At 37.4% G+C, this 60,948-nt stretch overlaps 1 protein-coding gene across 2 annotated transcripts; it reads left to right on the plus strand.

The window, feature by feature from the left end:
- The first annotated feature begins 21,800 nt into the window (after positions 1 to 21,800).
- Positions 21,801 to 60,666, plus strand: TAPT1 (transmembrane anterior posterior transformation 1). Of its 2 annotated transcripts, XM_082759271.1 has the most exons (15): positions 21,801 to 22,161; positions 26,606 to 26,736; positions 29,401 to 29,519; positions 34,183 to 34,206; positions 40,432 to 40,594; positions 44,340 to 44,475; positions 45,116 to 45,213; positions 45,369 to 45,438; positions 46,956 to 47,036; positions 47,607 to 47,716; positions 49,303 to 49,362; positions 50,681 to 50,749; positions 52,070 to 52,146; positions 55,714 to 55,874; positions 58,556 to 60,666. In XM_082759271.1, exons 1-15 carry the CDS (start codon positions 21,849 to 21,851, stop codon positions 58,783 to 58,785), a joined length of 1,842 nt encoding a protein of 613 aa, XP_082615397.1. In that variant the 5' UTR covers positions 21,801 to 21,848; the 3' UTR covers positions 58,786 to 60,666. The 2 variants fall into 2 exon arrangements, with proteins under 2 accessions (XP_082615397.1, XP_082615398.1); XM_082759272.1 differs by lacking the exon at positions 34,183 to 34,206 and having other exon boundaries at positions 21,810 to 22,161.
- Positions 60,667 to 60,948: the final 282 nt, after the last annotated feature.

Raw genomic sequence — 60,948 nt, forward strand, 5'->3', positions numbered from 1 at the left:
GGATTAGGGAGGCACTGAGGTAATACTATATGTAACTCCAAGATGCTACCCTTTTTTCACTTCTCAGCTGAAGGCCAGGCAAAATTTAGTCAATGTTACCTCAAATTAAACTGCTAAAAGGGTGCTGTATGTTTTATTTTTTGAATGCATGCATAACCTTGCAATATATTTTTATTTTATTTTATTTTTTGGGGGGGGGATAAATTCGGTAACTATTAGGCAGTAACTTTATCAGCACTTTCTTACATATATTTCCTTATTCTGTGCTTCTGCATACGTTTCTGTACAGGCTGTATTTTATCATACATGTATATCTAAGTCTCCTTCACTGAGGTGGTTTTTTAGTCTCTGCAGTGTGGCATCAGCCCAGTATCTGTAAGTCACCCAGTGTCCTCAGACTGGAGAAACAAAAATAAATAAATAAATCAAAAGAAATTCCCAAATTTCCTCGGGAAGGAAAAAGAGAGAGCCCAAAGATGCTCGGGAGGAAGAAGGGCAGTGCCCCTCCACTGCTGGGGAAATTAGGAGGGGTTTGGGACACGGCAGGCATTGCACACACGGCTGCCTTGCATTGCTCATCCCCTCCAGACTACAAGGCTGCCTCCTCTCATATTCCTCTCCTATACAAATTCTTGTCAGTAAACTCAGATTAGTTCAGCTCTTAAGACATGGGTGTAGCTGGACTGTTTTCCATGACAGATATGTTCTGACAAACTTCAAGGAGCAGCAGTTTGTAAGCGCCCTCCTCTCCAAAGCGTGGGCCTTTCAGTGCTCCCTATCCAATGCTATTTTCTGCGCCTCTCTGCAAAGACCCAGGGGATTCATTAACAGGATTTACTAATCTCTTTAATTGACTAAGTCTGGGAAAAAAGTCGCAGATGCTTCCAAGCTAATATTTGATTCTGGATTCCCACATTAGAAATAAGACTTATTTTTTGGTGTTCTTTCTTACAGCTAATCTCCAGCACTGGCTACTCTGGTCCTACCCACAACATCCAACACTTGTACTTGTGTGATTCGAGGGACTTTATTTGGATGTGCTATCTGATGGACAGCAGTGTTCGAACAGAAACTGAAAGACATTTGTTGGAATCATTGTCAGAAAAAAATAAATATTACTCTAAATAAATAAATAAATAAATAAAATAAAATAAATACTGCTCTATGGTTTCATTTGCTGTTGAAAGAAATAAGTGAAATGAAATGAGTCAAAATGCAAAATACAATCTTACATTAATAGAAAAAAGCCATTTACTGCTATTTTAGCAAAATGCTCATGAACAGAAATCATGCAACACATTTCCACACTTCTTTGTTATTATAGGGCAATTGTTCCATGTTTATCAAAAGACTTACAGGAACATAATGTTCCTTTCTGACAAAAGCGTAATGATAGTGGATGAACTGTTCACCTGATTTTATTTGGCTTCACAAAATAGGCAGCTGTTGTATTTTGATTAACCAAAGATGCCCATCAGCTTTCCAATCCTTTGTAATATGTATATCTCACTATTTGTCTGCTTAATTCTGCCAGTAGATATTTTATGCAGGGTACAGACTGGTGCAAAGAACATGTAACCAAATACTTTGAAATTTATCCACACCTTTCTTTTCCTCGCTCTTTGTTAAGGATACATGGACACTTGTCTTCCACATATTTTACTAGACTACAGCCATCCAAATTTTTATGAAGCAGACATGGTTCCATGATAAAGGCTCATCAAAGTCATTCATATTCTGTATTTATTTGCATTGATCGGTCATCAGTTAGCTTTTTACATATATGAGATTCTTCTTCATGTTCCACCATTATCTCTTTTTCTCTCATACAGCTGACTAGTATTTTTCTTTAACATTTCAAGGGAAGAGCAAGATTGTTCATAATATTACAGAGGTTCAAAATTAAAAATAACATTAATGATTCTGATTCTTTTTTCCTCTGGTAAAATATTAAAAGCAATATTTTATTCACATTGATCTTCCTTTGCATACATTTTCTGGTTCAGTAGGTTTCACCTATTTTCCTTTTAAATCTAAATAAAGCTTTTCAGTACAAATATTTCTTTCAGATCTTCACCATGATAAACCTGCAATGCAATTTGACTGAATCACTATCTATGTAAACAGTTCTTTATTCTATACAAATTGCAGAAAGTGTTGTGACAAGTATTTTCATTCTTCATATACAGTTCTAGCTCTTTCAGACACTCAGAAAAAGCATTTACACTAAATGCATTGCGGTTAAGTCATAGTACAGGTTCTTTACTAGGCACGATTCTCATTTCAGATGTTTCTCCCACTTGAGAATAACTCTCTATCTTCTGACATAGGATTAGTTTATCAGGTCCTGCTGTTACCCACGGGCTCATCAATGCAAAGCGCAGAGGTCTGGCTTTACGGCACTCAGCTTTAAATGGATGCTCGTCTTTCCAAGGGTACGGCATCGTCAGCCCAAACATAACAGTAACTTACCGAAATATGCATAGCAAGCACCAAGTAGGGGCAGGAAGGATGTTGAGTGTATTTTTGTCATTTTTCTTACCAACTATTTTATTAGTGGTTTATTGCAAGGAGAACAGACAGTGGATAAAGAGAGGTCCCTAAAAAAATGTTGGCAATGAAGCAGCAAGTGGAAAAAAATGAAAGATAACTTTACTCAGCTGGCTTTTTCCAGGGAAAGACGAGCTTCCCCTGAGAAGTTTGCTTTCCTGAGTTAACAACTGTGCTATGCTGGCTGGGCTCCCGCTGGCCTCTGCCTCTACCTTTCTTTCTCTCCCATCCTTTTGGCAAGGATATGTCTTAGACTCTGTGAGTACCAACATGAAGGCTTTATTCAAGAGGAAAAGCTACTGGTGTGATTCATTACTACAAGTGAGAAAATCTGAGGAGCAAATTTTAGCAGCTATTCATTCTGATTATTAGGACTCAGTCTGCAAAATTTCAGGCAATATCCCACATCAAAGAATAAAGAAACAATTACAAAGGCCTACGTCTTCAGTGTAATGATCGGTGAATGATCAATAAATACAGAAAACAGTTTCCTGTGATGTACAACAATGGCCCAGAGGAGACCAACAGCTTAGTGACATTATACTGCAGCTTTCCTCATTAGAGCTCTTCGTAAGGTGTGCCCCATGATTAATGACAGATCATTTATACAGCATTACCAGCAGGAAAATAATTCTAATTACCAATAACATCAAATCATAATCACTATGCAAATAATTTACATAATGTAATGGAATATCTGGTCATTATAGGGCAAACAAATCACAATGTTAACTGAGGTTAGTCAGTTATCGCAGAGTAAATAACATTAGAAATTAAACAAAGCCAAGCTAATATCAGGTTTTATCCAGTTAATAACCAGTGAGCATATCCCTAGCAAAACATATCCAACCACATAAAGATGTTAAGTACTTACTTTGGTGTCTAACACAATAGGGATTGGAGATAACATAAAAAACATCCTATGTTACTGGTTAGTTGGAGGTGTTTGAATAAGTGGTTGGGGGGGATTCAGAGTGAATCTTACTTTTTGTTGATTCATGGGGTTAAGTCTTGAGATGGTGGCCACAGGATCCTGCTTACAGCGTGGAGGATAAAGCATTCTGACAGTCAAAACCAGCCCAGATGAGGCTGGTTTTTGTTCAAATACTTGAACGATAGCTGTAGAAGTAGCATTTTTCTAAATCTGGCATTAATCTAAATCTATTAACAGAGTTATTTACAACCATGGAATCAGATAATGTTCTCATCCAGCACATGGGGCATGCAGTGTGCCAGAAATGTGGTGGGATCCAAAACAAGGAAGAGAGCATAATATACAGGAGGTAATAATATATCTTGGAACAGAGCAAAAGGCAGCCTGGAGAATGCTGGATTACAACAACAACTGTGGAAATATGGATGTGAGGACTGAGTTATAAACTTGACTAAGGAGATGAAAATATTAGCTGTTGGGGAGAGGTAAAGGGAATGGTTGTTTTTCAGCTTTTCACTTTCCTATTGAGAGGAAAGCATAAGCTGCAGACATTGTTGCAGTGAATAATGCCTGAAAGCTAACAGATGTATTTGTGAACTTTAATACAGATGTGTTTTTTTTTTTTTTCTGAAGAGAGATTGCATTTTATTTGCTTGCTCTCATTTTCTTTTGTCTTCTGAAATCACAAAGCAGAGAGGTGCATGGCCTGCAGACTAAAGCACCATTTTTAATTTTAAGGGCATTAAAAACTTTTTCATGAGAGACTGGTCTCCCTGTGATGCTGAAGGACATGCGGACATAAGCTGTGAATTCAAGTTGAATTCACTTCCATCCACGGTAAGCAGTAGAATCAGAGACAAACCCTTGATTTGGACACTGTCTATATTCCGTGTTGCTCTTGTGACTCCTTTCTGTTTTCTCAGTGTCTCATATAACTCCATGTTAGGCCATGGACAGACGTCCTCCCCACGATCCCAAAGTGCCTTTTTCACCATCATTATGGCCAGCTGTTTGCACAGCCAGCAGCTGGAAGCTGTCTCCACCGCTCTGTTCCTGGAAAGGACCTTGGGTGGTTTCGCTAAAATGCTTCGGGCAAACTTAGCCCCGCTAGCACAAACCACTTTCATCATCTGTTTAAATTAACCCAATTGTGGTTGTCTGAAGCAGATTAGCAAATGCTGACAAGATTCCTCCTGGGGACAGTAATCTCTGGCATAAGCAAGTAGCATACAGATGGGGGAGGGAGATGATTTCTAATGGGCATAGCCATGTGCTAAGACAACGTCCACCTTTGGTAGCTGCAGTGAATAGCTGTATAATGAGTGAGTGCACTGACAGAAGGTTAGCCTCACTTAGGTCAATAAAGGGGACAAGAAGTGTGGGGCACAGTCTTGAGTATTGGTATCTTCAAGTACCTACATAAATACCGTAGTTTTCAAGCATGCTTCCTGGTGTCTCCTCTTATGGAAGTCAATGTTAGTGGCTCAGCACTTGCGGGACTGCCAATTTATTCAGGCACCTCAGTCTTTATTAAAGTGCCAGATTTAATCTCAGTTTTGGAAGTTTTTCTCCTGTTCATAAAACTTCTGGGATTTTAATAAATTCTCTTTAAAGGAATCCTAATCTCAGCTCCTTCGGTTCTATTATGAGGAATAATATTTAGAGTGTGATGGCTGCTGGGAGAGAGATCAGCAAGTCCTACAGCAGGTATCCGAGAGGCTTTTGCAGTAGCTCTCTAGTAAAACATCCAACTTATTTAATGCGTTGTGACTGCAGCACACATTTGTGTTTGTCAGTCACAGTTTCATCTGAATATGCACAGAAAGTCTTCAAGTGATACAAGGAACTATTCAAGTGTTTGTAAATCCAGACATAATAAGAAAAACACATAAGGTAGCACTGAATGATCTATTTTGATATTAAGACTGTGGAACATTAAGGGGTGACAGGGCTTGAATTGGGCTGAACACACCTGTGGTAGCCTCAGAATATTTATGGTGCATTTCTTTTTTAATTACGGCACTATAAGTTATAGATCAGTCTTATCGTATTTGAAAGTCTAAAATTAGAGACAACAGTTGACGCTACAGTGCTCTAAAATGTAGCTGTGCACTGATTAATTCTGCCCATGTTTGGCAGATCCTCAGTAAGATGTAATGCGTTTCTGTGGACTGGTTCTGAGAGTCACTAGTGGCCCCAAGGAGAGATCACTTCCAGTGGGTGATGCAAAGCTTCATATCCTGCTTGCCTTTCTTCCTTACACACATTGCAGGATAGCTAACACCTCTTGGAAACGATTTATGGAAACATTGCTGCATTACCTCTGATCCACCTCTACTGTATTCAGGCAACAAAATCTAAACCAGGGAATAACACTTACTCTGAGTGGATGAAAACGAGTCTGTATAGTATTACTGTACCAACATACTTACTATACTAAAATACATCACTGGTCATTTTCTCATCAGAGAAGAGTCCTTGAACTTCACTCTTGTTTATGTTTTTTTCTTCTTAACCTTAATGTTGAGGGCATTACTTCTCCTGTTTTAATTTAAAGTTGAGCTCAAGATGGAAATCTCACAAGAAGTATTTGTTTGCTGACCTCCCTGAATCTGGGCAGAGGAGATAGTGTGTGATGGATTGTATGGAGTAAAAAAAATAACATTATTTGCCTCTTGCAAACTGATATGGCAGAGAACATAACTGAAGCAGCATTAAGGCAGCAAAGGAGAAAGGAAAGTGATAACTGACTTTAAAAGGTGACTTTAGAAAGGGTAAGAAATATACAGACCAGCTGTACTTACAAAAAGTGGATGAAAGTTCTGGGCTAGTTAGGAGCGAGCTTGAGTGGGAAGTAATAGAAAACATTAGGCAAACTTCAGGTTATCAGAAGAAGCAAGTGGAAAAGCAAACACGAGCAGAAATGGAAGTTCTAACCAGGCTTTTAACCCAAGAAAGGTATAAAAAGCAGAGCAGTCTCCTGCTAAATGAGACATTGGTCGGTATTTCAACCATTGCAAACTTTCAGAAAACATGACAGAAAAGATAACTGTAACAAACAACACATTTTGTGAAGTCAAGAGAATGGAAGCCATGGAACAGAAAAAGAGTGTATGAGTTCTTCAAAGAATTTTGATTGAATTCTCAGTTCTTCTACCAGAATATTGTTTTCCTTAACTATGAGCATTTAACTAGCTATTAAGCAGTACCATTAGTGTCTGTGGTCTTTAAAACCCTGAGTAATCTTAACCACTACAGACTAAAAATAGATTAGTCTAATTTCCAAAGTATTAAAAATACATTAGAAAAGTCCCAATTTATTTGCAATTTCATGGCTGATAACAGGTATATTACTTTGCCAGCAGTCTGCTATTTAGGTGTCCAAACTAGCTGCAAAATCCCAAAGCCAGAAATCAGCCCTACCTGATTTTATCTATTTTTGTAAGGCCAGCACTTGCATGTCAGTCTTCTGCATGAGTGGACTCAAGGCACCTCGGAGGTGCAGAATGAAGGAGGCCTGCAGAGCCCCCTGGGGAACAGTACTGAGATAGGGAGAGGCTTTAGGGCCATGAGGCCATATTAAAAGGCACTCAACCCACCTTCCATACCACATGGCTTTGGCCTCTTACCATAAAGTAGGTTTAGGAAAAAGATTTAGGATGTAGATGGTGTATGGCTTACATATTTCATCACCAGGTCTCTGCTGCTTAGAGAAAACAGGCTTTGCAGGCAGCATTTGTCAAAGCAAACCTTGAGAAATCAGGAACGTCATGGCATATTTGGGTTCAAAGATTAATCTCCTGTCACCCCTCCTCAATCTCTACCTTGCTGTTTTCTTTCTAAGCACCTGTAAATGGTACTGTATTTATTTTTGCTTTCCTGCATACAGGGAAGTACTCAAAAGATCTGCTAAATGTCACACATCTCTTATGCTAATCTCATATATTTCTGTGTTACAGCTTGATCATTTCAAAATATCTATTTTTGCAGCATCTGGCTCCTTTTAAGACTTTTCCTCACCAGTCCATTTCCAGTGCAGCCTCCATCTTCAGTGCCACTCATTTAGCTGACTCTGTCTTTGGGGGCACACCTTCTAACATAGCAGGAACTTCCACTCTGCAAACACACACTACATGCACAGAATGTCAGCTTTCAGATCCATCACGAAATGATGCATCGATTGAACCTTATCACATGTATACATGATGAAATATGGGTGATACATGCATTGCCTGTGTACCAAACTGTGCACTTTAGTCTGCAACACAGCACAACATACCAAATGTGCTGCATGTGCTAAACAAACAGCTCCACCTAGTTTCTAAACAATGCTATTTCTTAGTTCATGATAATGTACTATATGAACAAAGCTGAAGGTGAACAACAAATTAATATAGAAAATACTTAAAGCAATTCAATACCATGCAATTGTTCAACTGGACTCCTTCTCCCTTCCCTATGCAAACTTCCAACCTGGAGCTACACACTGCAAATTCTTCCACCTCACTACAAGTGCACTTCCCTGGGAAAGAGTGAATCAGCCAGGCTTCATCAGTGTTAGAGATCAATTTAGGCACACTTAGGTCCAGTGGTCTTGAACTAATGTTTGAATCTGGAGTTTCAGCTCAGCAGGGATAAAGTAGAGGTATTTGTTTCCCATTCAGGCCTTCCATTTCTCTTCCACTTCCTTTCCTGATGGGAACTGGATTCCTCTCTGTGCATGTGTCCCTACTTCCATCCAGCGCTCCCCTCTTCTGATTCTGGCTACATCTGAGTCTTGCAAGGTGTTTTGTTTGTTTGATTTACATTCCTTCATTAAGATACCTCACTTTCCATGTGCTCATGTAACAAAAGCTCTTTCTGAGCTTCCAAAATCTGCTGTGTCGTTAACTGCAGCAAACACTGCACTGGATCAGAAGCAATCTCACAAATTCTGGCCAGCAACCTGTCTTAAAAACACTTGAAACAACTTCACCAAGATTCATCTCATTACTAGGTAGGTTTTTGTTCCTCTCACAGATGGCCACTTCAGACCCTCACTGATTTAGTGGTTAGAAACTCTTCTCTACAGTCTAGACTAAATCCATTCTCGGACAGTTTATGCCTTTACTCTACTGAATGATACTTGCATATAAAGCTAGTACTTCCACCCTCAGACGTTTTTCAATGACTGGTAATCAGTATGTATGCTGGCTTTGAAAGTTGGTTTCATGCACTGGAAGGATTAGAAGTAAACATCTACCCTGCCATCTAGCCATTACTGTACAGCTAGCATGCCTTGAGGTGCTGACTTCATCTTGAGTAGAAGCACCAAAAATTGAGGCTTTCCAGACTGAGTTTACTTTGTGCTGGTAGCACAATGCATGGTATTGCCTATTTTTATGTGTATTTAGCAGCTAACAACCACTTTTACTACTGGCTCTCATTCACTCTTAGCCCCACAAAGCCAACCTGCAGGAACAGCTGTACAGGATATAATGCTTTATAACTTTCGCTTATTCAACCATGTATTTTACTTCAAACTTAAATGCCTATTCCTTTATCTTACAGAGAGGAGAAGGAACTCACAGGCTGGATGTTATCCCCTTATGGATAGAAAGCTCATTTTTACAATCACAGAATGGTTTGGGCTGGAAGGGACCTTAAAGATATCTAATTCCAACCCCCTGCTGTGGGCAAGGACACCTCCCACTAGACCAGGTTGCTCAAACATTTAGTATTTTTTTTATTGAGCTCTGAAGAAGGGCTGGCTGGAAGTTCACCCACAGGTAAGAATTGATTTAATGGAACCTTACAGAAGTTTCCTTCTCAGAAGCTTTCGTGAGCAATGACTTCACCGTGTAATCATCCTACTCACAACGGCCAAGTTTATGACATCTCACTGATGACTGCATTAGCAAAAATATTGCCAAAACAGTGTCTGTTCTCTACCTGCTGATTCAGTTTGTAGTGACCATATAGGAACAAAAGGAGTATTTCAAGTAAAGTGTCCTCTCTGAACTGTGCAGGTCATATTTAAACAACTTCTGACTCTGTTTTTATGCCAGCAGGTCACATTTGCAGTCACAAGATGGCAGCATAGAATAAAAAATTACCGATGCATTGTATTTGCTGCTATTAGTTTTATTTCACTTTGATTTTATACTATACATGTACAGTCTAGCGGTGCCAAAATTATTTTACCCTTGTTGGTGAATTTATTCAGTATTTTCCAGAAGCATACCCACCTCTTTGTTCCACATTTTCCTACTGAATTCCAGGCCTTTCTTTAAAACCCTGCTAACCTCTGGATGTACTTCATAGCCAGTCTTTAAAAGAGAAACTGTACTTGTAATCCAACAAGCAGAAACGATTTATATTCACATCAGAATTATAGCACAGAGAGTAATAATTCAGCTGCTGGCAGGAACTCTTAGCTGGCAACAATTTAGATCTGACAGAAGTCCATATTAAAAATAAAAATGACATTGAAGTGAAAGATACATCTTTAAAAATCAAGGGATTAAGCAAAAAGATTGTCCTGGACACACCAGCACCACAGAGTAGTGAACAGAGTTCTGGTCTGAAGGTCCCTGAGGTCAACAGAAAGCTAAGAAATGCCATAATTAAAGAGGAAATACACCACAGGTATCCTGAGGCTACCCAGGTCTGTTCAGCCCCTGGATGAACACGCAGTGTAAATGCCTCCTGCACCTTGTCCTCTCTGCTCACTGCTCCCCCGGGGTCTGTAGCAGCCAGATAACAGGCAGGGTGTCAGGCTGCCCATAATATATTTTTCTCCAGCTCCAAATATTCACCCAAGAATATTCTGATGTGTCTCACAGGGACCGCTGCAAGTGGCTGGCAGATGGACTGTCAGTATGACTAGTTCCACCCAGGTATTTGGGGGATCCTTTTTGGGCTTGCTTTGCAGTTGTTCTTCAGTAGCCTAGCTGGGACAAGTCCTTAACATTTGTTTGCCGACTGCTTCTACAGTTCACAATGCTTTCTATTATTACTAAAGATGTTAATCTAATGTCAGTGCAGATTGACAGTTTGTTATCATTACTAAAAACATGCATATTCAGTAGGCTACATCACCAATGTTTCTGAAATACCCATACAGAGAAAGAATGCTCAGACTTCATGGAATTTCCTCATCACAGAAGTCATCAGTCCCCACATTTTTTTTTCTCCTTTGGAGTTTACAAAGCAGGAACAGGTGAGTGGTTGGGTGAGACCCACAAACAGCCTTCACTTTCTGACGGCTGAAGCAAAGCAGAAGCCCCAATGGAGTTGGATGCCCTGGTACTGCCTCCCATGTGATGCAGGTTACGATGGCAGGGTGAGACAGAGGCTGGTGTTCGCCAATCAACAATACATGAATTATCTCTGTCAGCATGAAATCCTTCTCTGCAAATTCTGTCAAAGCTGCAAAAGGAGGAGAAAGCAGAATATAGTGGAGGGCCGAGGCACAGCAGAGCCAGTCCTCTGTTTGACCGAGCTCATTCACAGGACTGCAAACATAAAGGCATTGTGCAGGCACTTTGGGGGTCCTTCAGTGTTTAAGAGGATATTTTTTTTCTGGTATCTCCTTGCTTACAGGTAACCTACAATACTGGAATGTATAACATCTACACATGTTTTGGATAGACAGGCAGGCACCACAGCAGCTGATGAGATCACTACTTGTCATGAGGCACTATTCTGTCTCCAGCATCCTATCTCCAATCCCATTGACTTCTTAGGAGGAAAGAGCAAGAAAGCCTGCAACAGACCAGGCTGGAATAAAAAGTGCTCCTATCGACAGGCTTTTCTAATCTCATCAATTCAAATTGGTTTATATGCAAGAGAATGGAAATTAATACCTTCACCACACAACTGAATCTTTACCAACACAATTCTGAATATTAGATCTTCATTCTCCATTTGAAGGTGTTGTGTCGCATAGCCATATGCTGTTAAAAGAGCTTTTCCTTACCCCATATTGAGTGAATTTCAGTTGTAGAGAGTCCCTATGCTTTTCAGCAGGTTTATTATCATTATTATTATATTTTACATGTATACAGTAAATCCTGGCAGACACGATTACACAATCTCCAGAGGACAAAGTGAAGGACTAGTTTATACCTGAATGTTTATCCAATGCTGATATGAATGATCTTAGATACCACCATGCTCTTGAATTAGAATTGGAATTAATGATTCCTGTCAATAAATAGTAATGCTAGCTATTAATGATGCAAGGAAAAATAAAATAAAATAAAATTTTTATTCATGGCCTACATATTTTAAATCCAAGTTTTTGTTGGTAAAAAGATTAAAAACTGCTATAATTTTCAAAAACACTTGAAAACCATTGTGTTTTGGACATGTTAAATAATCCTACATTTGCCTATTACACCAGCAACCTTCACATTCATTTTGTACACTGAGAAAGAAAACCTCTTTGCTTGTAAAAACCACCTTGTCCTTTTGGCTACTTGGGTGGACTAATAAAATATGTACATAATAGTACCTGCTTTGTTACCTCTCATAGCTATAATCTTTACTGCCTTGTAGTGTACTTATTTTTCATTGCTATTACTTGATTAATTATTTTTATATTCTCCGATTTAGACAGGAAAAATGTTTGAAAAAAATCTTGTGCTTTATTTGTATCAAAGATACAAATGTATATAAGCAATGGTAACAATCAAGCAAAGGAAATTCAGATGTAAATCAAAGTTATGATATGTGCGTTCCTGATGTTCTTCCTCTTTGAGGATTTCAGAGATATTAATAGATGTTGCTGAATCAAGGATCACAATTCTGTGAAAAGGTGCCATAAGGAATGGTGTCCTCACTTTACACATGGGAAAAATGCACTCTGGAAATAATTATTCTACTTCTAACCAAAGAATCACGTTGACTCCCCATGCTTTCATCATAAACTGTTCTATCCTCCTCATATTTTAAATGATCATTTAAAGTCTTCTAATTGACTTCTAAAATGATCATTTAAAGTCTTCTAATACAGAGAAATCCCTTCCTTAGCCCCTCTGATCGAGAAGCAGATATGCTTTTCATTCGTTCCAAATGGATGAGATGGCTTTTACTAAAATAGTTTACTTTTTGTTCTGTGCATTTCATTTCCAGTTTGATTCAAATATCAACAAATTGATCCTTGGCAAACCAAGCTCTCCACTAGGTAATGCCATTTCCTCATTGAACTAATTACTTCACTGTATCAGTTGAAATATTGCTTTTAAAGTAATTGGAGACTTACATATCCATGTTCTTTATGCAAATTAAAATGAATAGCTATACTTAGTAAATGGGAAAACTGCCTAAGTGCTAGAGCTGTACCCAACCTGGAAATCCATTTCCCACAAGAGAAGTTCAGTTTTTAAGCCACTTCTGAATTCAAGTTACAATTTTTAAGCCTGTATGGCTAAAATGCCACTCCTCAACCAGATTGAAAAATCTAAATACAGGTGGCTTCACTGCAAAACTGCTTGTCACCTACAATTGCCTCTAACCCAATAAGATCTGTCAGTGTTCTCACTTTCTCAAAGCCAAATTATCTGCTCAATTACTTCCTTGAAAGTCCATAGAAATCAGGCGTTGTTGCACAGAATGAGCTGGCTCGGGATCAGTCTGTTTCACAGCTTCTGAGAGCAGGAGGCTTGTGGCATCACGGTGGTTGAGTGGTCATTGCAAACAAATGGTGGAGTGTGACTCTCTCTCAGGACATCAGTTATTTTCCAGAGCTAACCACTCAACTCCTGGCTGTCCCTTCAGGGGCACAATGCTGCTGATCCTGCAGCTGATCCAGCAAGGTATATACCAGCTCACACAAAATGGGCTGGAGGTGTGAAGGGTCAACACGTTCATTCAGGCAAAGCTTTAAAAATTTGGCTACTGAGGACATGAATCAAAGGTGAAGCAAGGCCAAGATCTGTGAGAACAAGATATGAATGAGATCATGGAGACACACGGTAGAAAAGAAGGGTGAATAGGCACCATCCACAATCTCAGTTTGCCCCAGCTGAAGCCAAGAACATGCAGTGAGTAGGAAAGTTTACATCAGAAGACACACTAGTTCTGTGACAATTGTTCTCTTTTCTTGTTAACTCCCAGATATTGTTTTATTAGTCTTGCTTGTCTGTGTCATGGATTACAATTTAAATGCATGTTTCAATTCTGCAGATATATAAGGACATATAATTCAACCATCTTACTGGAATTGTGAAATATTACTGTTAAACAAGGTGTGCTTAGAGGGCTAAAGAATATTGCCACAAAGTGAAGTGCACTGCATGCAATTAAAACTACAGCTCTGCATTCATCCAAGAGGCAACACTCAAACATTTAGCTGTGCTTCTTTTTATGTTATTTATTCTCCTAATTTAATTTTGAATAATCTCACTTACGGAAAGGGGAAAATGACTGCTATGGATTGTGAAATACAGGAGTACTAAGAGGGAACTGAATGTGCCAGCTGGGAATATACAAAGGAGGGAATGAGTCATGTAACTTCTGGGTATTGCCAGTCATTCGGAAAGGGGTCGGCCTAACTGTGCAGGACTGCAATTATTAAAATTTATGTAGCAAGCACAGCATTTATTCCTGGGTTGAATTAATAAATGATCTGCTAGCAGATTATAATGATCATAAATGATCTGCTAGCAATGCTGTGTTAAAGGTTCTGTCAGCAATTATATTATAGAGATTTATAATATCAAACTAAAATAGTGCATCCTGGTCACTAAAATAACTCCAGAGTCAGACTTTGGATCAAGTTATCATAACCAAGTAGCTGACTAATGCCCACAAAAATATCTGTGTGCATGAGCATATCTTTGTGCATGTTGGTTGGGTAATTGCTTTTGTAGGGTGTTTTTTTGTGTGTGCATAAACATCTTTATGGAATGGATGGGCACTTGTGTGTGGTGCGCAGGTGCTGTAAACAAACATATGAACATCAGTGCATACCTGTGCATGGGTTTTACACCAACACAAGCTATTAGACTGTAAAGAACTGAATATTCTTATGGTTAAGTAAGAAATAATCCAGTACATCTCAGTAAATCCCTGTAACAGAAATGCTGGCAATACTTTAAATGTGATAGTGTTAATAGGGATAATTTAAAGGATTTTTTCTTAGTCAGCTGCCTGTGGTTGAAAATGTGCTTTCATAAAATTTTCTGAAAATGAATATAGTTCACTTTGTTTAAAATAAATGGTTGGATTCTTTAACTAGTTGATGTTTTCCGCAAAGCCTATGTGCTGATATCCCAAAAATCAACTAAGTGGACTCTCAGCTTGTACTTACAATGTCCCTCCATGCGTTCTGTCAACTCTTAATCTGGCTTTGGTGCATATTACAGCAAGTTTGCTGTAAGTTGCAGAATTGCATAACAATAATAACTTAAAAAAATGAAAGTTAGTTAACACTCTGCCTGTTAATACAAAAGTAGGGCAGGTAGGGTTATTTTGCAAGAATATCAAACATTTTCAGTGTAACTGCCTGTCTTTATGATCTGCCAGGGCTGGAAGAGCAATCCCAAACACATTCCAGTGCATCTTGTTATTCATCAAGGTAGAGCAATCCTCCTGGGGTTCCAAATGGTGATTGGATTTGTACGGAGCCTGCCAAATTAAAATTGCCTGCTTTAAAATAAAAACTTGAACAAAAAAACAGGACAAAATTTTGAGTTCCAGTTGACAATGTATTCTTATCTCATCATGCTACCATAGAGGGCCCTGAAGAAAAAAAAAGAGTGACATAAGAAATCACTCCCTCAGTGATAGACTCTGCTATTGATAGACCCAATTTCGTATATTGATAGACATGTTTTGTGAATGCATCAAAAATCCAAGTCTATACACTAATATGTAAAAGATCATGTAGATTGCATTGGTGTTACTGGAATCAGAGTTGAATTTGTTCCAAATGCTGTTGTCAAGTTTGACAACTGGATTGTAAGAGTTAATAGCAGAAGCAATAAGCAAATACAAATTTCAAAGGAAGACAATTATTCAGAAGTCTAGCACTGAACCCTTGCCTGAAAGAGACTTGCTGATAAAAGAACTTCTCTAACATTAAAATGATACTTAGCTCCTAAAGTTGATCCTGATTTCAGCATTCTGTTGTTATATATATGTAAATAGCTGTGCATTTATATATAAAAACAACACCTGTGTGCGTGAAGAGTTCTGAATATGTTTTTTCACCTTGATTGTATCGTGCACAGTGGATTAGGTGATCTTCATGCATCATAGCATCATTGAAATAGTAAACTTTTATTGTTTCAGACTTCAAATAATTCAAACCCAGTCCCAAATTCATGAAAACTGCGTAAGTTCACTGAAGGTCATCACTTAATTTTGACTCACAATCACTAAAGGCTTGGCCTCCGAGCTACTAGTTATACATTTGCAAACAATACATATATTTTTCTGTGTATGTTACGGTACATGATTTTATGTGCAATCATAATTACGAAATGGGTCATGATTTTCAGAAATAGCAGTTTAAACAAGGGGTCCCCGAACTTCTTATCTGATCCAGATGGACCTAGCCAGATTCACCTAGCTGTGAAGAACACAGCTAGTTCCTAAAATCAGGAAGGCACTTACCCTTATGTTTGAATCTAACACATTTGGATTCTCTCCTGAGTAGAGATGTTTCCTAGAAGTGAGAGACTTAAGATCCTATCTAGAGATCTCACATTCTAATTTTAGGCACAAGTCTTGTATATATGTATATGTCTGCGTACCTTTTCAGAATAAATATGTTCCTGCTGGGCTGAGATTTTCAGCTTATTACAATCAATAGCACTATTTACAGCAGCTCTGATCACTAATGATTCTTGTAACAGAAATTTCCATTTCCATTTGAGTTTGGCATGACTGAAATCTTATCCTGTGAATTCAGGTACAAAACCCAGACAACTCCCACTTTTGGATTTCACCTCTGTTTCCTGTACCTGAAAATTCTGAAGAAATGGTAGGCTGAAATTTTTTAGGTGTAACTTATGACATCTGGGGAAAACAAAACAAAACACAACAACAATACTGCCTGTCTGATACTGAGAATTTCACTGTTAGGTACAGGAAGCTTATGTTTTGGGGGCTGAAACTAATGCTCTTCTCTTCCCATTTTGTGACTTTTGGAGCTCTCATAACCCTTCCTTGCATTTGCATGTTCTTTTCCACTTTACTCCCACCTATTCCCCTCACACCTTATCTCTGGTTTAGGTCTGCTGAGGCAGAAGCTGAGGATGGAGTCAAAGGCAGCTTCACTTTTATGTTATAAGACTTAAAAACATCCTGTCATATATGGAGTCATCTTTAAATGTTATGCAGTATAAAGTGGAAAGAGATGTTTCCTCCAGCACTTCGGGATGAAGACTGTGACAAAGGAACTTGGAATCTAAGATTCACGAATCTCCCTGATAATCTGCTTTCAAGTGCGTGAACCTTGTGGAGAAATGTTCCATAAGTCATGCAGTTCAGTTGTGGTGGGGTTGAAAAGATCATTTGCTTCTTTTCTTATGTAACACATGTCAGAGGATCAGGTATCTGCACTGCAATGGAGGCAGCAGTTTGAGTTGTGGGGTTTTGTTCAGCATATAAACCCTGAAGAAATCTTCACACCAAGAAATGGAGATGAGACCACGAGCAGGAAAAGACTGGCACTGAGAGTCAAAGAAAGGTATTGCCTTGATAAAAACGCTTCCAGGGAAAGAGCTATAGAAATATCAAACTAGGGAGCTCATAAAGGTCTGAACAACAACAACAACAACAACAAAAAGGAATATTATGAATTTATTTTCTAAAATGATGTGACCATGTTTTTAAAAATCTGTAATACAGAACTAACTTTCAGTACCTCTGCCCTTCACTCCTTGAACTTCTGAACTATGGTCTCAGGACAAGATGCCACATAGAAATATCTCAAAAGAATGATTTCCTCTAAAAATTTCAATGGTGGTAGGTGCGGAAAATTATGCTGTTATTGAAAAGTACCATTAATTGTCACTATGGAGCAGCTCCTGTGCTATATAATAGAGTATCCAAAGCAAGCAAATAATGGAAATATACCAGTGAGAAGTCAAACCTGACTTTCAGGTATTGTATTGCATAACATGATTTGTACTTGCATTATTCAAGGACATGCTGATGTTGAGTAATGTCCTTACCTTACCTAAGAGTCAACCTAATCTTTAGTGAGACTACAACTCAGAAAAAAATATGGTCAGCTCTAGCAACGTAAATTTTATATTGAGATAAGAAAATAAGTAAGTGAAATACATATGGTGCTAGACAGTCTCTATACAGCAATTTCTTACACAGATTATTTTTCATATAAGAAGATTATCCCATATAAAAATTCTTGTACTGCTTAGATGTTGAACATAAAATGGAGGAAAGAGTCTTTGCATGATTTTTCTCCTGTGGGCGTAAACAGATATTTTTAACTTCAGCTACCAAACAGAACTGACTGAGACAGAATTAGATTATACTTGCAACCAATACTTTTGTACCTTGCAAATATATGACAGCTGCGATTTAGAAAGATTCAGAACCAAGTTTGTTAATATCAGTTGTTGCTAAGAGATGCATCGCCTTTAGTAGAAGAATGAATATGCACCCACATACTAAGGGATCTATGAGCTAAAAGTCACAAACACAGTACAAAATATATTGTTTATGTTACAAGAGAGTCTGAAAATATTTTGTTGTTGAAAAAAATAATCATTATTGCACTTTGAGTTCATCATGTGTTTTGTTGACTTGCCCCCTCACAGAAGGTGTACCCAGTGATGACATTTTTGAAAATTATGAATGATTGAAAATCACATTGAAGGCTAAAACTCATATAATGGTTACCGCACACTCAATAAATGAAACCATTAAAATACACTATTTTAGTATCTAAGCTTTTTTGAATGATATTGCAAAGTCTAAAGAAGTTCAAACCTCAGTCACAAAAAGCTTACAATGAAATATATATATATATGGAATATATACCAGATGTTTTCATATGCAGTTATAACTATTGTTACCATCATCATTTTAACACCTGCTTATTCTTTACTGCTAGCTGATGTATTCTCCAGTTTCACTTCTCTCTGTTTGGGTTAGCACACTGAGTTTCCACATTTCTCGTTTCCACATTTCTCTTAAAAATTCTTTCACATTTCTTAACCTATAATTTACTTCTTTATTACGTATCATTTTGTTGAGAGGTGTTTGTTGATGTTTGTATTGCTCTCTAAAATACGCACTTATTGAATCTCTTTTTAGCACATTTCATTGATTAACTATCTGTGTTAATTGGGGATATCTAAGTTGGTAGGGGTAAATGACATAGATGCCAAGGTCTGGAGATACAACACAGTTCTGCCAGCAAAAAGCACTGCAAAGAAGGGCTATGCATCATCTGAGCCTCCTTATTCTTTATAATCCCTTGTTGGGTTCAGTGGGGGGAAAAAATATCCACAAGAAGTTTTATATTATATAAAAATGCTCAATAGACTATCTTCACCAGGGGACATAGTTGCAGCAATGAGTACTCAGGAACTAAAGCATAACTGACCTACTGACCTGGACACGGTCAAGTGTATAAAGTGTATACCTGGACATGGCATAAAAGTTTTAAAACTTCAAAGTGTAAAAAGAAACCTCCTAATATCAATTCAGCAAAATTTCCTCCGTGATGATTATGTACAAGATACATTATAGGTAGATAATCATTACTGTAGTATACATATGGGCAATCTAAGGTAAAGAAAATAAGTAATAAAAATTTAGTAGCCTTCACAAAGCCCCAAAAACCTTATGTACTTATTTTTCTAATAAAATTCAAGCAGCTTTTTATTCTCAGCCTGCATTCATTCCACGACTACCCAAATGTTTGTCACTGTTATATGAATGAAGCTGCATTTTTCTCGTTGGAGTCATTATTTTGAAACCATTCTCCCTGCTAAATGTCTCTCGGAAAACAGCGAAACTCCATCTGTGAGAATACATACGGGACAGTGTCTTGTTCCAGAAAAATTGCTTCAGGAAAAAAAAAAAAAGAATAATAAAAAAAAAAAAAGGTGAATAGTTATGAAACTGCAAAGTGGATTCTGACCCTTTGCAGAGTCACATGCAGAGTACGAGTAGCATGTCTCATAGCAGATAAGCTATGAAAAGCAACAAAATACAGCTTCTCATGCCCAAACAGCAGATGGCCCCAGATAATTCCCAACAGCAGATATCATAACGAGCCACTACTTCCTAAATCAACACTGCTAAAAATTTTTCACTGACAACTTTTCCCCTCTGCATTTGTCAGTTCAAAGACTTAAATACCTTGGGGCCGGATTTTGCTGCCGTTGCATTTACCTTCTTGAAGTGTCCAACTTGCTAAAATACCACATGTACTAATTGAAACACACACATCTCTGCACATGGAAAAGAGCACTTCAAAATTGTGACAGGTTACAAAAGGAATGTAAGGCTCAGGAAAAACATATGCAGGGACTCTGTGGGTAGTAATTTCAGAATATCTGCTCAGTGTGCTTTTAAAGTGTCAAAAATACAAGTGAATTTTTGGCTTAAAATTTCTGCAGTCATACTATTATTGTGCCTTCAGCTGAACTACTTTGAATGAAAAAATGAAATATTTTGTAAACTAATCGAGGTTATCTTGGGTTAACCCAAGATACAAAAAATAAATGGATGTGCTGTCACAACTGATGCAGGCAATTCATTTGATAGCTTCTCAGTGGGCCTGAAGGAAGACACAGCTGGTTGTTAGAGGATGCTTGATGCTGCAAATGCCTTCATTTGGATAAGATTGATAACAGGGTTGTGACAATTTGTTGTCCTTAAAGACTGCAATGCATCTTACAGATAGATATAGCTATTGCACACAGCTGGGAGGAGAGAAGCAGTCTCTCAGGGTGTCATGTAACTTTGCATGGACTGCAGCAGCTTTCCTGCTAAGAGGAATTTTTCAAATCTTTTTTAGGGACTTCTGCTCCACATCCTATTCTTCAATTGCTTTTTACACCCACAGAGAAAAGAAGGGAGAAGACGAAACTGTTGATGTCTTGTAACTATCACTGTTAAGTTCTCTGTTTGACGTTATTACACATTGTAAAAAGCTCTCCACTGCCTGAAAACATCTAGACTTTCATTAATCCTACATGATTTTAGGCATCCAGAACCACTAATGGCAGTGAAAATGGGCACTTTCAGATTATCCAAGGCCTGAAATGCTCTTTGATACAACTCTCTGTTCAATTAACTTAGAGGTAGAGTTTTAGAGGGAAACTACACACGCTGTGGTCTTCCAAGGAAAGAATAAAGCGCTCTTTGTTTTTCCACGATAAGTGGCTAAATATTAAGCTGAACGAATCTGGCCTCTGAACGCATGATAAGAACACGAGAAGTGAATGTGAAGGAGATCTTGTACGTGAAATTCAGGCCAGATATTTTGCCCTTGTGCCCATGTGAATTCCTTCTTCAAACAAGTATTCTACTTTTACTTTGAGCAACCTACTTCTTATAGTCATGTTTACTCCTCTATACATTGTAAGTGCTTTGAAACAGGAACAATTATTTTAATTAATAACCCTGCTATGACCACTGCAGCTAACTAATGGCATTTTCAGCCTCAGCATTTCCCAATTTGCAAGAATTTATGCTGCCTTGAGGGGTGGTTTGGGGGCCGGTTGGTTGTGTGGGTGTTTGTGGTCCCATGAAGCATGGCACAGGTGGTCCATGACCTGGGGGGCTGCCGTGAGCCCTGGGCACACCAGATGACTGCAGCAGCACTGTCCTGCACACCGGAGGGCTCACAGACGGGTCTCCTTTCAGAGGCCTCCTGCACAAAGCGCCGCACAAACAAGGACGGCAAGCCGGTGACCTGAAGTGCGAGGTCAGGTCCCACAGGCACACTGAAGCCCTGTTGGCTTTACAGTTAATAATTCACCTCTCGTTCTCCTTCCCCAATCACGGCTTTATTTGTGCAGCGCGGCGTGGATTAATAACTTCAAAGTCGCTTTGCACTGCTGCCCCTGAGCCCACGCCACCTTTCCTTTACACCAACAAGAAGACACACGAGACCTCTTCCCTCACACAACCACCTTTATTCCCGCCCCACGACATAAATAAAACCCGAATCAGCCTCAAAGGCCCTCAGCTGGGGGTGAGGGGGGGGAGGCTCGGACAGGAGGGGGAAGCCTCGGTGAAGACGCGAGGGAGCTGCCGGCGCGCAAGCGGTTAAGGGCGGCGGGGCCGCACAAGATGGCGCCGCGCCGGCATCGCCCCCGTCCCCGCCCCGCGCCCGGCTGTGTAGCGGCGGCCGGGCCGGGCCGCGCGGCGCCGCCGTCGCACGGTGATGAGTCAGCGGCAGGGGCGCGGCGCGGCGCGGGGCCCGGGGGCGGCCAGCGCGGAGCGGGCGGCGAACATGGCCGGCGTTGCCGACGCCGCCGCCGCCGCGCCGGGGAGCGGTGGGGAAGGGCGGCGCGGCGGCGCCCCAGAGCAGCAGCCCCAGCAGCAGCAGCAGCCGCCCCAGCAGCAGGAGGGCTGCCGCGGGGAGCCCAAGACTCTGTGGGGGAGCAGCGAGCCGCAGGCGGCCCCGCAGCAGCGGACGGAGACGCTGGGTTTCTACGAGAGCGACCGGGGCAGGAAGAAGAAGAGGGGGCTCTCGGGTGAGCAGGGGAGCGGGGAGGGACCCAGCGGGGCTCGTCCCGGCGCCTCGCATCGCCGCCCGGCCGCGCTGAGGGGCCGGCTGAGCCGCGGCGGGGCTGAGGGCGCTGCCGCCGGCCGCCTTGGCGAACTTGGGCGAGAGACTTCAAAAAGTGCGCCGGGCTGCGGGCAGCCGCGCTGGGCGGCGGCTCCGTGAGGAGAGGAGGGAAGGGAACGGGGCTGAGCCGGCGGCTGAGGCCCTTTCTGCACGCTTCGCTTTATTTTCGGCCACCCGGCTCGGCCCCATCGCTAAGTGCAGCCTCTACGCTCGCCCTGTCCGCCCCCATCTCCACACGGGCGTGTCCAAAGCGAGGAGCGGGCACGCTGAAGTTTCACCTAGTGCGTTCACCGATCGGTGTCAGGACGCTTTGTTAAGTTATAAAGGTGTCTGTAACGGGAAAGCTTCGCACCGGAGTTAAAAATGGGGCTGTTAAACCTGCAGCCTGCTGAGGAACGGCTCCGGAGGGCAAGGAGCGCAGGGCAGAGCGGTGTTGTGCCCTCAGCTCCACTCCTCGGCTCTGGGGCACGCTCGCTTGGCTTTCTTCTTGAGGCACAAAACATGCTTCATCGTTAAACATTGCTCGTTAGGTACGCGTAATTACCAACGTAATAGTGTTTTCCCCTACCGCTGAAAGTAGCGGTGCTGTTAGAGCCTTGAAATCCTACACGGATTGTTAGAAGGCTTCTGAACTGACCGTGTTTTACTACCTAATGGTTTCACAGGGAAAAACAGTAAGGGAAAGTAGACTGACAGCAGCGGCCGCTACACGCCTTTATTTACATTTATACTCGAACTGATTATTCTAGGTATCCACCAAGCAGGTTTTGAAATTTAGCCCTGCCTCGTTCATAAAAAGTAAAAATTGTCATCTAAATGACTTGGTTGGCATCTGTGCCGTAGATAAATGATATGGCCAGGTAGATTTGATGTTGGTAAACCTGCAACCAACTTTTTTAGCACCGTATGCTTAATGGAGTGGTTAGCTGGAAATGTGAAGAGTGCTCACAGAAGTGTTCAGATTTCCAAGCTGTCTGCCTCACCGTTGGCTGGAACGTGACACCACAGGGCATGCCAAATAGAAAAGAGGAAAAAAAACATGATTAGAAATTAGCTTAAATCATTTAGCAATGATTGAATGGTTTCCGTCTAAGCTTGATCGGTGTTATGGCTGTTCTTGATGTGTTATGTCATAGCATCATTGATCACACGGTTTGGTGGTGAAACCGCTGCAGTTCCCATAGTTGTAGGGAGCTGGCTTGGTTATAATACTGTGACTTGGTTTGTGGTGGGGAAAATATGGTCAAGATGCGCAGTGATGTTCCTGAAAGACAGCTGAACAGAACTTTTTTTAAAGCAAACAAATCAGTATGCGGGGGAAAAAATACTAATAACCTTCCAGTTGATCTTAATTCTAAAAAATAGTTAAAAGCCATTGGTGTACTCTGATTCTTCAAGAAAACATTGGAGGAACAGGCTTTTGATATAGCAACTAAAAATTCTAACTCATCTTTGCTGGTAGCGTTACACTTTATAGTACACAGAAGTAGATTTTCTTTCAGGGTGGTACAGTAGGGTAAGTACTGTACAGAGGAGTTGTCTGGCAGGGAAGGAAATAACTACTTCAAAAATATAGGTATTGTGCTGCTTTAGTCTTGATTTATTTGAGTGTTCACGGAAGAAGTGTGTGTTTAGGATTGACAGGAGCAAAGTGAATGCCTGAAACTGTTAGCATTTAGGATTAATGTTCTGATTGTTTCTCAACAGAAAATTTGTGAGGCACGGTGGACTTTACATTTGCACAAGTTTTCCTCTCCGCTTCTGGTTAATGGTTATCCCTTGTGTCGCTATGCATTGAAGTATAACTTTGGTAAATCATTATCTTTTTACCTTGAAAAATTAACTGTGGCCTTTTATGTTTTGAAGATGCTTGTGCTGCATCTTCACTGCACTGACGTGGGGAGATGAATGAGAATACTTAAAGCATTTAGACTATGCCGTCTGAACAGTTTAAACTTAGGCCAAAACTTTGACTGCAAAGGAGGGAAATTTTAAATAAATTGAAAGTAGGAATTAAAGTAGTTTCTTCCATTTAACAGAAAATGATGCTTTGACAGCAGAATTAAGACCTCTTTCAGGTGATTTACTGCTCTGTCCTGCCTTGGTGTCTCATCCTGTTCTGCTGGCTATGTTTTTCCTACAAGGCCAGCACCGATCTGCTCCATGGCTCTGTGGGCACAGAAGTAGGGCTGATGATGGGTGCTAGAAAGTGCTTGGAAAGGAGGTGGCTGGGCGACTGCTTCAGCACATCCCATCGCTGGAGAGGGTGTTTGCGTGCACAGTCTGGAGCTTCTCTATTGATCGGCTTCGGTCGTGAGGAGTGTGGGGTGTGGAAGTTAAGCGAGGTGGAGGGAACTGAAAATGATCTGTTTTTCAACGACAAAGCCAATGAACCAGTTCATGTGAGGTAATGGGAAGTGGGAACAGACAGCTCGGCTGTCACTCCACAGTGGTTACCCGTATGTCAATATTGGTTTTGCAGAAAACTTGTGTTGGTTTTGAGATGCATTACCTTTAGGTTAGTGAAAGTTGGTTATCTCTGGTGTCAGAAGATGTCCCTGGGCAGTTAACCACAGTAGTTAATTTAGATGTTCATACCTAAGCTTATCTTTTGTTATTTTTTTTCCCCAATTCTTTCTTGAGTTTTACATTATGATGTTACAGAGGAGGACTGTAGAAAACAAATTTGGCTAAGATCTGAACAAGCATTTAGTGGTATGAACTTCTGCCATTATTTCACTAGCATGACCTTTGATTGAAGCTTTAAATGTCAATATTAACTTTTTTTCCACTCACTAAACTACATGTTTGTTTATTTTAAAACAAATACTTCTAGGGGTTACAGTAGCTGTAGCCTGCTAGAAGGGGATCAGTTATATAAATTATTGCAAACACCACCCAAACAAGTCCTTACAGGGTTCGGTTCACATAGTTGAAAGCAAATAATGATTGCAATGAGTTACTAACAGTACATATTTATGTTAATATACCACTGCAAACTTCAAGATGCTTGTAATGCTGAGAAGTTCTAATCACATGTCCACCACCCAAGGCAGTGTAGGTTACCACCCAAGGCAGGCACACACCCCTGCCTCTTCTGTGGCTTTTAAACTTCTTTTCAAGCTGATTGCTTCTTTGCCTTAAAACTCGTGGTCATTTCTTGGCTACTGTTCTATCCAGCTGATGGTTGTCATCATCTTTGGTGTGATGACTTTGGGGTGAACTGTTCACACGTACCATCCCTGCTTGTGTTCTGTCTTAGCAGTTGTTGTTATCTCGGCTGTTTTAAGGCTGTGCTATGCAGCCTTTTCCCTTCACCCTCCTCACCACGAACGGGGGCACTGTACTGTGCAAGGCCCCCTGCAGCAGTCACCAAAACTCTCTGAAGTCTGAATCTGCTGCTGGTGAGCGTGTTCTTGCCCCATGATAAGTTCACTGTTGCTTTTCACCTGTCTGGATAAGTGATATCTGTATTTTGGATGCTGTGTGAGCACTGGGAGTGTCTGGTTTTGAATGCCAGTAACAACCAGAAATTTTGAACACGAGTGTAGTCTCCTGTCACTTGTGAAGTGTTACAGATGGGAAGTGCTGATCTCAGAACTTGTCAGTGAGTGTTGTAAGCTCAACTTCCTCCTGCTGCTGATAGCCTGAGCTTTCATAATTGTGATTTATTTACTGTTGAAAGGCTGTTCTGTCCTTTTTTTAAAGCCGTATGGCTTGATTAGAAACTTAGGTCAGCCTTCAGCCTATTTACCTACAGCTGTTAAAATGTGGAAGACCTATTGTATATGCCTGATTGCATTTCAGTCTTGAAGGGCTTTTTATCTGATAAGCAAACAATCAGGACACCTCTACTGTTTGTGTACTGAATCACCTGCAATCACTTACCTATGAATGCTATGATCTTACAGGAGGTGTTCTTTATTTAAAGAACAAGCTGCTAATGTTGCTGAGAGAGAAAATAACTTTAAAAGTCTAGAATTAAGCTCAGTAATTTAGGAGAGCTCTCAGTATGGTAAGAATTAGATCCATTAGATATACTGCGTTCAGCATAGCTTTTTTTAGTAATCTTTTGGAGACGCAGGATGTCTGATGAAAACGATTGGCTGGGCAGAGCAGTTTGTTTTGCTTGTTGGGAAGCGATCAGGAAATGGGAGGGAGTAGGACTCGATTCTCATAGCTCCTTCTGTACCAAGTTATTTGACATTCTGGTTGCTGTTAGCAGAAACCTATTGCGTTAGATGTGATGGAACTGGAGCACGTAGCAAGTAACAAAAGCACAGGAGCCTTCTCACTCTGTGGAGTTCATGTCTAAAATGTCTTCTGCTTATGTGTGTTCCCAAATGTAGATCTTTCGTTGCTGAGGTTCATCAGTGCTGAGCTGACAAGAGGCTACTTCCTTGAACACAATGAAGCAAAATACACAGAGCGGAGAGAGAGAGTATACACGTGCATGCGGATACCAAAAGAACTGGAAAAGGTGAAGTATTCTTTAAGATTTCTTTTAATTTCGAGATTAAATTGGCTATGTGAAGGTATTTAAAGGAATCTTTGTTTTTCAAACACTTCACTCAAAAAAAAATTGCACATCTGCATTGATTAATATTCAGTGTTTTCAGCTAATGGCCACTTGATGCTATTAGCAGAGACTGACATAATCAGCTTGGAAGTCCAGGTGGTGATGTATTCAAAAATGTCTCTTATCTTCAAGGAATAGTCAGTCAAAGGAAAACCATGGTTTTAAAGAATTTTCCAGTCTGAAAATACAGTGATAGATAAGTTTGTAGAAGGTTTTTGACTTCCGTAGCTTTCTGTTTTGCTTCTGGCCACTGCTTATGACGCCTTCCTTTCCTTCTCCCTCTATCCCAGTGTTGTGGTTCTTCCTGATTGATGCATTCCTGCCACTTCCTTTGTGGTAGCTTAAATATAATTCAGTGGGCCAATTGCAGTGCTCTAACGTAAAAGGGAGTTTTGTTCTGGTGTAACCTTTTTGGAATCCTGTAGGACAGGGTGTCAAAGTTGGGAGGCAGCAGGAATATGCTCAGGGATGAAGAGTAAGGCAAATTGGTAATAAGGTTGTGTAGGTTACAGTGTTACCATAACCTTAAGAGTTAATATAGTTAAATTTCTCAAAACCTATAGATTTTGAGAAGTATGGTAAGCCTAAACCAGTTGAACACTACTTTATGTTGAAAAACATAAAGTGCTTGCTCCCACTTCAGTCTCCCACCTTACACGCACTACATGTTTTGCATGAGCTCGTTGTACCGTTCTGAAATGTAAATCAGCTCATAATTTGGCAGTGAATGCTTCACATTTCTTGCCTGTTTTGTCCTCTATTAGGGTAGTGTGCTGAATTGCTCAGCCAGTATTCTCACAAATCCAGAGTTTTTGAGGACAGAGGGGTAGCTGAATAGCTTAGAGTAGTAGAAAGCTTACATACAGAGAAGTGGAGGAGGGACGGAGAGTAGGATTTGTTTTTGTCAGAGCCCTGCTTCCACCTTCAGCGTCGTCAAATTAATCCTCGGTCACAATGAGACCTGGCTCTACAGAAGTAAATATTCATCTCCATTGTAATTATGTAGACTACTATGTGTAGTTTCCAAGCCACAGAAATTATTCTGAAGGATCATCACCATAGGTTTCCAACAAAACTTAGAGCATTTAAGAACATACAAGATTGTTGGCCTTTGCTTAAACAGGGTTGAGGGTATAAGTGGTCAAATTACTGTTGTGTTTTGTTTTGTTTTTTTTTTTTGCATGGTAAATCAGACTTCGGTGTCTGTTTTGAATATCAATGAAAGAATATGAAACTAAGGAATAAGCAGAGATATCTAAAAGGTGATTGATATCTTTTTACAGAGAGATTATGAAATAAATGTTCTTTGCCTGGGCATAGTCCAGGTTAGCTTTCATTCTAAATGTATCAAATTGAATAATACTCACTGGAAAAAAATGAAAAAGTATGCTGATGAGCACCTAGAAAGCAAACTAAATAGTGTGCAGACCATCACCTATTGTAGGAATTGTTTGACTGAGTTTCAAAATTGCTTCATTCAAATGAAACATGAGTAGGAAAGGAAGGCAAGAATTGTCTTAATGACTTGTATTGTTTGCTACCTAATGATTTACTTAGAGAGTGGGGATGTACATCATAAAAAGCTAGAGTGAGAATAAACTGGAATAAAATTTACCTTCTGATATTAGGTAAATACTTAATTTTCTTTAACTTGCTATTATTACATATAACCTTTGAGTTTATTTTGCAAAATACATTTTCTTGATCATCATCAACAACAACAACAAAAAAAAAGCATAATATTCTTTTAAACTCAAAATTAGGACTTAATATGCCTAGCTAGGTATGTGCCTAACTTTTCTTGAAATACAATTAGGAAAATCAACAAGTGCCCAGAGTCTCATTCAGATAAATCTTAGATCAATTCAGAAAGCACATAAAGAAGGAACATCATCTGGGGGGAGACAGGTATATAACAGCTTTCTAATTGGAGAATTCAGGTCTAGTATAATTATGATAGAGTTGCTTGGCTTTTGGCTATAGTGAAATGGCTTTAACTGTTCTTACAAGTTAAGGAGGAAGCATTTAAACTGAGGGCGAGTATGTAAATTGATTCTTCATATTTTATATTCCTCTTCTAACGAAAGAAAGGTGCATATTTTCTGAAGGAGAAAACTACCACAGCAGTAATTAAGTGTGCAATAGAAAGCTAACTAGGTAAAACTTTGTTTTTTGGAGGGGGGAAGACATGTTAAAAAGAACATAAGCAGAAAAAGTTTTTGCATGTGTACACACAGCTCTACGGTTCTTTCCCCTCCCTAAAGTTAAAACATTAACATCTCTAACTTTAGAGGAAAGTCACTACTGCAAAATGAGCTGCAGTAATTAAGTGCAATTCATCTGTTGAATAAGGTTTGGTGAATTGGGGAAGTTTGTAAAATTCTTTGCTATCTGGGCCTTGTGGAGCAGAATTTTTGCTGAGTAGTCTAACTGGATAGTTTTTTTTCATCTTATCTTATTTGGTTAATTAAAGTAATATGTAAATGTATTTTTCATAAAACAGTATAATTCTTTATTTGTAACTCTGTATAAACTACTAACGTATGTTTTATTTTTATAATTTAGTTGATGTTTTTTGGAATCTTTTTGTGCCTGGATGCTTTTCTGTATATATTCACCCTGCTTCCTTTGAGAGTTTTTCTGGCAATGTTCCGGTTCATCACTTTGCCTTGCTATGGATTACGGTAAGTTGATTGAAGAGGAAGGAGTTGATACACTTAAATAATGTTTATCTGTTTGCTTAACTTTACGGTCTTTCAGTGCTGTTTGATCTACTAATGACTTTTTCTGCTGTGAAGCAGAAGTTTTGCTCTAACCTAGCCAAAGCAACAGTGTTTGTGGGGTACTGTTAAGCTTTACCACCAGTCACTAACTCGAATGTTGTTCCCTTCAGATGGCAGATTGCTAACAACACCCATTAAGCACATTCAGGTTAGTAAGGGGGCAGAGACATAACCTTATTCTGGGTCATTCTGTTCATTTAACTAACGTCTATTTGAATAGTGTTCTGGGATTTGTTAGTCTGGAGTTAATGACTCAGCCTTTTGTATTTTGACAGACTCTTTGGTATTGAAACCAAAATTTGATTTTTACAACAAATGAGTTCTAATTTCCCCAGTAATATTTTCTCAAGGGGCTCCTGTATAAAATTGATTTTTTTATATTCTTTAAAAGAATCTTTTAAGTAAGTAAGTGGGATGGGACTAGATAGAATAACATTAAGAAATTTAAGTTTTAACCCCTTTACTGTTTTGCTTAGATTGGTACTAAGGAAATCACTAATTCATAGCATTTTGTTTTACCAAAAAATGGGACAATTGATTTCCTTGATTAAAACTTGCTATTTTAAAGTAAGCTTGGTGATACAATCCTAAGTGTAACCTAAAAGGATAGAAGTCTTTGTATTGATGTTTTAATTTTTCCTTGAATAAATAAGAACTTAAGGGTTTTCATTCTTCATTTCCTCAAACTTGATTTAAAAAGTTGATTACTGGTTGCTGATTCTTTTTTTCTTTTAATCAAACCACTTGCATTTACATTATTAGAATCTCTTATATGTGAAGTGCTTTTCAATGCATAGTTCAGGATGTATATTCAGATTAGAGAAAATGCATGTCTAGTTGCATTTAAAAAAAAAAAATACTATTTTAAAGTACTGTCCCGAGTTGAAACTTTTGAACTTGGGTGCTGCTTCAAATAGACACTAGGTGGCAGTCTGACATACGGAATTATGGTGTTAATTTTGAGCTGAATTGAGTATTTTCAAAATGTCAAGAGTTTTCCTAGCTGTGTAAAGAACCATATAGTAGCTATTCAATTTTCACATGATGACAAGTCAAATTATGTGCCAATTTGTAAATATCTGCATGGATGCTATTGCTAAAATATTAAAATTTAGATAAAGGTAATGGATTTTAGCATACTATTTCGATTTTCTAGCTACTTTTTTCAATTTACAAAGTGTTCTTCCTCATTTATAAACTCAGCTTTGCTTTTGACAAATGAACTTAATGCTCTTCTGAAATTGTGATTAAAAAATTGATAGACCAGTTGCTGGCTTCAGCTGTTACTTAATTTACTGAAAAAAGTGGGGTTCAGAAGACCACATATGCATACGTGCAGTGCTAAAACTTAGTCTGCTTGTCTGATGATATTCTTACTGTGAATGGCAGAGTAGAACCCAATTTATTCTGTTCAACTTGAATATGTTAACTTTAAAGTGTTACCAGGTAAGATTCAGTAAAACTAAGATCATCTTGAATTAAGAAGGTTGTGTTTTGGTAGGAATTCTTGAAACAATTTCCCATGTGTCAGTTTCTTCAAAAGTTTATGGAATATCTTTCCTTTGCATCTCAATTACCTCTTCACTACCGGAAGCTTTGTCTAAGTCATCAGTGTTCTAAAGCTGGTGGATTTTTGTTGAAAAGTTGACAGCTGATGTTTACAGTATGTAATGAAACTTTTTCAGATATGACTCTTATTTCTGAATACTCAGTCTGCACTTTGCTTTTTATTTGCGTGTTTTCTTGTTTTTCTTCCTGGTTATGCTGATTTGATTTGTTACGGTAAAAAATGATTGGGGCTTTTCTAGCTCAGGAAACTTATTTTTGTGTTTAAATAGAGGTCAGTAGGTAAAATGTATTTATTATTCCAAAAGGTACTTAGAAAGCAGGTGGCTAGTTATCTCTGAACTCAATGCTTCTTCACAAATGTCAAGTAAGCGCTGAGAGGTGTGATTAGGTGTTTTTTTGAACCTGCCACATCATATTCCATTCTGTGTAGTAAATAAAAGTGCTCCTCCCTTCATCTTGACTTTTTTCTCAACATCTAAGTGACATGATTGAGCAGCGAGTGTTCTGTTGACCTTCCGCTTCACTCTTCATTTCTATTTCCTCATAACTTCTTTGCTCTCTATTCAGTGTAGAAACAAGGTTGTTACCCTTTATTTCTTCCAAACAATGAAAACACGTTCTATGTAAAATGGGTTAATTCCTGCCTATAATATTGTGTGCAGTGCTTATTTAAATGCAGGGGCAATGCACTGTTTACCTTTTCCACATTTTAATATCCCATCTAAGAAAGCTAAGAGAACAGAGTAGTGTATCTTAAAGTTTGATTTATTTTTCTACCTAGACAGCATAACTTGTTTCAGTCTGACTGCTAAATCCTTCCTCATCACTGGATCTTTCATTTTGAGTCAGTATAGTTCTGCGTATTTGTCAGAGCTATATTGGCATTAACAAAGATATTTTAGAACTACTGAAAACTTCAATGAGAAGAATCCAAGATTATGTCATGAAGTAAACTATAAGGTGCAGGTTAAATTGTTGCAGTCAAACTGGCAGTGGCTGAATCATCAGATTGTGGTGGTTTTGGCAGGTGAAACACTTCATTACTGCTCTACTCTATAAAGAGTAGTGTGCTCTTTCAAAAATTAACACTTCACAAAATTAAATTACATCAGCAGTCTTCAGAAATAACAAAAATAAAAAAAAATCTAACAGCTCTGTTTCCTTCCAAGCAGTGGAAAGAAATTTCCTAAACTCTGCACTTTGAATCTTACACATAAGCTCATTTTATTGAAATATATGACAACTTCAAAGCACGTGCTTTGGAACAAGGGGGGAGAGAGAAAGAGAGAGAAAAGTGGACCTGGTAGAGCTCTTTTCAGACTTGGTTCTTGTTAATAGGTTCCTAAAATTAACTATACCTGTGGTTGAAAGGTATGATTATCTTTTAAAAACGAGACATTTTTTTTTAAACCTCAGGTTCTGAGCAGATTAATATCTCTGCTTGTTTTGAATCACTTTTATAAAGCTAACTTTTGGTGTTTTTTTTTTTTTTTTTTAAATACATTGCACACTAGTAAAAGCTCTCCTGGGAAAATCACTATGATACAAAGGTTAAATTTGTATGTTAGTGAAACTCTGATAAAAGCCCCAATAAAATTCCACTTTAAGACATTTTACATCTTGACTGTAAACTAAATAAGGATTTTTGCTGTGGAAAATGAGATTTCCTGTAAATTCTAGCTTTCTCAAGAGAACATAGTGTAGTATGTGACTCCTCTTACATGAGGAATGATTGTGAAGATCTTTGCATTTCTTACATGTTGAAGTAGCGATATAGCTTATAAATATGTGTTCTGTGGTTTCTTTTATTACGTTGCCTTCTCCCTGAAATAAGTGAATTTAGGTTTTGTCAGCAATAACATCATTAACTTTGAACCTACCACAGGTATTATATATGCCTTTTAAATTTCCCACTGCCCTCCTGTGAAGTGATAGATGTACACTTTTCAGTAGGAAATAAATGAAAAAAGCATTACTTCAAGAAATAAATAGTAGGAAGAAAGCATCTCAGAGAAAAAAAGATCCACTGGGATTCTCACTATGGACTTTGTTCATAAATGAATTTGAACTTCAGTTGCACACTCAGTCCCAAACCTGTTTTTTTTTTTTTTTTTTTTTTTTCCAATGTGACTTTCTACCAACCAAAAAGGGCAGGTACACTCAGTATTTTCTGTAGTAATCTCTCGGAAAGTACTCCTTTCTCCTTTCCATAACAGTGCATAGTGTAGCAACATTACAACCTTCTCTTTCTTTCTTTCTTGTAAATCAGACCGAAGGGAAGAGCACTTTCACTTCCTTTATAGGATGGAATGTGGTGTCACAGGGATTCCTCCTTGGTGAGTAAATCCTGATTTTCTTTTTCCTTTCATGCTATTGGCCAAATTCATCGTCATGTAATCAGTAAAAAGACTGATTACAAATGAATAGGATAGCTAAGTTAACCTACATACTTCAAAGGAGAAGCCAATACTTAATATTCAATACCCAGTACTTGAAACTGATTCGGTAGGGTTTATGGTAGGTATACTTTTGAATACGACTTCACTTCCCTGTGGAAATTGGTTGTGATCTTAATAGGTTTAAAATGCTGTTCATATAGAGCGCCTGTGTACCACTTCAGCCCAATTTACAATAGGGTGTCTTGGAAACAAAACATAGCCCCTGCTGTACTTTATTTATAGAGCCATAAGCTTTTTATGTTTATTCTAAGTAACAGTTCAGTCAAGTTCATGGCTATATTTTACGTGTATTACAAGCTGTTTTTCTTGTAATACTTAAGAAGTTTTGCAGAGAGTTCTTAAAGTTCATTGGCAGGTACTTTAATATTAGACTTTAAATTGATTGTAGAATAAAATGCACTATTTTTTTCTTACGCTTATTTACTGACTTCATTTACAGTTGATTCTGTTACTAAAAAGGAATAAACACTTAATGAAGGATAATTTTAGTTGTCACTTATTTGAAACCTCATTTTTTTTTATTTATTTTGAGACAGCTCTCATCGGGGCCTAACAGAAAGGTTGGTTTTGTTTCATTCTTAGCATGGTTTTGTGCTGTGTTGTGTGCATGTAGAGGCTTTTTACTGTTTGAGAAATGAAATGCGGTTTAGGTTGGCCAGCTTAGCTCTCTATATATTCAAGTCTTCAACTGAGACGTTTTTATCAGCACTAAGTCTATATATGTCAGCAATTCTATGACAATGAAGTTCTGCATACTGTATTTTTAATTTCAAAGTAAGTATTGGACTCGAACAAAATAGCTCTTTTTCTGGAGCTAAGCTTAGTTCCAAACTTGATCATAGTTGTAGGAAAGTATTTTCAAAATGAGAAGCATAATTTTTGAAAAAAATTAAGAGTGTAGCTATATGTGTAAGTATGCCCTCCAGACAAACTGGGTTTTCTTTCCCTGGCATCTTCATTTAGTTTGCCAACAGGTAGTATCACAAAGTATCATCACTTTGTGTCAATCTGTTCATTCTTGTTTATGTTCATATAAGTTAGACACTTAAAACACTGCAGTTCGTTATTGAAGGATGCATTTAAGGATTAAGGTTCTGATAAAGACTAAATATCTGTGCAAAACAAAATCATACAGTTCACTTTTCATACAAGTATCTATGATGTAAAAAAGGAAGAAACAAGATACCTAAGCATACCTACTAATTTAGATCACTATTCTTATAATGGAAGAACTTTACCAGTTGATACAAACCTTAGTGGTTGTCCAACTTTGAAAAAGAGTATTCGAATAAAAGAATTAGAAAACATTTGCCGTAAAATTCATGGGCAAATCTGTAACCTCAGAGCTAAAACCTTTCTTCATTGCATTATTAGCCAGATGAACCTATTCAAATGAATTTTTTTAGTAGTGTGAAGTACAATAGCATTTCTAGAAATAAATGTTATTTTAATTTCATAAATACACGTATATGCATGTGATTAAGTTCCATGATTTTAGGATTTAAATATCCATCTAAAGCATTATTGCAGTTGTAGTGTAATTACATCATTAAACTCCTGCATGTGTGACATCAGTCTTTGGTATTTTATCTGTGATAACTGTGGAGAAGTAATTGTTTAGAGTTACCTGAATAACTAAGATGATGGTATACTAAGGATGGTATACAATTAAAAATGTAGTAGTCATTCTGCCAGATATCTTTAAACAGTAAACATTGAACAAGAAAAATGTACTGAATTTGTGTTGGTTTAAAAAAAAAAATAATCTAAGAGGTGTCAGGTAAGCTACATGCTAGTGAAGAACTGGGGAGCACAAGTGGGCACGAAAGACAAAAGTGATATGATAGTATATAGCAGTCTGTGCAGGGTTGCATTTAAAATAATATATGCCGAGTGCCCATACATCACCTGCTACAGTAATCATGGACTCATAAGTGTACTTATCTACAGATTAGTGTGCAGGCATACACAGACATGACATGGTGATAAAGCTGTAGACAACTGAAATGAGATTTTTAGTCGTTGTACGTTGCTGTACTTATTGCTAAGTAGTTTTAGCTCTACAGCTATCAGAGGGAGCAAAAAGGGTTTGTTAGGGTAGATACCTATGAAAGCCTTGAGCTATTTTGTTTCTTTAATAACCTAAAAAAAAACCAAACAACTACTGTGAAATCAAATGTTCTGTTCAGCTGAAACAGTCAAAAACATCATTTGTCTTGTCTTAGGAATGTGCTTTAACCAGTAAGATACTATATAAAAGCAAATGTGAGAAGACATCACCATCACCTCTTTTAGACAAGTTTTGGAAGAAAGGATACAGGTATCTTATCTGAAGAGTAGGATTTGGGCTGTGAAACTTGGAGGGTTTCAAGTAGTCAAGTAGTAACAAGTTACTAGTCAAGTAACTAGTTCTTTAAACTTTCTCTTGTCTAAGAAAATTGCTTATGGTAAAGTTTTCCACACCAAATTTTTCCTTCACTGGGTTTTATGTATATTGTGAAATAAGCTTAATTCTTACTTCTGTGGGATTTCTTACAAATGTCACAAATTCTTAAAAATGAAACATTTAAATATTATTTGTTCCTAGACTGTATAGAAAAAAAATGTATGTTTAAATTCCGTAGTAGTCTAATTTGATAGTTTTTTAATTATGTAAGACGGCAAAGTAACATATCCTAAACATGTATAAGAGAAGCTGCTTGTTCAGATGACATCATTTTCTAAACAGGAAGAACTTGGGTTCATGCTTTCTAAATGTGCTTCAACACACAGTTGACAAAGTCATCCTAACAGGCCAATTCTCTGAATTCCTAGCTCATGGCTGATGGCAGTCAGTGCACTGTACAGGTTTTACTATAGTTTCACTCTCAGCTGTCACAGTGTGATAAGTATTGAGCTTTTCCTTTTTTTGACTGGGCTGAAACCAAAACCTGCTGTGGTATAAGAGAGAGGTATAGTATATAGGCTTGCATGTCACTTCCTCATCAGCATTAGTAACAAGCATGTTTATCCCCTTAAGCATGCATTTGTGTAATTCTATTATTTGGAAGCATAATTGTTTGTTTCAGTGGAGATTTTTCCGTTAATTACGAGGCATAAAATGTTAACTGTAACCCATATGCTGAGGAATTTGAACATTTTGTTAAGCACTTGCTGTAAAACAATAATGTCCCTGCGTGTGTTTTTCTTTGTTCTATTAATTTGCTAATTAGTGTTATGGTGGAGGAAGGTTTGTAGATTCTTTGTGAAGGAATGCTTGGATTTTTCAGTTTGAATTCATGTAGACTGAAGCATCACCTCATGTTTAAACAGATCGGTGTATTCAGCAGTAGTAATAGAAAAGCAATTCAAGATTTTATGTAGCAAATAATGGAAAGAATGGATAAGCCTTATGCTTTACTATACAGGGACTCGGGTGTGTGAAGAAGTCTAATTTAAGAATTTGCTTCCTTGGCAGTCAAGTCTTTAGAGCTAAACATGAGGACTTGAAGCTTAGCGTAATGAAACTGCTTGTGAAAAATCTGAAAAGAGTATCTTGAAGAGCATGACTTAACAGTAAAAAGTTAGAAGTGATAATGGAATAACAGCAGAAAAGAAATGGGTGAAAAGACAGGCGTCTTGCATCTTGTTAAGGCACTTCTGAAGGATGCTGCAAATGCACTGAATCTGTGTATTTACTGGTTTATGATGTGAAAATTGTAATTTAAAATACATTCACAATTTGGCTAATTACATGGGTGAAACAGTTCTCGCATAACATGATTTCTGGAATCCACTAAGATGTTAAGAGGAACTGCATCTTGGACTACAGGCTCTCATAATGCCTTTGCAGAGCAAAGTTCACTAAAGCAGTAAATGGGCATAATTCACACCTGCAGTATCAGTGTATGCCTGGGATACTGACTGCTGTTGAAAGATTGTGTAGCTTGCTGTTCAGTAACTGGAACAAGTAAATACAAAGTAGGATAGTTGTCATTGTTATTCATTGTTCTCCTTTTCTTGTTCATGAGGAAAAACCCACACCAATAACTAATTTTCATGTGAGATCTTTGTCTGTGTTTTGTAATCTATCATGCACAACTGTAAAAATGGAAATGCTTACAATGAGTTGAGCTGTTTCAACTTCTGTCTCTGTTCAGTATTTTCTGGAGTTATGCACACACTCAGTATTGTCTAGTTCTTGCCTCTGCATTCCAAAGTAGGGAACAAAACCATGAAAACATCAGAACTATACTATGTAAATCTTGTTCATTTCTGGATATTGGCAACTTATAGTTAATATTGCCCAGGGCTATGACTACTCTTCTTCAGAGTTGAGATTATGTAGTACTCATGATAATGAATATAGCATTACTAATTAGTATGTGATACTAATCAAGAGGTCTGATGGCTTAGTGTTCAAGATTGTTCTGAAATTATTTTCTAGTATCAGCGCTGAGTATGAACGTAGTTACTGATTACTGGAGACACTAAGTGGAAACACTGAGGAAAATGAAAGCAGAAAATGCTGTATGTAATGCATGGACTAAGACTTTTTATGATAGGCATGAAATCATGTCAGCCTGTGTGTATTTATGTATGTATCTAAATAGTTTCATGTTAAGGACAGGAATAATTTATGACAAATGGAACCAATATGAGCTGATCATATACTAAACCTGCAACATTTATTTCTCTCTGAACTCTGACTACGTCATTTCATAACTGCAGGCTTTGCAGATCTTTCTGTATTACATGCCAAAAGAGGACAGATAGAAAGAATACTTAATCCATTTACTTGATTTCCTTGTCCTTGTAAGAAGTAATTATTCCTATGCCACATTATATTCAGAGCCACATGGCTAAATTGTTCAGTAAATGTCATTAGACAACAGAAGAGGATTCTGCTGCTGTAGTGGTGCTGTTGTAGATTATGATATTTCATGGTTAATTTAGAAACTTGTTAGCAGCAGACCCTAGATTTCTTACCTAGACAGTATAAAGGGGTCTGTTCCATGTAAATGGAAGAATGATGGAGCAGCTTTTAAATGCCAGGATCTTCTTACTCCTTTCACTTTCTAGAAAGTAGTTTTCTAGTCAGCCTGTGTAGTAGTCCCTTGTGCTGACTACGGTTTAGAAATGCTGAGAGCTCTTCTGTCATCAAATTGATTAAATTGAATTTCTGAGGGTATTTCCATGAGTTCCTTTAAATATGTGATTTGAAATGCTTGTCACAGCATTACTGCTTCTCATGGGTGAGAAGTACAAGTTACTGCACAACTTTGAATAGAGCATACGTTGTATTTTTAGTTAAAGCTTCAGAAAAGATTGAAGGAACGCTACTGAAGTTTTCTCTAGGTACTTGCTTATTTACAGCAAGTGAGAAACTAAATCCAGGTCACCTTGAAGACTGTAAAGTAACATTCTCTAAAACCATTATGTGAATGTACTCTGTTCTACAAAAGCTTAATTCCTGCAAGGCACAGCAGTCAAGTGTACATGTAGATGGTCTAACCCTTTTGGACAGCCTTTGTGTTGTATAGTAGTGATTATTTATTCAGTTGTTCTAGACACAACATATCTAAAATGTCTTCATCTTTTGAGTGCACAGGATGCTGTGTGTGATTTGGCCACACCTTTGTAAGGCATTATTCTCCTGAGTTAGTTTTCAGAATTGATACCACTTGCAGAAGTGCAGTCGTGCTCTTGATTATGTTCTTAAGAGTTTGTCTTCCCTGTGATGGATGCTGGCTACTTTTACAGCAGCTGCTTGTGACAGTAACTTAGAGGTCATACATAACTATTCAGATGTTTTTTCAAAAACAGCATATTTTTTAAAATTAGCATATTCAAACTGATAACATGTTTTGGAAAAATAATGGGAGTGTTGTCTAATTTCTGAAACTGATGACTGAGGAATACAGTAAATAAACAATTGTAACTCATGTTCAGCTAATTTGTTCTGACTTATGTGAAATTCTGCCACAGACTTTCAGTGTGTCTTAAAAAGACTTATATTTAACAGAAGTTATAGCTCTGTAGTTTGATTCATAGTTGTTAAACTGCCTTTTGATTCGAAGATTTTTTTTAAATGCTTTTGCATCTTATTAGTACTAAGCTAACTAAATAGACAAGTGTACACTTCCTACCTTGCAACTTCATTATGCTTATGGCTGGTATTGTGTCAGTTGAGGTGAAACTGTATTCCTCCCGGAGTTCTAGGTTGTAGGATAAAATTGATTAGTCTAAACTTCAGGGAGACTTGTGTGGCTGTAAATAGGAAAACTTCTGCATTGGTTCAATATCAAGCTCTGATACAAAATTGTGCTGAGACTGCTGCAAATCTTAGGGCTAAAAGAAGGTATGGAATTGCAATTAGGATCTGTTCTTTAGCATCTGGATCATTACGTTGAATTGAAGACGACTGCTTCATTTCTTTTGGTTATAGCAAATGCAGTTTCTGTAACTGAGGAAGTCAAAATGATAAGTAGAATTGGCTGGAAAAGGGGAGGTAAATGAAAAGTTCAAGGGCATGCATGGAGAATGTTTTTAACAAGTGAGATTCTTACTCAACAAATACAATATTCAAACTAAATGGATGTGGCAGATAAGATGATCCTGTTCAGGAGTGTGATGCTCATCATGATGATGGTGTTAAGTGTTGGAGTGGGGGGTTGGGGAAGGATTAATAAACTATATTGAAATGCATCCTTGCTAAATAGCTTCAGTAAATTCATACTGACTTTGTAACTTATGTTTTGTGGGGATGTGACACTTAGTGGAACTTCTTGCCCTTTGTATTTCAGTGATAGACGTTTGCTGCAACCTGCTCAGGTGTGTGACATGCTCAAAGGAGTGATACTGGTCATCTGTTACTTCATGATGCACTATGTTGACTACTCTATGATGTATCATCTGATAAGGGGACAGTCTGTCATAAAGCTCTACATCATCTATAACATGCTTGAGGTAAGAATTTTGGCATCGGAATATCAAGCATGTTGTTTTCAGAATGTTTAAAAAATACACTCTTGTTACAATATTTGTTCTTAGAATTTGGCACCTCTCTCATAAATGTGCACACCTAATAAGCCTAAATGTTGTAAAACAGCCAAGATCATGAAAATAAACTTCGTAGATTCTGTTCCATATTACTTAGTTTCCGTAGCTTACTAATCAATTTAGTTAAATGAAAATCGAGAACTCAGAGTGGAAGAACTGAAATGCAAGAATGAACAACTTTTTGAGCTTCCTAATATAAGCCAAAACTATTGATTTGAAATAATTTTAAGATCCCAAGAGAGACCAGGGATGAAGGATGGAGGAAGGTGTGAAATCTGACTTTGATTTCTTCATTACAGAAATACAGCTCTCATTGAGACTGCAAGGACTCCTGATACAGCTTAACCTATCCTCAGTCCTTGCTGGCAGCCAAAATCTTGAATACATTGTAGTAAGTTGAATGAATATAGAGAATCAAGAAAAGAAAACTGTTTTGAAAGGATAAAATAAGCATAAAGAGAAACCATGGGGGAAAAACTGTTCCTGTTTTGATACTAATGTAAAGCATGAGAATTTTAATTGTATTTCTGCCATCAATGATTCACTAAGTAAATAACGATTTTATAGCTATAATCTTATCCCCAACCTGCATATATAGGACGTAGTAGTGATACAACCTCCTTTTGAAAGTATTCAGTCACAGCTTTGTACACAAGTTACCCTACTAGGGTTCTGAGATCTCAGACTTTTTATCTTTGAACATCCTTGTAACTTCATTTGAAGACGACTTAAATGGGCTATACTTTGTGAAAAATCTGTATATTTTGTCTGGAAACATTTGTTTTCATAAAGTATTGTGCAACAACACTATTCATTATCCCAAGTCACCTAAACGTCTCAGAAGCCACTTCAGTTGCTTATTCATAGGGTTTTTTCCTTTTTATTTTAGAATTGATAAAAGTCATATAAAAATTGGAACTTGATGCAAATTGTAGTTGTTGGCAGTATTCATCCATATATATAGTTCCCTAACCTGTGAGAGTTTCACAGCTATCACTTAATAGTCTTTGAGAAGACTTTCATTCTCCTAGTGCCAAAAAAGTACAGCACCATGTGCTTACCGTGTAATTTGAAAAGAGACTGAAGCGTTTGCTGTGAGTTGGAGCCACGTGCTGTGCCCTTTTGAATGATGAGCTGAGTTTCTTTGCTATTTTGACAGAACCCAAAATGTGTCTCAAGAAGTGGTACCTGGGTTTCCTTTCTCTAACTGAGGGGCAGAGCGGAGGAGGTGTTACAATGCGTAGTTACTGTAGTTATTGGAAAACTTACTTAGAAGTGGGAAGTTGGAAATCATATTTAATTACCACAGTGTCTCATGAAACTTGACATGTCAAAACAAAGGATATAAAAAGGGGGCTTTTTTTACAGCAAAAAGTTGTAGCCATAGAATCAGCAAAAAATGGCATGGAATCCCACTGAAAGACTTCATAGATTGTCAGCTTTAACAGGTTGTTCATTCACTTGCTTACACTACTTCAGTGAATTTCATTACAAGCCTACTACTTACACAAGAAATGAGATTTTTTTAGCAGCTGTTAAATATGCATTTTTAAGCAATCAACTTTACATTTTTCACAAATTTTTAAAATGGAAAAATCGTTTGAATTTAATTTAATCACTGAGCAACAGAGATGTTTACAATGTCCTAATGTTTTCGGCTGTTAGCGTGTCCTGAGAACACTGTCACGGACAGATATGAGGGATGCAACATCTTCAAATTTTGTGCTGAATGCTCCAAATAGCCAGCCTAAGGGGAGCGTTCAGCGCAATTGGCTTAAATGGCACTTTTCTTTTTTAGATTCAGACCCACCGGCTCCTGCTCCTTGTGAAGCCCCAGTGTGCGTTATGCTGGTGACACCGCTCACCACGGAATTCGGCTGGAGCCTGGAGCCGGCATGTAGGGTTTAGGTAAGTCACATTTGGAAGAGCAGACAACAATATTGTGTGGTGGGTTTTAATATCTTTTTATCATACCAGATAAGAAATGTGACTTACATAAATAAAAAGAAAATCAAAGCCGCCATTTTATTTATTAAACCCCGCACAATATTGTTGACAAAACTTCAAACTCTAAGCATTCTGTGGTAGGTATTACTACAAAAGGTGTACTTATTCAGTGGGTTGTCACAACGAGCAGGAGCCAAACAAGGCACACCACTTTAATTTACAAAATTTACAAGCCGAAAACAATGCCATTGTAAATATCTCTCAAACTGATGTTTTTTTGAACTTCAGATTTACGATAATGCATCAGCTCATAATTCATTTTATTTTCAAAGGTGATGATTAAAAAGTAGCATTCAAGTTAATTAAAAGATTAAGTTAAAAGTTGAAAGATTAAAGTAGAGCTTGCTTGAGACACCCAGTAAATTGTTTTTATTCAGCCTTCATATTTCAGGAAATTTGAATGTTGGCTCAAATAAGTTAAAACATGATTTGTGTCCCTTTCGAATACTTACCTTTAGAACTCTGTTAATTAACAAAGCTGGGAAATTATATGAGATCTGTTTACTGATATTGTCTTCAGAATTTATTTTCTAGTTAACGGGGCATGGTTTAATATTTACAGTCAGTTCTGTATTGCTGCTTGCTGTTTAATATGCCCAAAATTGTCATCTTACAGAAAGACAGTAAGAAACATCAGTTTTGTTTAAGTAGAGGTAATTGGTTTTCATATTTAACTGTTTCATTTTGATTGGGTTAGTAAGCAGTAAAAAATACTTTCTATTTTAGCCAGACACATGACTTGTAATACTGAATTTAATTTTTAAAGTGATTTTTTTTCTGGATCTACGTGCAGCTCAATTTAAAAATTATTGACCTTGAGTATATAGGCAGAAAAAAAAAAAAAACAACATTTCTTTGTAATGATCTTCACTTTTCTGTGCTTGCTAGTTAGGAAGTCTTGAACTGGTGTATTTCCTTGTGATCTTTCTTGCTGTGTTACTGAATTACAAGCTCAGTTTTCTGTCCATATTTTTTTCTACCTTTAGAATTACTGCTAAGTTTCTTCCTATATATTCCTTTAGTTAAATTTCAGATGTTTGCAGGTATTTTTTCCTGTTGTTTTTTAAATACCTGATTTTGGCAGAATTTCCAGCCCCCCTCTATCTCTTGGTGTTGTTACAGTATTTTTAACTTTGATTTCTGCTTTATCCATAGATTTGTATTGAGTATGTTCCTCATTCCAAGCTGTAAGAAAACAATACAGTCAAATCTAATTTAAGTCTTTTTTGTACTTGTGAGCTGGTATTTCCTGTCATGCATTCAAAATTCATTTTCTTCCCCTGTTAAGTCCAGAGGCAGGGGAAAAAACGTTAGCAATGGTTTGATGCAACAGACATACTGTTTTATCAGAGGCTGAAGTTTGAACTGCATTTGGATGTCTTCCAAGGAAGCATCTAAGATAAATACTATGTGGTTTCATACTGTAAATACTGTTGAAAAGGGGAAAATAAATTTGAAAGGTAAAATAAGTTGCTGAATATACAAAAGAACCCATCTAACTGTGAAATTGAGAGTGGGATGATAGCAAAAAGAGATGAAAACTCATGTGAAATGTTTTTTAGGTTGAGCTGTACTTAGACTGGCATATTCAAGTGTCTTTGAGAAAAATATTGCTGGAAGGCAGTAAAAAGTTCTTCTTGTTTAGGTGGCTGATCGTTTGTTTTCTTCATTTGGACAAGATATTTTGGATGCTCTTTACTGGACAGCTACAGAACCAAAGGAAAGAAAAAGAGCCCATATAGGTGTGATTCCTCACTTCTTCATGGCAGTGCTGTATGTCTGTATCCTTTTTTTTTTTAAAAAAAAAAAAAAAAAAACAAAAAACTTCATAATGGTATTTCGTTTCAGTAGCAGATTGCGTTTTTAATACTCAGTGATTCAAATAAACAGTAGCTGGATACTTCGTGGAAAATTAGGTTACTGTTTTGTGATTGAATATTTTGGGTCACAGGATCTTGAAGATAGTGGAATGTTAGAAACGTAGTTGAAAACGTTCCCTTGAAATAAAGGGAGAAATGCACGTGTGAAGTAACGTTACAATGAGCTGATGAAAATGATCTGTGAAGGAATATATACGTTAATTCAGAATGCTTGTACTTTTCCCCATTTCCTGTGAAATCTTTAGGCTGATCCCTCTCCCCTCTCCTCCCCCCTCCCCCCCCCCCCCAGGTAATATTACATTTTCTCCTGTTTGACTGGGCTCTTTCAGGATGAGAAAGCATAATTACTCCATGCTGTAAAGCACTGTGGGTACATTAGAGATTTAACTACTGACATGCTGCAAACCTAGGTTGACAGATAGAAACTCCTTTGATTGTTTAATTTTGGAAGTAAAATAGGAAATCAAGTTCTGATGCTGTTCAGTACTGTTGTGCAGAAAAACTATTTCCAAATACGTTTCCTTAACCCTGCTATCTACAGTCCTGCATGCTATTCTCATAATGGTTCAAGCAACAACCCTCAATGTGGCCTTCAACTCTCACAATAAATCATTGCTTACCATCATGATGTCCAATAATGTAAGTATGTAACTTTGTTATAAACCTACCCTAAATTTTTCAGCGTCCTTATTTTAGTGTAGCACGTTGTCAATATTCATATTATTTGATTGTCTGATTTGCTTGCACCAGTTTGTTTTCAAGAGAAATTAAATAACTGCTTTTAAAAATTGCAGTTCGTTGAAATAAAAGGAAGTGTTTTCAAGAAGTTTGAGAAGAACAATCTTTTTCAGATGTCAAATAGCGGTATGTATGGCTGTGCTCATCCGGGAAAATGTGAAATAAGAGGCTGATTTTATTTTTTCAATAGTAGTGTGAAAACAGCTTTACCTTGATGAATATGAGCATTCTGACTTGAGTTCTTCATTGCCCACGTTGGCTCAATAGGACAAAAATGTGATTCTATTTCTAAGAACGCTATTTTTCCTTAAATAGCTAGTTTTTATTTGACACGCTAAAACAAATTTAGCACACAGCCAATAGGTTATTATATTAAAAAATCAAATCTAAATAGACTTCAGGCTTGCTTCAGATTTTGAAACCTGACTGCTGACGTGTTTTTTGTCTCATTCATCTGCAAATTGCAGTGATAAATGTAAATGTTAAATGAAAATTGTTTTGTGATCCTTCAAATGAAAGACTGTTTACGCAGAAACTGAACTATATCACACAGAAGAAAAAGTAACACTAAATTTAAATCTTCCTCCTGAAAGTTCTTTAAAGCCAAAAAATATTCTTCCTGGCAGGGTTTGACAAAAAGTTGATCCTATGCTAATATGTATTTTTATTCCAGTTTTTAAATACTACTTTTTTAATTAAAAAGATTTAACTTTACAGTAAAAACATCTAGAAGTGATGTTGATTACTAAAATACTGGCAGAAAACAGTTTCCTTAAGCTTTCATTAAATCAGAGTATCCCCTTAAAATAACTGAAAAGGCTGTCTCATCAAAAAACTTTTCCGGACTTAGCAATATGTGGTGCCATTATGTTTCAAATTTTATTCTATTATTTGATAATGCATTTTCAGGAAGGTTTTTTAATATAGGAGAAAATGTGGTGCTTACTGAAGTAGTCTGTTTGGATTGTTTCTGGAAATAAGGTACCGAAGTAGAAAGTCTCCCTGCCTGGTCTGGGAGGTCAAGTCATAGGACTCTACCCCATGTCTGACAGCTTCTTCATTCTTACAGTTTTGATCACTGAGCTGATGTATCCAGCTATTCCCTTCTAACGCAGCAATACAAAAGTCTAGGAAGAAATCTTCTAAATAAGGTGTAGTAGTTTGCTTGAAACCTTTTTTTTGTACTACAGGACCTTCTATATATTAATTTTCACATCCAAGATCTGTAGAAAGTGAAATTTGCCTTGAACTTAAAATGACAGCTGTTCTGTCTCCGTTTTTGCACCAGGAGGTGCTGTTTCTTTTTGGATCCCACAAGAAAGGCAGGAACTTTATCAAGAAAGATAACTATTTTATTAACATACTGGAAAAGGTGATAGCAAGTTATGAAATATTTTGTTCATTCTGATAGTGGGAACCCCAATTTCATGCAGCATTGGATGGATGCTGCAGAGATCCTATCTGCAGTGAAATTTCCAGCATCTCCCTCCTTCCTCTTCTCCCCCAGTCAAACCTGATCAAATTTCTTGTGAAAGAGAGTGTATAATTCAAGACATAAGAAATGATAGATAAATACTCGTTCTGTGGTTTTATGTCAGTAAACATTTGTTTCGAGTTGACATCTTACTTTTTTTTCTAACTAGATATAAAAGAGAGGTTCACCAATTATGTGCTGCTACTAATTGTATGTCTAAGGAATATGGAACAGTTCTCCTGGAATCCAGGTGAGAAAACCTATAGAAAAATAAAATAGAAAATGGTAAATTCCCATGTGTTAAGTAATAGTTACTGTAAACATTCCCATTCATAATGCAATATTAATTATAGTTAGGATTTTTAACAGAGTATTGAACAAATGTTGGGTAAAAAGTTAGGCTTCGTATTAATAAAAATGTTTAAACTTGATTAAAATAATGTTGAATGAGTCTAGGTCTGCGTGATGTGTTTTGCTTCAGTGTTAGTTGCCTACCGAAGCTTTACCTTAAGCACCTAAGAGGTTAAACTACAGGTACTTGGTCAATTCCATACATACACTTAAAACCTACTATTCAGTATTTGCAAAGACTCTCTTCCTGGTCAAGATAAGCCTTTATGCTTAAAAAGCATAAAGGTTTCGAATCTGATCCTATTTGCGGTGTTAATTGTTAATTTGTCGTGTTTTATTGATGAGTGGAGAGGTGGTTACAGACACTGCTTCAGAAATTTGAGGATTTTTGAATGTTGAACAAAAGTCTTATCATTTTGTATACTAGAGTCAAATTAAATGATCTAACTTGTTTCTTCCCAACCTTCAGATCATCTTTGGGTGTTATTCCCAGATGTTTGCATGGTGGTTGCTTCAGAAATTGCAGTGGATATTGTGAAACATGCCTTTATAACAAAATTCAATGACATCACAGCAGATGTAGGTATTTTGTTTAGAATGCTAAATGCTATTTTAAGTTGTAGTTTATTCTGCTATTTTTTTAATATTGAAATCCTGTTTCAGTACAGAAAATGCAACAATTGGTTATTTTCACATATGAAATATAATTTGGAAAAGCTTGGTAACTTTCTGATACAATACATTTCTGAGGATCTTTATAACATGCAGCAAACGCCTCTGCTTCTAAATTGGTAGTTCCAGATCTGTGAATTACTGAAAGTATTGTGTTAACAGTTCACATAATAACCACAATTCACATAACTGGCAGATAATTTTGTGATGTGATCTCTAGATAAATTGTCAAGAATGTAAAACATTAAACTTCTTTCAGAGCTTGTACCTCTTATTTAAAAATAGTTAAAATTCAAGTCCCAAGGGGGGGGGGGTGCGGGGGAACAAAACAAAACACAGATCTTGAGGCTTTTGAATCTCTATTCTTCCATGCATGTTAAAGGTGGAATCTGAAATCAGAAGCACTTTTCTACTGTCTTTGCAGCACAAATATGAAGTAGTTTATCCATCAGTTTTCCACTCCTGTAATTTCGTAGACCATATATTATGCAGTCCTTCTTTTAAAGTAGTAGATGAGGTCATTATTTGTGTAGTGTGGCATGATACGCTGGCCATTTGACTTGTGCATTGTGTGAATTCAAATGCACTTGATAAATTTGTGAAGAGATGAGTTAGCGTTTTTTCGCTATTAAAACCACTTTTCAGGAAATGAGGTCAAAACTTGGAAGTGCTATCACTTCCATCTCTAGTAACTACATTGTGTGGTGTAGAAACAAGTTCAATAATGTACTTAATAAGCTCCCTTATGCCAGAGGCATTTATGCATGCCCTACTTTCATATAGAGTACAGGAAAGAGAAATAATGAAGTCATGGTAGCCAAAGATGTGTGCTGAAACAGCTTGGGGTGTGGAGGGTAGCAGGTGATAATTTTGCAAAGTTCATCTAACAACCCTTGTTTTTTTGTTTGTTTTTTCAGTGTATGAAGTTATAATGACTTGGGGTGGCTAGGTGAAACTTTTCAGAAGTTTTGAGCACCTCCTATGCAAGTTGCCCTTCCAGGCAACTTCCCCTTGTTTTTCTGTCTCAATGGGCAGAGCTGTTTGAAAAAGAACCAGAAAAGCGTTGTTCATCTTCCTGATAAGATTTTCTTTTTTCACGGGATCACTTGCTTAGTATATAAGCTTGCTTGTTTGTTTATTTTGATCCCAATACTATACTTCACGTGTTTAAAACAAATGATAATTCTTAGGGAGAAAAGTAAATGTGATTTCTCTTACTGTGTGGTGTTGGTTATCTTCAAATTCCATAAAAGCTTTACAGTCTCATTCAATTCTGAAAGCATTGCAGTCTTATTTGTTGTAGGTATGTATAAGTTATTACAGAGATACAGACTCATCTGAAGGGTGTAGCTGAACCTCAGGAAAACTGGGTTTGACTCCTTCAGTCTGCACATAAATGTTTATAATATTTTGAGAAAAATTGTATTAATTCAGTTGCTTTTGTAGTGTGTCAACACGTTAATCATGCATCCGATGTGCTGGATTTTTTCCAGGTCTACAGTGAGTACAGAGCCAGTCTTGCGTTTGACCTTGTTAGCAGTCGACAGAAAAATGTAAGCCAGAAAACAAAGGCATATTCTTGTATTAACTAATATAATTGTTATAGTGGCATATTGGAACAAATACTTAAAAAGAAGTACTTACAGAATAATTCCACTCCTTCAACACTGAAATTGTGCTCTGCTTTATTTAATGAGAGATAACAGGAATATTTCCTTGTAACTTATTTTTATCTGGTTGTTTGGGTCAGTTCAGGCTTTATTTAACACGTTGAGAAGTCTCTTCCAAATACAGTCAGTGAAGGTTTATAACAACTTTGATGTTTTGGGGATATATAGGAAAGTAATCAAACTGAGAAATGTATTAAGATACTTTTAAAAGACTGTTCTTTTTGTGCTTTTTTAACTGTTAGATCAAAATACAATATTCGTTAGCTAGTGTATGGATATTTGTACCATGCATGTTACTCCTGTGGCATGGGTATTTACAGAGCACAGACTGCTGGTGTTTTTTGTAAGAACTGCTTTTTGGTGTGCTATTGACAGCACAGTTCTCATGAATGAGTCTCTAACTGTTCATGAGTGCTCTAGATGGGTGCTCTGTTAATATTTACAACAATTTTGGTAGTGTTCTTGGCTATGTTCCAATAGCTATTGCTAGGGAATGTATTGATTATACCTAATAAAGAAGTTACCTTCAGTTACCACAAACCATTAATTATTATTAATTTGTTGAGAGAAAAACAGCTTATTAGTTCCAAATACTCTATTCCTTCTCCTGAAGATCCTCTGTGGAAAACGAGTGCCTATGTGATGCCACCTAACTTCAGCGTGGCTCTCAGTAACCCACGAATGTTTTCATGTAGAGTAGTTGTGTTTTAGGAGTGCAAATGTAAACATGTTTTTTGCAATGGTTTTGCGACTGTTATCTTAGGCTAATTATAAGTGGTTTTAGAATGATTTAAAATTGATAGTGTGATAATTGCATTTTTATCTCTGTTGTGGGTTTTTCTGCATAATACTAGAGGATCAAAGTCAAATTAGTACAAAGATGTCCCTAAGCTCAAAATAATCTACAGATGAAATACAGTGTGTTTGGATTCAGTGTCCTAATTGCTTTTGATAAAGAGATTTATATTATACTCCAGTTGCTGTTGATCTGGAGTACTGAAGCTGATCTCACCAGTCATGGTAGTATTACTTTTTTTTGTCAGTGAGTATAGCTATCTGCGCTTGCATTTCAAAATACGAATTTACTTTATACCACTGTAGTGTTTTTAGCACAGATCAGTCCTTATCTAGAGGATGTGCTAAGCTAAAATAAGCTCATTTCTTTGCATAAATAGTTCCGTTCTTCCTTTTTTTTTCCTAGGCATATACAGATTATAGTGATTCAGTTTCCAGAAGAATGGGTTTTATTCCTCTTCCACTGGCTGTTCTAGTAAGTGATACTACAAGATTGAGTTAGTATTCAGTATAACCTGTATCACATACTAATTATGACTTCACAAATAAGTTAGTGTTTATCAGCTTTTCATAGATTAATATATATTAATTTTTTAGAATTCATGGGCACTTGGATTGTTGCAATGGAATTAAACTACATCTGTGCTTACTAAACATTTATTCCTTTTGGCAAGTATCCTGTTCATTCATTCAGAATAGTCAAAGCAGCTGGTTGCCAGAAGGTTAGCAGTAATGCGCTGGGTTTTTTAGGTTCTTGTAGGAGTCCTTGTGGTTGTCCTTGTAATGGCTAAATGGCTAAATTTTCTTTTGTATAGGGGCACTGTGCTTCTGAGATTCCTTGAATATGTAATTCTGAAATAGTTGACCCTGTTACACGGGCATGCTGCTGTAAAACGAATCACATTATTGGAATTGTGTCCATATGCTATCTGTTCTGAATTAACTACTACAGAATGTTTTCTGTAAATAGCTGCTGTGACATTCCCCATCCACACACACAGACAAGCAGTAGTTATCATAGCACTGGGAACGTGTACTCACTTTGCAAATAAAGATGCTAATTCATAATTGCCCTGGAAGACTGTCACTGTGAATTAACTTTTAAATGTAATGGATGGGGGAGAAATACTATTGACAGGCTTAGCCTAGTTTGTTTTGCAGGATTTTTAATAAAGAAAAGCTATGACCATAATAATCTCTTTTACTAAATAAAGGCACGTCCAGTGAGAACTGGATCGAAGTGCCGTTTTCTAATTTGTTCTTAGATATTATCCTTAATACTAATAGATTTTATTACAAACTGAAGAGTTCTGCTGTGTTGGAGCCCTAGCTGTGAAATACTGAAGTAAAATCAGATTTCAGGATCTTCTGTCACTGCAACTTGGGATTCATCTATCTAGTCCACAAGACAATTTCGTACTGAGTGTTTTGTGTAGTGTGAAATGCTATGATTCTGTCTTACCATGTTGGCATTTTTTGCCAGTTAATTCAGCTTTTAGCCCTTGACTTTTGGAGAGGTTTTTAGGTTTGTTATTTTACATAGTAATTTGTGTTGAGGTAAACATTGCTAGAATATAGCTTTGGCAAAGTTTTAACTAAATACTGGTATAGTATCTATTCAAACCAAAATCTTGAGTAGTCAGCACTGTCGAGGGGAATGTTAAAACAAAGTACTATTAACATAACTGTTTCTACTTTTGTCTTGTATTTATCCAATATAAAAAGTCTGTTAGAATATTTGATTAATGATTGTGTCCCGTATGGTATAACTATTTAACTTTTATCCTTAAAACAGCTCATCAGAGTCGTAACAAGCTCGATAAAAGTACAAGGAGTCTTAGCTTATCTCTGTGTTGTGCTGTTCTACTGTGGGTAAGTAAATGTACAAAAATATTTACCAATATGTGATCAGATGTGAAAAAAGCTTCTGTTGATTCATATGGATGTACATGTAAACACCATACATGTTGAATAGAATTAAATGTAAAATGCTTCTGTTTATAAACTGAATTTGAAAAAGCTTGGATTGGTCCCTGTATTTGGGGAGTATAGTCTTCAATAAGTAACTGAAGTAGTGAAAATAATTTCTGGAAAGGTAATGGAAAGAATTTATGACAACAGACAAATGCCATCACTTAGCATAAAAGGAGAAATTTAATTCAAAGCAGTAAAACTTCTTAAAAGAACAGAAGAGGCAATACGCACAACAGCAGCAAACAAGTTCAGTGCTCTGAGCAGATCATGAATTCTGTCTTGCCCATGGCAGGGGGGTTTGGAATTAGATGATCCTTAAGGTCCCTTCCAACCTAAGCCAGTCTATAATTCTCTGGTAGTTAAAAACATGTTTGTTTGTTTTACGAAAGAATATACATAAATGCAAGATGTGATACTTACCTTTCCAAGAAAGGTGGTGTCAGTAAGTAATATTAGGTAATAAAACATTGTGACAGGACAAAATATTCCTAAAAGCAATGACCTGCAAGTATCCCCTTACTGCCACGTCAGCTTACACTTGTGTTATCCTTAATTTCTTACCAGTCAGTCTGAGATGAGATGAGATACATTTAGTTGTGCTTTAAATCCAATCTAGTTAGCATGTACTTCAAGACAGGCAGTAGACTATGATGAGTGTTTTCTAGGAAAGTTGCATACTGAGCTGTGTGAGCATTTATCGTCTCAGAGTACTGATTGATCTTAGAACAATCAATTCCTCCTAAAATTGACCATAAAGAATTAAGCGGTTTAAATTGCTGCAGCACAAAGGAACTTTGGATACCCTTTAGTAACACACATGGTAATTCACAGCGTGGCTCTTCAGGTTTCCCCATAGCATGGAGGGAATATCTGTTCCAGTGTCCCACCCAGTTGTGATTGCAATAGAAGGCATCAAAGCTTGGAAAGTGGAAGAATTTTTAGATCTGGGGCACAAGTTCTTCAGGGATGCTGGAAGAGAGGAGTTTGCTGTTTTACAATAATTTAGGAAAAGAATGAGATCATTACCCATCATTTTATGTGACTATTAGATCTACTCTGTGATCTGCAAAAAAGGTAGTAATCAGCATAGAGACTCTTTAATGCAGGATAGCTAGGACTATAAGCTAAATAGGCCAAATGTTAAAATGTTAGCTGTATTCCTCTGCATCACACTTGGAGTTTTTCCCCAGAGTGTGACATGTTCCTTTTAAGCCGGCTCTTTATAATTGAAAGCACTAGCCCCTGACCATCCTTGTGGTATACCAAGCTCAGCACCTTCATACTGCTCAGTGTGTTATGTCTTTTTTCCTCCATATGTGTAAGTTTTCCCTACATCTCCATTCTGCTACTGCAGTTGTAGAATTTTCTCAGTCTCTGTGGCTTGGAGGATGGAGGGCAGGAAGAAGTAACGTGATTAACATGCAGGATAAAACACTGCTCTTTGAAGGCATAGTTGCTAGTCTATGGGGAAGCTGTAGTGTGCAGTCAAGGACAAGCACATTTGCTGGAATAGGGGAGAATTGTAGAATGGGGAAATAGGCAACAATGAGGGCTTTCTTTAGAGCTTTGGACCAAAAAGATTTTCTTGGGCTGTGTTCAAGCCTGGAGTTTGAAAGTTAAAACTTCTAGGTTACAAGAATAAATTTTTTAATTTTTCCTTACTGAAAAGTGAGAACAAATTCTAGCTTCTGTCATGATCTCATGTTTGGAGCTCTTGCACCTTTTGAGTAATTGGAGTTGTGAACATAAATTTCAGTTCTGCATCAGGTTAGCATAGTGTAGGTCTGTGAGAAACTCCATGATCAAATCTGAAAGAGCTAGATTGGCAAAGGATTGAGACTACAATGCAGAGGATGTTGCTTTGAGTTGGTATTTAACAACTGTGATTCTTTAAGTTACCACATTACCGAGTCTTATCCAGCATAGGAAACTTGAGTTTTATTTTTCAAGGACTTTGAATAGTTTTAAACTTCCTTGGTGGTTAGAACTTTGAGACTGGGGTGGACTGGCAGAAAGGAATGAAAGAATTGCTAGAAACTCTTGCATAATTTTCCAGGAGAACTTGAAGCATTGAAATGTTGATTTATATCTTTCTCAATTTTTGATGTTATTAAATTAGACTTAGATTATGCTTTCATTCTGAGACAGGTGTTTACAGTATGTATTACATTAAAAAAACATGTAGGAAAAACTTCTTAACATTTTTTTCAACTCTTAGGTTATTGGGACTGGCTTTGTTTCTAATAAAATTGTAGAGTCATGGCTTTTAACTTTTATAAAATAATCTCTGTGGTTGCTTGGATACCAAAATGTACTTCTGGATGATGAAGGTAGTCTGGTCTGCTCTGTTCTTTCTTCCATTTCTCTAAATTTCTTCTAAAAATAAATGTATTCCATAAAATTGGCTTTAAAATGTGATGTATTTTGTTTTTGTTTGAGTTGTGATTACGTTAATGCAGTCAGAGAGAGTGAAGTTGCTGCTCAGGTGTCCTTGGGGGCCACTGCGATTCAGCAGTCAGACTGCTCCATGGATTTTAATTTCTGAATGGCCACTTATCCTCAGGTCTTCCTTTTAGTCTGTTAGCAATGTCCAAAATAAACAGGTTTTCAGAGAGTGGAGAATAAAGTGCATCTGCATTTGATTTGCTTTTGTTACGTAGGTTGATTTATGTAGAGGGTATTTATAATTGATCCTACAGGGGATAGATGGCTACTTCATTGTTACTCTGCTGCTGGTTTCACCTCTGGAGTGGACGTTGGCCTGCATGTTGTGTAATACTAGTAATGGAACTTAGATTTACAGTTCAAACAAGCTTTGTAAAATCTATAAGCACTTGATGGTAGATAAGACTCCCTGTTCTCCAGAGATAACAGGTGCAAGGGACTTCACAGATTTGCTGAAGTTTGTGCTGCAAGTTAGTGAAAACAGAAAAGGAATCTGCCATCAACTGCACTGTACTACGATGATACTGCAGTGCTCCCCCTTGGTTTTGTTGAATTTAATGGACTGTCTGTTGTGATACCAAAAAGGACGTTGTTTGATCAGTCTAATTTCACGAAGCTATATATGTGTGTGTTCTTAGGTTTTAAAGTCCACTACCAATCCTCATCTGAGCACACTTAAGGCTACAGATTTAACAGTAATGCATTTAATTTGGGCTTGCTCTGTTGAGGGCCCTCTTTAATTCTTTGTTTAAATATTTGATGTATTAAATGACAGTGTAACTGTCCTTGTCATTTCATTAAACTTGGTGTTTTCCTCTAGATGCCTTCTGGAGACGGTGGGGGGAAGGGTTTTAAGCACTGAACCTGAAACAAATTGTTAAGAAAAGGAAATTACTTTTTGCTATTGAATGGTTTTAATTTCTTAGCTAATTGTTCCAAGACAGCAGTAATCATATGCAATTATTTTAATATTAATGCTTGGTAATGCAAATATGTAAATAAATCCTTTTATTTATGCAGGTTAATATCCCTAAAAGTTCTTAACAGTATTGTATTGCTGGGGAAATCGTGTCAATATGTAAAGGAGGCAAAAATGGAGGAGAAATTATTCAATCCTGTCCCAACTGCCACCCCAGGGAAGTCATCTGGCAAATCGCAAAGCATGTTTAAATCTACCCATGGTAAGCCTAACTGTCTCACTCTATTTTCAGCTGTAATAAATTTAGTCTGAAAGCAATTTTTAATATTGAACCAGATGTATGACATTATTTACCACACAGTAGCCCTGTTGCTAGACCTTAATTGTACAGTATCACAGTTGTGAATACAAGTCAGTAAATAGAATTTACTGCTTTTAGTTCATGCATCATCTTTTAATAAATAATAAATACTCTTAAATACTCTTCCATAAATGAAAAATGCTCACTCTTCTCTCTAATGAAATCCTACCCTGGTATATGGAGGTGATAGAAATGTCAATACTATGCAAGTAAATATTGATACATCATCTCTGGTAGTGGTGAAGTTAAATAAGGAAGCCTTTCATCCATTTGTTGCGGAAATTAATGTAAAACATGGCACAAAAAATAGGCATAATTATTTATAATTGAAATGAGCACACAAATGAAAAAGCTTTCTGAAATCTAAATAGGAATTTCAGCTTGTCTCTACCTACTTTGTTTCAAGTCTGTGCAGTGTGGCTTCCTTGTATAGGTGCTCAGCATTAATGGTTAATGTATAATTGGACTGAGGCATTATATGATATTCCTGTGACGAGTTATAGGAGGAAACAGAAACCTTCATTGTTTCAGTCAGCTGAGCTGGATTGTGTATCTTCCTCCGCAAAGAGTTCAATGAGAGCCCTAGACAACTTAACAGTGAGGCTTTTGTGTTCACTCTGTTGCTTGCCAAAGACGTGAACAGCTTGAAATGTAAGGTGCTTATTAGTTGTCAGTGCCTTGCCAGCAGTAGTAGAGTTAAGAATCTGTCAGTGTTAGTCATAAATCCCTGCTTTTCAGCTGTGTCAAATCACATCAGGCTGAAATGTGGTGCAGATGTTTATTTTTAAATAGCTTAAATTCATAGAGTTGCTTTAGTTTCATTATGAAAGAATGTAATGTGAATTGGTCTGAATGCCTTTTGTGTTCCACTAGAGAACTCTTACCATATTGATGCTAATGTTTTAATTAAATATTCTAATACTACACTTGTGTATAAGGTTTAATAAGCCATACTTAGACTGACCCTTAAACTTACAATAAATAAATCCTGAAGACTGTTTCCAGCTGAAGCAGCAGCAGTTTCACCAAGTCAGTCGGCGTACACTGTGTTTTCCTAAACCGGAAAATTGGTAATTAAAAAGTGGCAAGCCAAAATCTTTTTGTTGATTTTATTCAGAATATTCTTAACTTCCATTAATAATGAGGAAGCTCAGTTTTCAACAGTTTGTGAGGTTTTTTTATACCTTCTCACATCTCTGTATGTAATAGAAACCTCAGTTGCGTGAAAGAATGATTTCACCTTCCCCAGCTTTTCAGTGTGTATATTACTACTGGGCTCTGCAATATTCATTGATCCCTGTGCCTCACTTAGCAAGTTTTTTCTGTACAAACTCTCTACTCTTCTCTTACTAGAATGAGAGTAAGGGAATTAATCTGGTCTGCTTTCTATCAGCTTATAATGTAAGTCAACTTATTTTCTTACAAGAATTCCTACCTCTTCCACAGAAACAGTTTAAAATATTGAGGAATGAAATACTTTCTCATGAAGAATGGAGGTTCTAGTTACTGGTAATCATTTGTAGCCTGATCAGTTTTCTGTGGAAGCTGTTAGAGCAAAATGATTACCTCTGTAACAAAGCTCTACAGTTAGAATTACTTCCTTTTTTGATGCAAGTTTAGTACCTTTGACTTGCATAATACTGCGAGGAGTAATCCATTTACCTTCGAATGGGAGATGGTATACTGTGAAGAGCCCATACAGAAGAAAGTTTTTGTAGTAATAATTTGGAGTGAATAATTTGTGTAGTGCTGCCATTCTGTCAAATACTGTTTGCTTGAATCATTCTGTAAAACTCTCGACACTAGTCAGATTTCTTCAGGTTCCTCTAGAAACAATAATTCCTTTTTAAGAGGAGTGAGTAAATAAGAAAATTTGACTTTCTTGTTACTTGCCTGTGCATTTTAATGTATTTTTAAAATGCTTTAACAAAATGTGGAAACAACACATCAATACTGCTCCTTAATATCTCATTTGTTACGAGAACTCTTTGGAGCCAATGTTCAGTTCCACTGAAGAAAGGTGCTATTAAAGTGCGTAGCACTGTGTGAACCATTTATTAGCTATCCCTAGAGAAATGAGGTTTGCTGTACATATGTAGAGGATTAAGCACATCTAACTCCTTCTACAGAAATTCCTTTGATTTATTTCAGTAGAAAATACTTGTGTGTCTCACACAGGAATTGTCAAATATCTTCTTGTCTAAGCCAACAAAAATGGACTCTACAAAAGAATGCAGGGTCCAGCTTTGGGCTACTTATTACAACACAAAAGGATTCAGCAAAACAGCTACTTATGCTCTTACTATCTATCTGAACTTCTTTAGAATTCTTTTTTTTTTTTAATCCTTGACCAAATCAGAAAAGCAGAATGACTAAAAAGGATGTTGCATCTTAAAACTAAAGAGGTAATGGCTTGGTAGTTACATTACCGGGCTTTCACAAAGCATTCTTCTGTTGCTTCTGCTGCTTTGATGCATTGCACTTTTTCAGGATGGCTTTGGCAGAATCTACATGTTAAGAATGCATCAGGATGTCTGTGTTAAATTCATGATTATCTTTGCAACTGTCTCCTCTCCCAACAGGAATTTCCACAGATGAAAATGGATCTACATCAGTTACCAATCAACCCGTGCATCAGAAGGACAATATGCCGTCTTTACTTGTAACAAGCAATTCCGATCAATTTCTGACCACTCCTGATGGGGAAGAAAAAGATATAAGCCAAGACAGTTCAGAATTGAAACACAGGTCTTCAAAGAAAGACTTGTTGGAGATAGACAGGTTCACTATTTGTGGAAACAGAATTGACTAAGATCTTTTTAATCAATGTGCTAAGGATACTGAGCTGTTGGGACAGCAGATGCTACCAGAATGGACAGTTGCCAAAAAGGCACATAAATATTTATTTAAAAACTTAAATTATTAATGGCAAAAATATTAATTTCTTTCTACAAGTAACTTGGCTTGGTATCTGGTCAGGTCAAGTAAGCGATCTGTAACTTGCCTCTTGGAAAATGTGGTGGATCGTGAGCCTCTAGCCTGGTGGCAGAGCTGCAGTATCACTTTTCTGGAAAATAGACTGGGAAAAAAAGCATAATCCTGTTCTGCATTATGAAACCACGCTTCCAGAACATGCTACTTTTAAGAAGGTTCCTCCAGTGTAAGGATATTCCTGGAAATGTATGACAACATGACAGGAAGCTTGCCTTTCAAGTTATCTTGTTTTATTAAACATCTGCAAAGAGATCTCAAAACTTGTGCTTATTTCAACAAACACATAAAGCATTGGTACATAAAACAGCAAGTCAGGATAGTTACTCTTGTCAACAGAAAAATCTTTTCAAGATGTATCTGAGCTAATCAGAATAAAAAATTGCCTCTAAATGAAATATTTACTGCATACTATTTTATCTAAATACCGAACACCAAGGAAAGATCACAAAATACAACGAAGGTCCTGCTTAACTGGGCAAATAAGAAATATATCATTCATTGTGTTCAGCTATGTGTCCTGCAAGGCAGGTTATTTATAAAATAATTTTATAAAGCTGAGGATTTTGTCTTGTATGAAAAAATAAGAGGGAGTAAACCTATATGTTGAGGAAAGGCAGTGTGAATTGCAGCAAGCGGAAATATTGCATTGGAACCGTATGTATAGCATTAATGTAACAGAATAATACACTGCATTTTGGGATTTCACTCTGGCAAGAATGACATATGTGTATTAACTTGCCAGAAAATACGCCTGTAAAAGCTCTTACTGACAATCAAATCAGAATTATCCATTTCAGTTGATTGGTTTTAGCCAGACATAAGTAGATGCACTCCATCTATAAAGTGCATTTAAGCATTACAATGCATCTTACTTCTTTCTGGTGTGAGCAGCAGTTGGAGGAGAATTGATGAAAGATGGTTTGGAGTCCTGAAGTCGAGAATGAAATAAATTTCAGATCAAAACTGAGGCCTCCAAAGAGACCCTTCAGTTGATGATAAATTCTTCATGTATTGTTGTTAAAACACAGCATTAACTTCTAATGCCTTTCAGATACTTAAGTAAGCACCAGTTTCACTTTCTAAGGAAAAGCATCATACCAGTGCTTCAGTGCTGAACAAATGATGACAAATTTACTTTTTGCTATTTCACAGTTTGTCAGAGTGGGAAAGCTGGAGTTTATTTGGTTTACGGATATAAAATGTGAGTTTAACGTATGTGTTAATCCCTGAAACTTGCAGGACTGTGCTAGTTTAGCAATTGGAGCCAATTGCACAGAATTATGAGGTATCTGAGCAGGCTTGGTAATGAGGTGGCTTTGCAATATGGGTTAGCGTGGTCTGCTCTGGTGGGAACTTCTTGCTGCAGTCTGTCAGCCTCTCCTCTCCCAGTCAGGGGGGCTGGAGTAATGGCCAAAATCTGTGGTTACCGTTCAGGGATGAGAGTAAAGGAAGAGGATTTGTGCTGGGGAAACATCTGAAATTCTTTAATATTTGATGTATTTTCTACTAATTGGAGATGTTCACACATTGAAATTCAGATTATCTGTCAATTTGGTGTATCTTATTTTTGAATTATTTAGCAATTGCTAAAGGAAGCTTGGAATTGCTTTCATTTTTTTCTGTTGAATGTCATTCTGTATCAATTTTATAAGTGCATCTTGTGTGAAACTCAATAAAATTCAATTTTGTAATATTTGTTTAAAAAGTACAGTGTCAACACTTCTTTGTTAGTATGGGAGCCTTCGTTGCCTCGTTTTTACAGTTTAATTATGGTAACAGGATCCAAAGCAGTATGGATGGCTTTTGGTACAGCAGTTACATCTCCATTTGTTGTGTAAGCTTGACACTGATTTTGTTCACTTACAGATCAAAATACCTCAGAGGAATACTTGAGCAGGGGGCATTGCAAATGCAACGCTTTCTGTTAAACTCCGAAGGTCTGGTGGGGGCCCAACTGGGCATGAAATTTCATTGTTTTCTC

The sequence above is a fragment of the Aythya marila genome (genome assembly GCF_965140915.1).
Source record: "Aythya marila genome assembly, chromosome: 4".
NCBI lineage: Eukaryota > Metazoa > Chordata > Aves > Anseriformes > Anatidae > Aythya > Aythya marila.

What these genes read in the sequence shown, in the direction of transcription:
- TAPT1 (XM_082759271.1), top strand. Translation starts at nt 21,849, where the DNA reads ATGAGTCAGCGGCAGGGGCGCGGCGCGGCGCGGGGCCCGGGGGCGGCC. An exon ending in TCATCTATAACATGCTTGAG is followed by an intron (nt 40,595 to 44,339) that starts GTAAGAATTTTG and finishes CTTCTTGTTTAG; the next exon opens with GTGGCTGATCGTTTGTTTTC. An exon ending in CTCTTCCACTGGCTGTTCTA is followed by an intron (nt 50,750 to 52,069) that starts GTAAGTGATACT and finishes TCCTTAAAACAG; the next exon opens with CTCATCAGAGTCGTAACAAG.